The sequence below is a fragment of the Panthera onca genome, chromosome D4 (assembly GCF_046562875.1).
Source record: "Panthera onca isolate mPanOnc1 chromosome D4, mPanOnc1 haplotype 2, whole genome shotgun sequence".
Lineage (NCBI taxonomy): Eukaryota > Metazoa > Chordata > Mammalia > Carnivora > Felidae > Panthera > Panthera onca.
This window is the reverse complement of record NC_138351.1, coordinates 55,107,071-55,179,159: the sequence shown is the minus strand read 5'-3', so window position 1 is coordinate 55,179,159 and position 72,089 is coordinate 55,107,071. Positions and strand designations below refer to the sequence as shown.

The window sequence follows — 72,089 nt, the reverse complement described above, 5'->3', positions numbered from 1 at the left end:
AAGGTCTCATAAATTCCAAGCGTCATAAGCCAGACTAGGAGTCACGGGCTGTTTATGTAAGTATAAGCAGCTTTCATTACATGACTCGCAAAAGTCTGGTGGACTAACTGGCAGGGATACCATCCATCCAGTGAAAGTCACTCCAGAGGAGTGACTTCAAAGGAACACATTTTCCCCTTGAACTACCCTATAATAGTAGATTGAAGACAGATCAGCCCCAAAGGCTAAGGTGGTTAATTTTTGGCGATTCCTCTCTGTCCTCTTTAGCTTAACATGACCTCTTAATCATGGTATTCCATTTCTGAACCATGAGTAGAGTGCTGCATTTCACATGTAGTGTTAGGTTTTCATTTTCTGCCAGGACTTGTCTTGAAGTATTTGCTTTACCTTTATGGAACAGTACTGGAATTAACTCTTAGTAGTTAAATGCACCTCCCCCCCATCACTAACTAAAGGGAAGCAAGTTCCAACTTCTTATACCACATAAAATTCACTTAATTTTTAAAATGTAATTTGTCAGAAGAAAGCCTAGCCTAGTTTACTTAAGACTAATCAGATTCATCTGCTGAGTCTTCCATTTGATCACCTGGACCATAGACAAGTTGACTGATAGAGTTATAGCAATTCTCAGAAACAGAAAATATATCCAAAGGTTATCATCTAAGTCCAAGTAAGATTCAAGAGTTATTTTTATAGATTTCCACATAGTAGTATTGTTTTATTTTATAGTATTCGATTTCAGTTATAAATAAAATGTGACATTTGCTCCATGAATCCTACTTTGACCTCAAATATATCTAGAATGAATTCCTATGCTATTCTTTTAAGAATATAAGAATACTTTTTAAAAGAATTAAACATTTAGTATAAATAATTTGAGATGGTTTGTAGGGTATTTGTGTGAGCCACATGGCCTGAGTTAATCTTTCTTTGTAAATGGAGTATTTTCTGAGTTGAATTATTTTTTCACACCAGAAGAGCTGTAGAGCTCTAGTTGATGAGATAGAAAGAAGTATTTAATTGAATTTCACAGGGCAAGACATTTCCCACTGCATCAGATAGAGTACAGAAAATTCATTTGGAATTATCAACTATAAAGAAAAAGAACAAGTAGTATGTGCTTGTGAAAAGTATATAATATAGGGGCGCCTGGATGGCTCAGTTGGTTAAGTGTCTGACTCTTGGTTTCAGCTCAGGTCATGATCTCATGGTTTCGTGAGTTTGAGCCCCATGTTGGGCTCTGCACTAATAACATTGAGCCTGCTTGGGATTCTCTGTGTCCCTCTCTTTCTGCCTCTCCCCCACTTGCGCTGTCTCTGTCTCTCTCAAATAAATAAATAAACTTTAAAAATGTATATATACAATATAAATAAAAGGAAAATATTCTTAGTCCTGAGTGAAAGAAAATAAGTAGTATGTTAACCTATTTCCTTTTATTTCTTGCATATGTGTTGTTTATTTATAGAATTATATATCATAGCATCTACAAAGTTAATTATCATTTTTCGCCTAATATTTAAACATAAGTACTTTCTCATATTATCTTAGTCTCTGTAAAGATCAGCTTATAGCTGACTAATTTCCAAAATGTGCCTATAACTGAATTTGTTAATCATTTCATTATTTTGTAGATACTTAGATGTGGTCAGTTTTCCTCTAGTACTAGATACTTTGATGAATATTCATTTTTGTGTAAATCTTTTTCGCATTTCCTCTATTTTGAGAAAATGCCACTTTACATCAGTTATGATGGATACTTTTCAGCCTAAAGTCTCCACTTATGCAAATAAACATGATTGATTATACAATTCACCCTCTAGGATCTGACTCATATAGTCCCTTAATTTTCACTTTCTTCTAAGCCAAATTTCTCATCCGCTGATACAGACACCTCAGCATCCAGTGATTAAACCCTGGCACTCCCTTCACTGTCCCTCTCCATCATACTGTTTCCTACTCGGCAGTATAACTAGTGATTAACTTTAATTACAGTCATGACCACCTCATATAGCAGAGGCCAAAGGATGATTACAAATCATGTTTCATAATATTATTCAGAAGGATGAAGCTTCAACACAGCTACCAGGCTCAGATAACTAATTTGCATATCATTACATAGAATTTAAATGGACTTATTTCATCCACTCTCACCCATTAGTAGTCTTACTACAGTTTAGAAAATATATTGAGTCTGTACCATGGGTCTGCAAATGAAAGTAAAGGGTGGCATTCCATCACGAACACAGTTATAATGATGAGAAAAAATTTCCCCAGGTTACTTTGTATTCTGCCTGATTTAATTGATTGTATCACTCATAGGTCTTTGATACACTGTTAGAAAGTTTTATATGGTTTAATTAGGTGGAGACAGTAACAATTATTATACTTGACTAATGGTGTGCCATAAAACTATTACTATGCCAAGTTTTAAACATTATCTCATTTAATCCTACAAAAACACTCAGGTCTCTATTGTACGTATGTGGGCCTTGAGTCTTAGAGAAGATGGGCAACTAACGTCATTTTGTTGGCAACTAGCAGAGCTCAGATTCAATCGCACATCATTCCTTGAGCCAAAGCTTTAAACCTGTTGTGTTCTGTAGAAATTTCCTTGGGCTGGGAGAGTTGTATCTTGTACATGGTGTTTGAAGGTAATGGTTTTGAGTGTTTACTCACTAATTTTTAAAACAATATTTATGGAGGAGCCACTGTATGACAAGTACTAAGCATCACTTGTAACTATTTAGTGTTGACATTTTTGCTTCTTGTTATGTAAGGAAGCAGCTAAAATTACCCCAAAAGGAACACGCATACTCTCCTTTGGACATGATCTGTGAGTCTTCTGAATAAAGATTTCAAAATTAAAGGCTGTTTTAACTGGTGGGGGAGAAGTTGAACAGATAGCTGAGTTTAGACTAAGACTTTTATTAAAAGTCTGGAATGTGCTAAAGCTTGAGTCCTACTAACAGAAAGTTCTATTCCCAGAAGGCAGGAGCTTTTCCTGTTTCTGGTGACTCAGGAAAAAACAAACAAACAAACAAACAAACAAACAAACAAACATGTCCAGACATGAATACGGGAGTTCTGTGGCTATGCTACAATAATTCACAGAAACATGGCTGTGGAAATAATGGCATTGCGGAAATACCGGCTGTTCCCTCCCCTCTTAGGTCGAATGCAACCTTCACTGAGTCAGGGAAGGTGATAAACTTGGTAAGAGAGAAGGTAAACCAAAAATCTGAGACCAGACTGCCTGGCCAGATTCACACTCCAGATCTCTAGTTGTGTCCTTCATAGAAAGGAGAACGCTCGTATGTTTACTGTGTCACAATTAGAAGAAGAAAAACAGAAAAGGTTATAAATTACCTTTTTTCTTCTTTTGGAAAAACTCAACCTCCCATAGAGTTTATGGACTCTCTATCAAGGTTTTAGCCATGTGATTATCCAAGAACTCTAAGGAAATAAAAATGAAAAGGTGAAGGAAAGTAGTAAAATTAGAGAAAATGATGGGGTTGAGGGATGGGACAGAAGCAGCAGAGAGAGAAGAAGAAAGTACACATACATGCATGTTCTACAACTGGATGACCCTGTCTAATACTTCGCTGATACCATTTATGCCTATAAACTCTTAAATCAAAACTTAATGGACAGATCCAATATTTGTAACTTTGTAGAGGCTCAATACCAGTATCACTTAAAGTTATCTCAAAAATAAATTCATCTATATTAAAAAGGTTATATATGTCCATTGTGGGGAAATTAAGGTCAGGGACAAATTTTAAAAAGACAAGAGATTTTTCCACATTCTACCCAATACTTTCAGAAAAACCATACATTTTTCCTATTATGGATGACAATTAAATTTGTCACCTGCTCTTGAGGTTGAGTCTTTTCATTTATTTATAGTCTTTTTGTATTTCTCGTGTGTAGGTGCATAAGGGTATCAAGTGTCTCAGGACCTGTGTTAGAGATGAATAAAGTGTGAAAGCAAAACCGTATCTAGAAAATACTTGGTTAAGTCATGAATTTATGCTCTTCAACCTTTTTTTGGCCCCAGAAGATAGCAGTTTCATATGACTCAAACTAATAATAATACAAACACAGGGATTGCATACACAGTTTATAATAGGACTCTAAATATATTTCAACTCAGGTAGCAGATAGTTGCGTTTCCAAGTAAGATGAGATATTTCCCCCATCTGGGGAATGCAGTGACTTGATCACTACCCTATCTTGGAGATATATTCAAATTTCACCTAAGAATGAAAACATGAGGAATCGAAACTTCCCAGAATGGCAAGAAATGAGGTCACTTAAAAATACCATTAGATATTGGCCTAATATTAGATATATGAGATATATATACACATATACACACACACCGAGTACTTTGGTAGTATTTATAGAATATAGGAGTAAAACAATGAATTCTCTTTGAACAAAGACTATATTCAAGACATGACAGAGGCAGATAAAATATTAGTGCATTTACATTTTGACTTAAGTAACTATATGCTTTTCAAATTTTTTCTTTTGAAGGTTAAATTGGGCAAAACTAGTTTTATCCAAGTCATCAACTTGGGAAACAAATATTAGGACACCTCTTATCATTTGCAATTATTTTTAAACTAATAGCTATTTTTACTATTACTTGCTAAATAATACTGCTTGCTATTTTACAAGTGTTTGCTAAATAGTTGCCATCTGCCCTAATTTCCAGGATATTCAATGTATCCTTCTTAAGACCGTATCGACCTCCATTGTTAATCCCATCAAGAATCGTCCTAGAATTGGGGGCTGCCTCATTTTAAACAGAATTAGTCCTGTGTGCAAAGATAGTTTGTGGAGAACTGGGAAGTCTGGTTAGTGCCCCAACACCAGGGTTTTCGTAACATCTATCAGATAAAAACGCCTGAACACTGCAGAAGGATAGGACAAGACAGAACATACATGTCCACTGATGCGGTGATGTCAACATCTATGCCAGCACCCATTAGAACTGCAGACATGAGCTCCATGGTTCTAGCTCTTTTAGTTCATATACATATGATCAGTCGTTGTCCCCCAAGTGTGATCCAGTGCCTCGACAACTTGTTCCAGAGGCCCTTTATTTTTAGCCATGCGAACACAAGGTCATTGTGTGGAACATACGTTTTTAGCCATAAAACTATGACAGCATGAGAAGAGTGTTCAGAAGCCTGAGCAGATAATACTACAGATATCTACTAAGATGAATAATTAATATCTCACATTTAACCTGGTCAAAACTCAACCATCAACTTTCTCTTAAAAATCTCTTCACTACCTTTTTTCTTTTCCACACATCCTGCCATTCATTCTATTATATCAGTAAATCCTCTTTGGTGGTTGGAACAAAATCTATCCCAAACCTGACCGGGTCTCCTATATCCACTACTAAAAGCATAGCTCAAAGCACTATCATCTTTTACTTAAACTATTACAAAAGTCTCCCAACAGATCCTCCTGCCCCACTTTTGTACATTTGGTGATGGACCAATCATCTGAAAGTGTAATAATGAATCTCACAAGAGAAATGATCCTAATCTTTATACCAGTGTTTTTTTTGTTTGTTTGTTTTGTTTTTTTGTTTTTTTCCTTTTTGGTCCCTATGCAAATGTACTCACTTTTAAAAGCTTTGTGCGTCTAGGAAAGTAGAGAGAAGGTGGAGGTGCTCATTAAAGATCCTACCACATCTTTTCTGCAGGTTAGTGCATCTCTGTGAGTTTTACAATTATATGAAAAGGCCTGGTCCAGTGACTTTTCCCCAAGAAATTCTGTCCCAGAGTGAAGGACTCTGTTAACTCATATGGGGGAGTGCTGGCCAAATTTCTTACAAAAACCTTCTTCCTCTTTAGGCTACACTAGAAAACATGTTTAATAGTGATAATCATTTACAAGGAGACCACAGAATTACAGATGGTCCCATCAATGATAAGTAGCTCTCATTATAAGACTCTTCTCCTTCCACATAAATTATAATGATTTATATCTCAATAAAACAAGAATGCTCATTTCCCAGGGACCATTACAGTGAGGCTATTTCAAAAACCTATAATACCTATCCTGTGGGATCAGAATCACTGCGGTGTTAAAAATTGTTGTATTCAAGGGGCGCCTGGGTGGCTCAGTTGGTTAAGCGTCCGACTTCAGGTCAGGTCGTGATCTCACAGTTGGTGGGCTCGAGCCCCACATCAGGCTCTGTGCTGACAGCTCAGAGCCTAGAGCCTGCTTTGGGTTCTGTGTCTCCCTGCTGCTCCCCTACTTAACCCCCCCCCCCCCACATTCTCTCTCTCTCAAAAATAAATAAACCTTAAATATTAAAAAAAATATTGTATTCAAACATATCTATGATGCAACAATTCACATATAAAGAGAAGGTGGTCCAGTACGTATCATGAAGACAACCTTCCTACCTTCCTCAAACATTCCTTTCCTGAATACAGGTGATTACAGATAATTCCATATATTCTACTCATTCGTACTTCCTATTCTAATGTTTCCTTTCCCCAAGTGCCACACTTTAGATGTTGTATTTTTTATACTAGAGTATCTTAAATAGCAAATACCTTTCTTTTCGGTGTCTGCACAAGTCTCTAATAGTCTTCTTAACTAAGATTTCAAAAGGTCTCACCTTCTAGGAGGTTAAGTAAAATTCAAATGAAGTAAAATTTGTAGTCTGGTACTTAAAATAATATGGTATATATCTCTCGGCTTTTCACAGTATAGTCCACTGAGACAGAATCTCTTCATTTGATGTTGCAAAATTCATATTTGCTAGAAATGAAGCAGCTCCCAGGAGTCGTTACAAAGACTTAGACAGTTTGTCTGTGCTTATTAGCATGTGCATGTTGAAAAGAGGGTGGCTAGGTTCGAAGAGACAGGGTTAAACCAAGTTGAATACAAATTATGTTATAAGACTCATCACATTTTGCTCTTTAGCGTGAGGAAAAATTTATAAATTGGGTATCTTAGGCAGCCAAATAAATCTAAACTAATCATCATCACTGTACTATATTTGTACTATCGCGGGAGACTTCAAGTTTGGTTTCAGAAATTTGGAGGGGCCGAGATCTTTTTAGAGAAGTCCATGAATGTAATGATTCTTATTTGACAGCAAGCCATCAGACGCCCACTGGTCATTTTAAAAGCAAAGTTATTTTTCGTTTGTGTAGCTGCCCGGGCGGGGGGGGGGAGGGCGGGGGGGGGGGGTGTGGTGGGTGGGTGCTGCTCCAGTGACACACAGCCTGACTGATTGCATTTGCAAATGTGTTAGCGTATTGAGGTAACATATGCTATCCTAAGCACGGGTGAGAGCAAAAGCCCAGGCTGGTTTTGAACTAGTAGACTTCGGGAACCTGGAATGTAATTTGAAGCTCAGACTCCCAGGGATGGGGGTTCTGCTGTGGCCATCTGCAAAAGATTTCCTACCGCAGAAATCTTTCACAAGAGAGCTGCAGCCCACATGCTGGCCTGTCGGAAAGGCCAAGGCAGTTTCAAGAAGGGCTTCAAGGCAGCAGAGTATAAGGGTTCATTCAGTGTGAGGCTTGGGATTGGGACAGAGTTGATTTTCTTTTTTTTTTTTTTTTTTTAATTTTTTTTTTTTTAACGTTTATTTATTTTTGAGACAGAGAGAGACACAGCATGAACGGGGGAGGGGCAGAGAGAGAGGGAGACACAGAATCGAAGCAGGCTCCAAGCTCTGAGCCATCAGCCCAGAGCCCGACTCGGGGCTCGAACTCGCGGACTGCGAGATCGTGACCTGAGCTGAAGTCGGACGCTTAACCTAAGACTGAGCCACCCAGGCACCCCCAGAGTTGATTTTCAATCTGGGATCTGTCACGTATCAGCGGGGCACATTTTTTAACCTTACTGAGTCTCAGTGTTTTTATACGTAAAATGGGAATGATAGTGCCAAACTCCTATAATGTTGTCTGCAAGATTAAAGAAGATAATACAAGCACAGCACAGCACAGGGTGTTGTTCTCATTAAATGTTTCTGCAGCGGGGCGCCTGGGTGGCTCAGTCGGTTAAGCGGCTGACTTCGGCTCAGGTCATGATCTCGCGGTCCATGAGTTCGAGCCCCGCGTCGGGCTCTGTGCTGACAGCTCAGAGCCTGTAGCCTGTTTCGGATTCTGTGTCTCCCTCTCTCTCTGACCCTCCCCCGTTCATGCTCTGTCTCTCTCTGTCTCCAAAATAAATAAACGTTAAAAAAAAAATTAAAAAAAAAATAAATGTTTCTGCAGCAATTATTGCTGTGGTTGAAGTTACCTGGGTACTCTTGAAAGTTACACATCAACAAATTATCTCCAGAGGTCTCAGAGGGGAATTTTCCTCCATGTTGAAAATGTGTTGTCTGTGATTATGATTCTATCTGCCTGGCAGAGTTTTACCTACCAGCAGGAAGCATTGTCCCTAGGGTTAAGGTCATACTCAAAGCCATAGACTAGGAACTGAGCTGCAGTCTTTCCCCTTCACGAGGACTAGTGCACATTCTGGTCCTGACACAGGAGCTCTTGGAGAGAGCACAGTCGGTTCCTCAGCAGAAAAATTCTATGCCACAATGGCTGTGTCTCTGGAGTTAAAGCTAAAGACACTTACACAGCTACTTCCTCAAAGGGTGAGTCTGTCCCAGGAAACCTAGATTGGGTGGTGTTCCCTTTTCTCTCTCTCCAATACCCCCCACCCCTCAGATTTAGTGCCAGAGTGAGTCTGCAGCCGTTCTCTCTTCATGCCAATGTCATTTCAGTTCAGGGCCTCCGTTACCCTTACGTGCCATGGAGTATCGGTCAGCATCCTCCCGGCCTATGCTGACACACTTTCCTAACTCTGAATCATAGTATCTTAGCGTCTTCCCTTCCAGGAGTCCCCTGGGCTCTAAAGGCAAATTAGCACACCTCCTGCTGAGAGCCCTGCATGTCAGGAGGTGATGGGAGAGCTGTTTTACTAAGCACAGAAAATTGGCTCCAAGTTGACATTCTGACTCGACCTCTGTGCACATAAACTTACAGCATCCTTTTCATGCTCCAATTCATCAATCACCTTTTACATTATTTCACCTAATTTCCAAATAAACATTATGTGAGGGAAATACTATTATCTCTACTTTATAGTTGAGGGAGTTGAAGCACAGTTCAGTCACATGCCCAAGGTCATCCAACTAATAACCAAGAGAGTTGGGACTGAACTCAGTAGTAATAAATCCAGCAATTACGCTTCAGATATACGGAAGCCCGTTTTCTTTCAGTCATACTTAAAGTAATATTTTATGTATAAGAAATACAGTTGCCTGCTTTTCTATTTTTATTACATCATTTGAAGATCATATATAATTTTTTTAAAGAAGCAGACTCCCTGGCTGAAACAATTAAGCATCAACATTAATTGAGTATAAAATGTAGTGATTTGTATTAACGGACAGAAGTTAAAGAAATAACAGCAGAACACTCTGGTCAAGCACCATTTAATGTAAGCCTAGTATTCTTTCCTCTGCTGGGTTAAGAATTACTTGTTCTAAGTCCCCTCCTGGAGCTCCTTACTCCAAAGTGTAAGACTTCCTTTACTTAGATGTCAGATAGTCTTCTAAATGCTTGCTCTGTCTGGCCTCAGACTCCTCCATCTCAGTTATAAACTTGTAAAAGGCAGATTTATAGCTTTAGAGCTAATAAGAAAATGTCATTTTTAGCTTTCCTATTTTTCTGGTTTGTATAACGTATGGGAAAGGACATGGATTTGAAGTCTGTCAGATATGGATTCATTAATTTACTCTTTGTAAACATTGGCAAGATTACTTAAATTCTGAGTCTATTATAAAAAAAATGATTCAGATGAGTCACTCAGCTCATATGTTACTCTTCTAGAAATGGAATCCTTGTCTATTGGACACCTCAGCCAGTGCTTGGTTCATGAGACCATGCTGCCTCTTGGGATCTCTCTCAGGCCCATGTGAGCAAATTGTCACACATCAAGTTAGAAGGTGGCAACTCCAAGTCTGCCACAGTGTTGTCCTTGGAATCATGCCCCTCTTAATATCTTTGAGGAGGAATTCTTTTACTTGGCATATAGAATAAAATGTTGAATATTATACTTTCTTTATTAAAAGAGTCATAAATATCCTCAGATTTTCAAAGGAGTCCTTGTCTCAAAATGTTAAAAACGAATTTCTTATAATCTAAAATACTTCCTACCTCAACTGGTGAATGACTAATGGTGGAGCAAGACAAACAGATCGCATAATTTTTTGAAGTACCTGGTTCTGGTTCTAGTACCTGAGGGATTCTGATATTCTGAGAACCTGCCTTAAATCAACACATATACACAGGAGTCTGGAGGCTGTCCCCAGTTACTCAGCCCAACACTCCTGGCCAGATCTGTGTCATTCTAGTGACATCCTTTTTCAAAGGCACACCTATATGAATGCACTATTAAGGATTTACAAAGAATGGAGAGGAAAGATGTCTGTCATAAAGGGAAAGCCCTACAGAGGTTAGGAATATAGTAAAGGCATTGATAGAGTAGGACAGATCCTCTCCTGTTTCATTTTTCTGATGTAGAGTGATTGCCTTCGGAAGAGCAAGGTGGATGTGGGGGAGGGGTAGAAGTGGTGATCATTCCTATTGCCCAAGGAAGGTAAACCTCTGGCAGGCCCCTTGCCCTGCCCAGGGCTGGGATATTTGTATCTACCTCAAGGTCAGGAGATGTCTACCCAACAGTGTATTATCTTTGGACCTAACAATAATCTCATAACTGCAAATTATTTGTGTTTGTGGAAATTTGCCTTTTTTTCTTGGGCAAAGGGAGGAGTTTATTGCTCTTACAGGGTGAAGGGACATCTTTGTTGGTGCTGGTAACATCACAGAATTTCTGGAACAAGTAAGAGTATAGTCTATATTAGAGAAGACTGTGAAGCAGACTGAAGTATCATAAAGATATTTTGTAAATGGAGTAGGTACATTTTTGACGCTTAAAGGACTGAATAATACATGTTTTTCTCTAATAGTTTACTTTTTTTTTTTTTTTTTTTTTTAATTTTTTTTTTCAACATTTTTTATTTATTTTTGGGACAGAGAGACACAGAGCATGAACGGGGGAGGGGCAGAGAGAGAGGGAGACACAGAATCGGAAACAGGCTCCAGGCTCCGAGCCATCAGCCCAGAGCCTGACGCGGGGCTCGAACTCACGGACCGCGAGATCGTGACCTGGCTGAAGTCGGACGCTTAACCGACTGCGCCACCCAGGCGCCCCTCTAATAGTTTACTTTTATAGAGCTTTAATTTCTACATAGCCTAACATACATTAATTTTTTCAAGACACATTAAGAAAAATAAAGTCTAAAAAAATTCCTGGCGTGTCTGGGTGGCTCAGTTGGTTAAGCTTCGACTCTTGATTTTTGGCTCAGGTCCTGATCTCACAGTTCATGAGATTGAGCCCATGTCATGCTCTGCACTGACAGTGCGGAGACTGCTTGGGATTCTCTCTCTCCCTGTCTCTCTGCCCCTGCCCCTCCCCTACTTGTGCATGTGCAAAGGTGTGCTCTCTCTCTCTTTCTCTCTCTCTCTCAGAATAAATAAACTTAAAAAAAGTCCTTTACTTGCACTAAGAAAGGGAACTGATGTCTTATGAGTGCCTATGATATGATATACTCTAGGAGAAAACTCAGTCTCACCCCAGTGAATTCTCACAATAATCATGTTGTTTTATAGTGCCCAGAGTAGAAATGACAAAGCAGGCTTAAAGAAGTAAGTGAAGTTCTCCTATGACACACAGCCTGTTGGAGACAGAGCTGAGAATCAAACCCAGTTTCCTAACCTCTGTCCAGTGAACCATCCATTGCTTGCTGTTTGATTAAGAAAAATTCCAAGTGAGAGGGAGAGGTTCCCTGTGGAATTGAATATAGGCTTTGGCGCTATATGAAGAAATGATCAGCATTTTAACATGGAGCAAAATTTCACATAAAACAACTATTCAGTGAATCAGATTGAGTTTTGACTGCATTCCTATTTTGATACTGTACCCAACTGGAAAACTGTGAAAGTAACACCACAGTTTAGTGAGATTAGCTATCATTATAAAAACTAACTAATGAGTACTTTTGGGGCAGAGTAACTTAACATACTGTAGGTTATGGCACTCAATTATTATTATTCATTTATTCCTCAATACCTGTTTGTTGATAGACTGTATCAGCTCTATAGTAGGTGCTGGGTAGACCACAGTGAAAAACAGATTTAGTCCAATGTGTGTTATTTAATGGAAAAGCACATATTCATTTGAATATTTCTGGTTTCTGGTAATGTAAATCATTACTGATGATTTCAGGACTTTGAAGGTGTGGGATTCACTGCAAGTAGGCACCAAAAATAACAGTGTGTTGCTATAAGTCCCTCCCAATTTAAGCTCAAAGGCTGGAGTAAATGTTAAGATAAGAATATCATTATCCATTCACTATTTTGGCCTTATTTCCCACAGTGCCAACCAAAGCTATAGGGATGTGAATGTAGCAGATTTCAAATCAGCAATTCAAACCAACAGAATGAATTCTGAACTCAGTACCCTTTTGAAAAAGTAGTACCCTATATAAAAAGATGATAGGTTAATATTTAATGAAATGAACCAATGTTACTAAAAAAAACTTTAACGGGGAAGGGATTATGACTTCTCTTTCCATTAATCATACACTACCACTGAGAATAATTACCAAAGTTGGATAGAATATTTTATAATTGTTATGTTTAAAAGCACTTAGAGTATGCATTAAGTTAACCTGGTAGTCACCTGTGTTTTTCCTTTTGCAGTATCTGCCAATTTATAAATCTCAGCACTGAGATGCTGAATAGAGCTTTGGGATATCTCACAGAACAGGGGAGGCAAAAACTGGAGTTTTGGGAAGACCAAGTAGAAGGGGCCATGGGAAAGAGTATAGACTTTCATTTGGGCAAATAAAAGGCTATGTGGGAGTGCAGTTAAACTAGAAACAGACTAGCCCTCACCAAGAATGAAACCAATTTTGAGTCCGTTCAATCTCAGACAAGATTATCTGCAACAAGCCAAAACCCTGCCTGAAACAAAATAAAATCTCAATAGGCAAAGATGATATCATTCAGAACCTTAAGTTATCTCTGTAATTTTTAATGCATGAAGTCCAGCATTTACTGGAAAATTTTCTGGCATGCCAGGAGAAGAGAACGATTGACCAAAACAATGAGAAAACAAAAGACAATAGCAACATATCCACTGAAGATCCTGACTGATTTTTAAATAGCTTTGATTAATATCTCTGAGAAATTACATGACATAGTTTAGAATTTCAGCAGAGAACTGAATCATAGGAAAAAGAATCTAACCAAAGTTCTAAAAGTGAAAATGTAATGAAAACTTGAGTTCAGTGTATATCTTTTGAGACAGAATGGCCCAGACGTCACAAGACTGTGCTCTCTAGCGTATCAAACTTTTCCACAAGATTAAGTAAAGGATTATGATAAAGAAGAGTCAGAGAACCCCGAGGGAGGACCTTGCGAGCCTGCCAGCCCCTCATATCCTCCCCACGCTCTTACTTCACTCAGTTTCACTGCCCTCGACTCATCAGGACTGAAATTCTCTATGAAATCGCTTCTGCCATCACAAATCTGAGTCACACGTCCCTCTTCTACACTCCCTTTGCACTGGAACGTTCCTCTACCTTCTCATTTTTCAAATAGACTTAATTTAGTAGTTACTCATATTTCCCGCTAGACTCTTAAGCTCAATGAGAACAGAGAGCTACCGTGTTGAAGGTTTATATTTAGAATCTACCACAATGTCTGGCAAAAATTCTCCCCTTGGCTCAAATCAAGCATTTCTGCCCACAGCCTGATGCTTCATGATTTAGTCTTGTGGTCCATGTTATTGCAAAGAAATACACATCCATTTCTAAAGGAAATCCTGGAACAATGTTTTCGCTGTTCCCAAATCATTTTTCTCTTAAATATAAGGATGATGTAATGATTTAAGAATGCATGTTGGGTAGTGACACAGATGTATGAGGAGGAAATCCAGCAAATCATGTTAACATTCTCTAATTAGCAGAGGCCTAAAAAGCAAGGTGATTCATGAGTCACATGAGCCACTGGAATACTTTTTTTGTTTAAGTTTATTTATTTATTTTGAGAGAGTGGGGAGGAGAGACAGAGAGAGAGAGGAAGAGAGAGAATCCCAAGCAGACTCCATGCTGTTAGCACAGAGCTGGACCAGGGCTGAAACTCATGAACCTTGAGATCGTGACATGAACGGAAATCAAGAGTAAGAGACTTAACTGACTGAGCCACCCAGGCGTCCTTGGGATACTTTTACTCAAGAGTTCTTTTACTACTCCAAGGCACCTCTATTTGCTCTCCCATGGCAAACATTGTCATGTCAAGAAAATGCACGTAGGCATCTGAAGTCCAGCCTGACACAGACAATTAGTGGTAGGAAGGAGGGCAAAGTTAACTCCAACTTGTTCCTCTAGCTGTGATTGGACGTTGGAAAACACACAGTGAAAACCCTTTCTTGGACTGCAGCTTCCTCACAACCAGAGCAGAAAGTCTAAAATAACCAAGTTGTTATTGATCCATCCACATACACCCCTAGCTTCCTGCAGGGTGCTTGATCCATCATGTGGTTAGTTTAACTTATAGTAGCAAAGTCTTACACACAAGATCCAAGAAAATCCTGGCAGCATCTAGGAGGAGAGTGAGTGTAGCTGAGGAGAATCCCCCTGCATAGTTTTCCCATAAATACAAAGCCTGGCCAGACTTTTCCTTGTGTAAGAATGAGTGAAAGAAGGATATATAGCATGGGGTTTTGCCTCTCAAAATTGCTGTAATAGAAAATGAAGGAGAAAGCTGCACTTTGCATAAATGTTCTTCTGGAAAAGTTCTACAGTAAACAAATTAAAAACACACACACACACATCTAGAGTGAATAGATTCTTCTCTGTGCAATTAATAAAATTATAAAACTGAATATGTATTATTAACTCAAAGAAGACTGAAAAAAATTCATAGCAATGATGATGGAATAAAGAAGGGTTTGAGGTCCAGAAGGGAGAGAAATTAATCACTAACAATAATGGAATGCGTACATGACAGAGAAAACAATAAAGAAAAAGCTGCACCAACATTCAAAAGTGATTTAGGATTTATATTTGAGTCATTTCCCAAACTATAGCAAAAGAGACCAGGGAGATGAACGTAATCAACAAAAAGATAATGCTAGGAAGCAGCAGGATATCTAACATTAGGAGCCGAGAAAGAAGAAACAAGAACAAAAGGAAAACAATAAAATGATCTAAGATGTATTAGGAGACAAATTTACCGAGGCGAAGATAAAATTCACAGAATCACAATGACTTATGGTGGGCCAGCAAAATTGAAGAAACAAGGCCAATTCCTACATATACGCTGGGAAAAATTATGGTAATTATTTTATTTAAAAAACTCAGCTAATGAGTATGTGGGAGCTGAATGCTGCCCCCCCCCCCCCACCATTAATGGCTTTGTTTCAAAGAAATACCAGGCTATCTTCAGTTAATTCATTATGCTAACTTCATAAGAACCTGTATTTCCTTTGTAAAATGAAACTACTGACTTATAAATAAATATTATTAAAAAAATTTATTAAGTTTATTTATTTATTTTCTCCAAGTAGTGGAGAAACAGAGACAGGGAGAGAGAGAAAGAATCCCAAGCCCTATGCGAGGCTCAAGCTCGCGAACTGTGAGATCATGACCTGAGCTGAAATGAAGAGTCTGATGCTAACTGAGTCACCCGAGTGCTCCTATAAGTAAATATTATTAAAAGGCCCACAAAACTGGAAAAATCATGGCAGGCTGTATGATGGATTAAAAGCTGGTGTTCTACATTAAGAATTTTTACCTCTCTCTCTGCCCCTCCCCCGTTCATGCTCTGTCTCTCTCTGTCCCAAAAATAAATAAAAAACGTTGAAAAAAAAAAAAAAATTAAAAAAAAAAAAAAGAATTTTTACAAAGCATTGGGGGAAAACCAAATGTCTTAATAAAAAAAAAACTTTGTAGTAAAAGTTGGAACTCACGACAGGAAAAATACAAATGGCAGTTATTTAGTAATCCCTCAATAAATATTTTAAAATAAATGGATGAATAAATAAAATATTGGCAATACATTTGGCACAAAATAGGCACTCAATATATACTTTATGTGAAAAATGCATAACTGAAATATATACTGGCAGTAGATCTAAAAACTGCAAAAGAAAGCAGCAGTTTTGCCTTTTTAATATGTTGAAACAAAAAATGCTTACATGTTAATATCCAATGCTAATGGAAGTGAGAAAAAAATGACATCCTCATACTTTACTGTTGAGAATATAATCTATTAAAACTACATATAGAAAAAATACATATGGAGATAAATTTGTATGTTTTTATGAAAATCTTATACTTCCTTAAAAACCATTAATTCCATTTATTTTGTAGAGATGTGTATGAAAGCACATTCAGTGGAAGATAATTTATAACAGATTGAAATTAGGAAGAATTTAAATGTCAAACAATGGGAGATAGTTTAAACAACTCATGTGTAGTCAGAGTTTTAGAAGGACATTTAAAGATATTGAAAAATCTTCACAGAGTAATATTAAATGAAAAATAAAAGTAGAAAGACAAATACCCCCACGTGATCTGTGTTTACATTTGGATCATGGGATTACTATTGGTTGTGTTAAGGTTCTTTGTGTCTTCCAAATTTTTATAATGAACATATTTTACTTGGGTAATAAAAAGAGATACCTCTATAAATGTTATAAATGCATAGTAAAACCGAGAATGGTAAGGTGAAGAGAATTTGAATGCACATTTGTTTGTATTCTCCTAGGAATGCTTGGGGCTCTGCTGGGACGTAGACACATTGTGTTTTATGCCTAAGCGGTGATGGCTTTGCATGGGAAGTGACTTCTTCAAATGACCACAGAGATTGTTAGTCCCAGTTGCCACAAAGAAAAGCAGTGTCCTTTGGAATAGTCAGAGTTGACAGTACTGAACCTGAATTGGGACCAGGCACCACCCTAGGAACTTTGCACGGGTTTTCTTATTTCAACCACCCAACAGATCTAACAGGTAGATATTATTATCAAGCCCATTTTTCCCAGGAACACTCTTGGACTTGAAGAACTGAAGTGCGTTGTTTAAGTTCAGTGGCTAGCACTGGATTTGGATTCAAGTTATCTGAGGCTCCCATGAGGCATGCTTATGAAAATCCTTTTTCTTTTTGAAATTTAGTAAATTCACTTCCTTTGCTTTTTAAAACTCGAGGCTAATCGGACAGCGTGTCTGCAGAGAGCTGACAGAGAACCTGTGTTGTCTTTGGAGGCTGTTGGAGAATAATCTAAAGTGACGTGGTTGCCTCAAATCACTCTGACTTGGAATTCCATTAAGGGAGATTCTGAAGCCAATTTGCTCAGGACCTGTACGTATGAGACGCAGTCCTGTCAAAATGCTGTCAAATCCTGCCAGGCCTCTCGACAGTTCATTCCAAGAGACACCTGCCAAAATAATGGACCAGCAATCTGGCATTCTCACAACCACACAAGGAAGAAAAGTGTTTATCTCTCTTACACAGCTACTGTATTTTTATTTTTAACCTTTTGTGTGATCACTAATTCTACCCTGTAAGTCCAAAGGGCTGGGGATGTGAGTTTCAATCCCTGTAAATTTCTCATAAATGGGTGCTTGTTTGGGGAAAACATTATCTTCCTTGGGTATAAATGTTAAAGTGTGTATAACATCTTTGTTTCTCCTTTCTGACTGTTTGAGTTAGACAATTAGCAGTTTTTTAATTACTATTAGAGCATACTACAGTATTGAGGGTATCTGAGTTTAGAACCTTGAAGCTATATAATTATTTTCCTTTTTTTTTGAAATCAATACGTTCAGCTCTATTAGAATCTCTGAAAACTTCAGAAGAAAAAGAAAAAGGAAAAGAAAAAAATAACATAAAAGCTGAAAACAAACAACCAAAAGGAGTCAGTTATTTCCCCTAAGTCATTTAACTAGCATTTACTGAAAATTTATTGTATTCAGTGCTGGGGATACAAAGATAAATAATCCAGGGACCTTGCCAAGCAGGAGCTCAGAGTTCAGATAAAGACACGAAAAGTAAGTAAGCACATCATGTGGTCCCAAACCTTGCTCGGAATGAGGGGAATTATAAACACAGTAAGAAAAAACTTCTGATGCAGAAGAGTGGAAGCAGTCGCCTAATTATTTTGGGACTATTAAGAAGGTTTCTAAGAGGAGGCATAGCTGGAGCTGTGTGGCAATTAGGTGAAAAGTGGATAAAGAAGGAAAGGAAGGAGGAGGAAAAAGAGGAGGAAGAGGGGGAGGATAGGATGTAGCTTTTCTGTAGGGTTCTTAGGCCTGAAGCAGTCAAAGGCTTTACAAGCATATGCATACCCTTTGACCCAGAAACTCTGCCTTTAGGAATTTATACTGGATATTTACAAAGATTTAGCTACATTTCACAGCTTATTTATAGTAGCATAAAATTATTAACAACTGATAACAACCAAAATATTTTTATATTATTTTTAATAATATTCTGTAATATGACATCACCAGAAAATAAATATTCTGTTATTCAAAATGAAAAGAATAGGGGTGCCTGGGTGGCTCAGTCAGTTAAGCGTCCGACTTCGGCTCAGGTCATGATCTCACGGTCTGTGAGTTTGAGCCCCGTGTCGAGCTCTGTGCTGACAGCTCAGAGCCTGGAGCCTGCTTTGGATTCTGTGTCTCCCTCTCTGTCTGCCCCTTCCCCACTCACATTCTGTCCCTTTCTCTCTCTCTCTCTCTCTCTCTCTCTCTCTCTCTCTCTCAAAAATAAATAAACATTAAAAAAATGAAAAGAATAGATAATAATATGTATGGAAGAACACTCCCGCTAAACAGTCCTAAAATGTTAAAGCATGACCTATATTATAATACCACTGTTGTAAAAAAATATACAGTATAAATACATTGCTATTTCTGAATGTTCTCCATTCAAACATGTTTGGTCCCAATTTCATGTTGTGCCTTGCAAATAATATTCCAAGATTTTTGGCAGCCACCAAGCGAGTGGATTGAGATATGGTCCTTACTATCTGCCCTTGGTAACCTCATGGTTTCTTCCAAAGGGAAATTGTTGGCGGATTATTTCAGTTATGCTCATTGGTAGCGCCTCAAGTATTTAAAAGTCAAAAACGGATTCTTAATTGTTGCTAAAACTATCTCCCAAAATCTGACAGCGAACGAAACACTGAAATTAAAAGAGTGTTCATGTAGCAGACACCCAGTCACACATGCAGTATTATAATTAAAGACGGTAGAAACCATCGCCTTCGAAAGCATCCTTGAAATTTGCTGAGTAGATCTTAAGTGTTTTCCCCACAAGCGCACAAGACACCGAAAGGTAACTGTGTGAAGTGATGGATGTGCTAATTAGCCTGACTGAGGTAATCATTTCAGAAACTGTATGTATACCCAGTTGTCACTTTGGAGACTTTAAATACATACAATTTTATTTGTCAGTCCTACCTCAGTAAAGCTAAGGGGAAAGAATGGATTTTCAAAGATGGCCACTCAGGTGCCAAACCGAATCTGTTAAAATTTTCTGTCAGAGTTGCAAGGAAAGCTTTTTAATATTCAGCACTGTTACTTAACTAAGATAAAAAGACAAAACTGGGCCTTTAATGAATTTGGAAATGGAGTTGAAACTCCAGTATTGTTTGATTTTCCTTGAAATTAAGTTAGTAATCATAAAGGGCTCAAAATTTCAAGCACCTGATCAGGAATTTGGAAAAACTGCGTGCTTTTGGGATGCTTTTACCACAGTCTATGGCCAGAGTGATTTACGGGATTTTTAGTCTCTGAGCATGAAAGAGGTTTCAATTCAGACTGTGTGACACAAAAGAAGAAAATATCACAAATATATATTAGCATATTCAGTGTTTTCCTCAGTAAAATTTTTTTCTAACTTATTTTTTTCCCCTTAAAAAACTGTTAATTGAATCATTAAGTGGTTTTATGTAAAACAGAATATTGGAATATCTATGTGAGAATCACAGAAACATATTTTCATATTCATTATATATATAGTCATACCTTCTTCACACTTACATAGTAAAAATATTGTAATATCATATATCAGAAATTATTACATCTCATAAATGAAATTTAAATTAATTCTTCATTTTCTCCTTTTTCTTCAGTGTTCTAAATTTCTTTTATACCCTAAAGTTATTTACATTAACAGTTACCAATATAATCTTTTAAAAAATTTATATTCTCCTGTAGCCTAGTCTTCATTTTTATCCCACACTTTTACCTTATAACATCACTTTTGATCCTTTATTTCATAAAGTTCATATTTTTTGAAATTATGAAACTATGTTTTTCCTCTATCACTTGATTGCTGCATTTATCTGACAGAGTATAGTGTTTTGCATTTTGTGTTCACTCATTCTTACATAACAAGAGATAACTTAGATATGGTATTTATCTAAATATATTCTCCTTGGGTTCCCTCTCTGTTCTAACTGGTTTGTAAATGTCAATCTTATCAGCTCTGGAGTCCAGCAGTTACAGAGGACGTGGAGAGGAGATGGGGCCAAGGGCAACCTCCCAGCGTGGAGCTTGGTCTTGGTGAGTTTTCTGGCCTTTTCTTGATGCCTCTGGGACAAGCGACTGCTTCCCGTTCATCATTCCGCAGTCCCAGTTTTACACTCCGAGTGAAGCAGATCTGGCCTCTCTTCTCAGTCTCTTTGTTTGCCCGTTTGATTTGATGGTGTTGCAAAACATATTTAGAAATGTCCTAATTTTAAGCCATCCTCACATCCCTGAGGTTAACTCTCCCTGAGCATGGTAGATTGGTCTTCCCATGTGCCATTTCAATGTTTTCTTGTATTTCAATGACAGATTTTTCTTCTGCATTCCAAAATGAGTTTTGCCTCTGTTTACTTCTGCTGATTGTCATATTTTGACCTGTGGTTTGTTTTTTTTTTTTTCAAGTTTCGGAAAATGAACCGAATAGTCTTTGATCTTTCCCTGTGCTCTAAAGAAAATTATACAGAATTGAAACTACCTGTTCTTTGAGAATACAAAACTGTTCTTAAAACTGTCGAAAGATTTCCCGTACCAGTTATCAAAATATCTATTTTTATATGATTTTAAGGTATATAAATGTATCAGAGACAGAGATATGTGGCTGTAATGTAAAACCAAGAAAGAAATTTAGTTCATAATAATGGTAACACACAGTTGTTAATTTTGTTTAAGTCATTTTGGGTGATTTTTGATTTGTTATTTCTCTACAGTTTCCAAATTAAATGTTATGAGCATGTTACAACAAAAGTTAAAATGTATTAATGAAGGTTATAGATTCCTACATTACTTAACATTTAACTAAAATGTGCTTTCTAAGCTTTCAAAATAACTGTTTCCATTAGTTCTCGATTTCATGTAGTATTGAAATATCCATCCATCCATCCATCCATCAGTGGACTTAATTTATTCTGCAGAGCTTGGCCCATAAACAGTTTCTTTCAAAGTCAGCAATCAAGAAAACTCCACTAAAAGCCTTATTAGATAAAAATAATTCTAAACATGTTAAAGTGTGAATGTTACAATAGCTGTGTTAAATCCCACCTGTTTGTTTTATGGATCACGAGTCTAAGAAACACAGACTTGCAATATATCAAGAAGAAAATTGGCATACCTTTTTGATGGAGAGTCTTTAAAATGTAAGATTAAATAGCAATTTTTTTCTCCACAAAATAATTCCTCAGAGAAGAGGTACACTTTAGATGCAAGTTAATTAAGTGTCTCATTTCACAAATTGATTTATAAATTTATTACCATCCTTATCAAAATCTCAATTTATATGTAAGTGTAAAGCTTCAAAAAAGCCTAGACAGGGTAAGAGGACTTTCCCTATCAATTTTCAAGATTTATTATAATGTTAAACTAATTAAGATGGTATTAGTGCAGAGCTAGACGCATCAGAATCCAAGAACAAGAAATAGATCCGCGCATAATATGCATATATGCATATATGGATTCATGCATCCTTCGCAAATACAAGAGTCGTTCAATAAAAGATGCTGGGGCAATAAGATATCTATATGGAAAAAATGGTACTGGACGTCATGCCAGACACAAAATCAATGAGTGCATGTAGACCTAAAAGGAAAATACAAAGCATAGGCTTTGGAAGAATATAGAAGAAGACAATATGGCAGATCATATCTTTATTAACTTGGAGATGTAGAAAGTTATCATATAAAGCTTTTTTTTTTTGAAAAATTTTAATGTTTATTTTTGAGAGACAGAGAGAGCGCGAGCAGGGGAGGGGCAGAGAGCAAGTGGGAGACACAGAATCTGAAGCAGGCTCCAAGCTCTTAAGTGTTAGCACAGAGCCTGACGTGGGGCTCGAACCCATGAACTGTGAGATCATGACCTGAGCCGAAGTCAGCCGCTCAACTGACTGAGCCACCCAGGCTCCCTGAAAGTCATCTTAGACAAGACAAGAAAATGTCTATGTATTAAGGAAAATGATAAATCCAACTACAGTAAAATTCAGTCTCCAATCATCAGAAGATACCATCAAGAAATATGAGCCAAAGATTGGAAAAGAATATTTACAATACATATGACCAGTAAAACACTTGTATACAGAATATTTACAAATCAATATTCTTTAAAAAGAAATACTAATAGAAATTTGGACCAAATATTTGAATGGGTATTTCATAAAGGAGTAAATCTAAATGATTAATAAACATAAAGTATTCAACTTCAATAGTAAATCACATTTAAAACCATGGCCACCAGATTGTTGAACAAATTAAAAATTTTAAACGAGGGTGTACAGCAATAAGAATTTTCCTACACTGCTAGGTAAAATGCAAATTGGAAAAACAACTTTGGGAAACAGTTTAGCCTTTTGTGGTATTTAATGATATACATACTTTATAATTTAGCAATTTTATTCCTGGGAGTGCATCCTGCAGAAATATATGTCCATATGTCAGGAAACAGGCAAAAATGTTTCTAACAGCATTGTTTGCAATAGATTAAAAACTCAAAACAACTCATATCCATAAACAGTAAACTGGATAACTGACTTGAAGACTTTTTATGCAATGGCATTTATGCAATGGAGTAGTCCATAAAAGTTAATACACTAGACTAGGAGCCTGGGTGGCTCAGTCGGTTAAGCTTCCGACTTCAGCTCAGGTCAGGATCTCAAGGTTCCTGAGTTTCAGAGCTGCATGAGGCTCTCTGCCCCCTGCTCCTGTCTCTGCACGCGCCTGCACACATTAACTTTTGCAAAAAAAAAAGTTAATGCACTAGAGCAACATGCAACAACATAAATAAATTTTACAAACTGGTATGGAATAAAAGGATACAGACACTAAAGAATACATACATTCATATAGTTTAGAAACACAAAACATGAAACTGTATCATTTGGGTATGCTCCTATAGTTTAAACCCTCCAAAAAAAGCAAGGAAATTATTAAGGAGAGTTGTAATACCATTTACCTTGCTGGGAAGGAAAAAGAACCACGATGGGAAGATAAACATGGAGGGCATCAGGAGTGCAGGAGATGTTTGTTCTGTGACTGAATGGTGGTTACTCAGGTGCTCATTTAATAAGTGTTCATCATTTAGGCACCATGTACTATTCTGAATGTGTGTATTTCACACACACACACACACACACACACACACACACACACAAATGGGAAAAATCTCATTGTTTACTAATTCCTGGAATGGTTTAAATCCCAGGGGAAGTATCTATTCCCTGAAGACTTGATAAATTCATCCGTGCAAGTCTCCGGACTTAGGTATTTTTTTTGAAAGTGATTATTTGATGACGTCATTTTTTCCTCCTTATTTATTGATGTGCTCAGATATCTACTTCTTAAGATGATTACTTTCATTTTCCAAGAAAGTTATATTTAGGGACAGATTTTTGAATTGTATTGCCATAAATTTGTTCAGCAATAATCATATAGTTTAGATTTTATGTATGTGTGTGTAATTGCTGTCTTTTGGCCCCTCCTCAGTGTTACTACTTACATATATAAAATTCCCTCTATTGATAGGAATTGCCAGTTTTTGCCACTACAAACATTGCTGTGACAAACATCCTTGCACATATATCTTTACTTACTTGTGTCTCAATCTCTCTATGTTTTTTGCTAGATACTCCACACTGTGACTAGAAATGTATGAGGGTATCTGTTTCCCTACATCTGCACTGAATCTTAATATTAACCACACGTTTTAATTTTGCCAACTTGATGGGCAAAAATTGAATTCTCATTTTATAATTTACATTTTCCTAGTTATCAGCAAACTTAAATATATTTTTCACTTGCTCATTGTCCATTTTCACCATTTACATTTCCCTCCCATGAATTTGCTTTCAGTATTCTTTGTCTATTTTTTTAAAATAATTTTTTCTAACGTGTATTTATTTTTTGAGAGAGAGATAGCGTGAGTGGGGAAGGGGCAGAGAGAGAGGGAGACACAGAATCTGTCTGAAGCAGGCTCCAGGCTCTGAGCTGTCAGCACAGAGCCCAATGCACATTTGGGCTTGAACTCACAAACAGTGAGATCATGACCTGAGCTGAAGTCGGACACTCAACCAACTGAAGCCACCCAGGAGATCCTGTCCATTTTTTCCTTGATGTTTATCTTTTTTACTATGACGTTGCAGTTCGGTGAACAGGAATATTAAGTTTTTGCGTATATACATGTTACAAAAATCTCCTGCCCCTGCACCCTTACCATTTCAGCTTTTTTTTTTTTTTAACTGTCATGTTGCATATCTTTTGCTATGGAAGACTTTTCATTTTTATATAAAATAGCACATTTATGTTTTTTCATTCAAGACTTGGATTTTCTTCCTTTCTTAATAAAGTTTCACTCGTTTCAAAGCATGCAAATTTTATTTTCTACTATCTTTATCTCTGAAATTTATTTCTGTTTATGTGTGGTGGAAGTTATCTTACTCTTTAAAATCACAAAATAGGGGGCGCCTGGGTGGCTCAGTTGGTTAAGCGGCCGACTTCGGCTCAGGTCATGATCTCACAGTCCGTGGGTTCGGGCCCCGCGTCAGGCTCTGTGCTGACAGCTCAGAGCCTGGAGCCTGTTTCAGATTCTGTGTCTCCCTCTCTCTGACCCTCCCCCGTTCATGCTCTGTCTCTCTCTGTCTCAAAAATGAATAAACGTTAAAAAAAAAAATTAAAAAAAAATCACAAAATAGTTTTCTTTATTCAACTTCTTCAAGAGTGTTTTTGTAGGGGCACCTGGGTGGCTCAGTCTGTTAAGCCTCTGCCTCTTGGTTTCAGCTCAAGTTATGATCTCATGGTCGAGGGACTGAGCATTGTGTTCATAGCTTGGGATTCTCTCTCTCTCCAAATAAATAAATAAACATTTTTTTAAAGAGTGGTTTTGTATACATGCTACCTATATTATGCTGATGGTGTTGACGTGTAAGAAAGCATTTAAAAGGATGATTTGTTAGGAGTGGGAATGGGAGAAAATCAACTCTATTAATTCTGTTTTCTAATTCATCAACCTTATGTTATCTTTAATAATGCTTTATTTCCACTCAAAAGTTTCTTTAATTGAACACCTAGATAGTTTTTCTTCTTTGTCAATAATTAATGCATTTAATAATCTGTTTTTTCCCACTTATTCTTGCCTTTATTGGAGTTTTGCCTTTATTGGTGTTTGATATATAGTATTATCCTTATCTTATTTCTATGAATTTTGATTGCCCTTTTGATTTCTTTTAACAAAGACTTATTATATAGGAGAGTATTTTTATGCAAATGGTTGAGTATTTTTTAATTATAAATAAATGTTTACTCATTGCATTGACCTCAAGTGTTTTATAGTTGCTTTGGAGCAATCCCTGAAGAGTTGCCTCTAGCCTAAAATGTACTTGATTTTCATCAGTGCTCTCTATGCATTCGAAAATAAGTTACTTTCCAAACCTTGTGATTTATAATATCTAACAGAGTTTATCAGCTAGAGTTGTATTTGTCATCTATATCCTCCATAGTCTATTTATTTATCATGTTTTATCCCTCCAAGTGTTAGAATGGTATTATAAACTAAAACATATGTATACATATGTAATTTATACTGTCCTTGTCATTATAGCATATAGACCTGTTATAGCCAAGAGAACATTTCTTTCTGGTTATAGGAATTCTAAGCCCTGGGCTTCCAAATACTGTTGTAATTTTACTGTTTTACCACCATGGTAGGGCAACAATAAAATGGTTAAACTTTTTAAAAATTTCAATCTTTGGCCCTGTAAAGAAGTTGACTATTACAAATTACAAACTACACAAGGCTGCACTTTCAAGAAAGGCATCCATCCGTGAAATTAAATTATGCATTTAGAAGGTGGTCTGTCTAATACTGACAGATATTAATTAAAGAAATAATTGTCTGGATTCAAAAAAAGACTATCTCTTTTGTTCAACAGGCTGGTTCAAATTTCCTAAACTGGCTTCTACAATGACAGAAAATACCTTTATTTTCTCTCTCAAATGAAGGCTAGCATGCAAACAACCAGAACCATGTCCATTTCAATTAAACTTGGAATTCAATAAAGGTTCAATTACATATTTCAATAAGATACACTTGAATTAGGGAACTGTCCTATTGAAATTAAACTGGAGCTGTGTTTCTCAAATTATGATTTTCATTCCCTAGAGAATCATGATACTATACCAGGGGGTAGGTTAAGCCACAGTATAATTGTGGAATATCTTCTTGATGCATCGTTATATTCAGAAATAGAGTGCAAATAAATGGAGGGTGGGAGGCAATGGTGGGAATTAAGTAGTTCATCTAGCTAATAATAGAAAGTATTTTTATGTTAAATATCTTTCTGTGAATAGAAAACAAAAGTTGAATGGAAGTGTTCTTAGTCTTTCTGTATAGTAAACATTCAAATAATAGAAAGGTGTATGCGAAATGTAAATATCCTTCCTGCCCCTAAATTCTTGTTTTCTAGTTCTTTTCACCAGTGCAACGGGTGTTTAATTCTACTGCTCACTCATACCAAAGGGTTTGCTGTAATTCCCAGTGCAGGACTGCCTGGCAAAGCTGGAATAGAAATACAGAAGAGAGCTTTTTGCATCATTCTTTTGGACCAGGTATGTATGAAAGTCTCTTTAGTTCTAATAGTTTTCTTTATTTTTAGTGATTTATTTTGGATTTTCTAGGCAATCATATCATCTGCAAATAAATATATCTCATTTTCTTTCCAAATTTACTTTCTTTTTTTTTCATTTTTTTTTTTGTTTGTTTAGGCTAATATTATCAGAACTACATTTACTACTAATTTTGGTTGTGTTTTTTTGTTTTTTTCTCCTAAATTTAGTTAAAATGCTTTAAGAATTTCTTCATTAAGGGTGATAATATGTGCCATTTACTATATTAAGGAAATATTCTTTTATTTCCATTCCAAAATGAGAATTAAATTTTATGGAATGATCTTGACATTGCCTTAGATAAAATAATTTTCTTTTTTGACCTATTTTAAACTACTTAGTTCTGTTTTGTGTGAAAGCATTTACCCTTCAACCTTCTGATATATCTATCACAGAATGTGATCATTGTGAACAAGTAGATACTTTCCCTCATTTTAATATTCTTTTGTTCATTTCAGTCCTTTGTAAAGGGGGCACTGAGAGTTACAGTCTTGTTCTCCTAATGCCATTTTTCCATAAATTAACATATATGTATTTTAATAATATAAGAAAAGCTCAGTGAACAATGTATATTTCAGTGGTTTTTATAAGTAGGATATAGATGAAACAGGACTTTTTTTCTGATACACTCTTCTAGGATCTCACAAAGCTCATTAAAATGCAGGACTTTTTGGTGAAACGTTCAAGTATCAATGTTAAATATTTGTTTATGAAAACGGAACTCATAGGACAAACAATTTTTTGCATCCATAGAGACAAGTGCTGTGTCTTCTAAGGCTGTGACAAAACTTTTTTTTTCAGTTTTAAACATTTTCTTACTGTTGATATTAGCAACGTAGTAAAATACTACGTTGATTTCTTATGCATTCTTAAAGGAAAAATAGCAATCTTTAAGTCCATTTTATAATTTTTTCTTGATGTTCATTTCAACATCAACAATGCTGTAACCTGTCAGTGGACTTTAAGTACCTGTCTGTAAAGAAACAGAACTCCAGGGTCGCCTGGGTGGCTCAGTCGGTTAAGCTTCTGACTCTTGATTTCGGCTCAGGTCATGATCTTACAGTTCAGGAGATCAAGCCTCACATCGCTGGACTCCATGCTGAGCATGGATCCTGCCTGGGAATTCTGTCTCTTCCTCTCTGCCTTCCCTGTCCATGCTCACACTCGCTCGCACGCTTTCTCTCTCAAAATCAAAATAAATAAAAAAACTTAAAAAAAGAAACAGAACTCCACTGAGCCCATTCCCTTGTAAAGTCAATAAAACTAGCTTTCAAGCTATTTTTCTTTCCTACTCTCACTCAGTTTTTGCATAGTATCCTTCCAAAGACATTCTTATCTCCTTTCAAGACCAACTGTGTCTTTTCTTAAGAGTGGCTTTTGGGGGATCTAATTATTAATTGATTAATATTACTTATTAATTATATGTTTAAATATTCATGTGCAAAAGGAGTTAGGCTTAACTGTGCTTGAATCTCATAGTAATATTTTAAAATGAAATTACCTCATGCAGGGGATGTTCAGGATCCGGAGCGGTTTTGAGTGTGCTGCAATAAACGACCCGTTATGTGGGCCCTCTGGTCTCAAGGCCCAGGCTGTGGGACAAGCCATCTGTGGTTAGACCTACAACAGAAGTGAATGAGAGCAGCAGTCCATTTGGCAAGAATTCATAAGTTATCTGCTGGTCCCTTTCCACTGCGAGGTGAGGGGCCTTCAGCTGAGTAAGAAGAAACTCTCAGTTTGCCACACACAAACTGAAAAAGGCAACTCATCCCTGAGGAAAAGATGGCAGGAACACATTACATGAGTGAATTTTTATGAAAGCCAGTGCACGTTAAAGCAAAATTAGGAAATATTCTTGGCTAAGCTATCAATGCACCCTACAAGGACTAAAACATCAAATTCTGGAAGTAAAGAATTGACCCTTTACAAAAGAAGTTGGGCAGAAACAGCACCCTCTGTGGAACCATATAATTGACATACAACATTCATGTCATATAAATAATGCATTGTCCTCCTCACCACTTAGAGGGTCACACAGATTTCTGGCAAGCCAGTTGAACTCTTGCATAGAATGAACACTCAGTGATTATAGAGCATGCCAGGATTATTCACCTTAATATGTTAAAAAATTTATTCTCTTTACAGTGAAAAAGAAACTGTTACTGTGAAGAAGGTATAATGACTTGGAATGGATAAGCTCCAGAATGTGACATGGCGTTTTAATTCTTGGAATGTATACAGCTTGGTGAAGTAGAAGGGGGGGCACCTGGGTGGCTCAGGTGATTAAGCGTCTGACTTTGGCTTAGGTCATGATCTCATGGTTCATGAGTTTGAGCTCCGCATGGGGCTCTCTGCTGACAGCTCAGAGACGCTCCGGATCCTCTGTCCCCCTGTCTCTCTGCCCCTCTCCTTCTGGCTCTCTGTATCTTTCTCTCTCCCAAAATAAATACATAAGCTTAAAAAAAAAAAGAAATAGAAGATCATTCACCACAAATATTCATGCGTGTCCCTCATCCCCCCACCACTCGTTTTCTGGACTACTCATTAGATCGCCTGGTGTCAAGTCAGAGTTATGCTATGTGCTATTTGTGTGACTTTTACCTGGCTGCCTCTCTCCCAGCCATTTCCCTTATAACTAAAAGAAGGAAATTCAGATTGCACAGGGGTTAACGAATAAAAGGTGTCTGACAGAAATGGTTTCACTCACTGCCACCAACAACCACCCCCCCAAAACAAAAACAAAAACAAAAACAAAACAAAAGAAAAAAAAAAAAAACAAGAAAAACAGGATTTCACTCACTCTTTCCATGCCCAGGGCAGAAAATACTGTTCAAATATGACATCTTGTACTGAGCCCAGATCAGGCTTCCCAGAAGTCTACATGCTTCTATAACCTCTGTCAGTAGGTTACAGTGTGAAAGCAAAATTGACTCCTTGACAGATCTCCATTATAGGTAAAATTTACATCACATCCCACAGTTAGGAAAACAAACAGAAACAAAGCAACATCACACCCTGACACAAACCAAGCAAACAGTCACTAAGTTTAGTTTGAGTTTCAAAATAAATGGAATCGTGGGTGTTCTTGTAAGTTACTGACTTTCTAACAAAAGCATCTTTATCTCTGATTTTTATAATGCTGATACCCGACATTATGTCAGAATCTTCTTGGATACAAGTGTGAGAACATTCTTCTTTTTTCTACCATGAACAAATTACTGCAAATTTGATAAATTGGTAATTTTGAAGATTTTTTTTTCTTTAAGTATTTTTTGTGTTTTGAATTGATGAGCCGGTTTTTCTGAAATCTGGCTCTCTTGCAAGCTGTCTTTATGAGCAAATGACTTTTCTTCCCTAGATGTTTTTGCCTTTGCATCTTCCTTTCATAGGAGTTAAAACATAAAATGATATATGGGGCGCCTGGGTGGCTCAGTCAGTTAAGCGTCCAACTTTGGCTCAGGTCATGATCTCACAGTCTGTGGGTTCGTGCCCTGTGTCTGGCTCTGTGCTGACAGCTTGGAGCCTACTTCGGATTCTGTGTCTCCTTCTCTCTCTGCCCCTCCCCCACTCGTTCTCTCTCCTTCTCTCTCTCTCTCTCAAAAATAAACATCAAAAAAAATTTTAAAAACATAAAATGATATCTAGCTATATTTGGATGAGAAGGATCTGGAAGATCCTTTTCTGTTCAAAAATCACAGGATCAATGCCGTTATTTAGTAGAAAATAGGACAATCCAGATTTCCCTCCCTTGGTTTCCAGTTCATCTATCTCATTACTAATAGGCACAGGGTCCTGGATAGATAGTTTTATCGATAGAATCTTGAATATTTGGGTTTTCATAAATTATACAGTTTTATAAGTAATCAATACTTATAACAGAAACCTGGTCTTCAAAATCTGAATACAAGCAATACAGTCAAAACTGGAGCTAATGGCTAAAATACTTTAGAATAATACCCTGTATTCAGAACCAACATATCCTCCTATATTCCGGAGTGGTATACTCTGATAGGCTCATAAAAGCTAATGCAAATTGTATGGTATTTCCCCCCTCTTTTCATTATTTGAGTCAAATAATAGGCAAACCTATTTCTTGAAACACAATGGAACACTGCCTCTTCCTCAAAGCCCTAGCTCAAATTAAATATTATGTTCATGAAAGCTTATTGAATCATTAATTGCATGCCCATATGAGAAATTCCTTATGATACATAAATATTTCCTTGTTGAATATGGGAGTAAAGTATTTACACTTTTGGGGTGCCTCGGTGGCTTAGTTACTTAAGCGACCGACTTGATTTTGGCTCAAGTCATGATCTCAAGGTCACAAGAGTGAGCCCCTGTCAGGCTCTGCGCTGAGTGTGGAGCCTGCTTGGATTCTCTCTCTTCGTCTCTCTCTGCCCCTTCCTTGCTCATACACGTGCATGTGCACTCTCTCTCTCTCAAAATAAATAAACATTAAAAAATATTTACACTTTTTTTTGCTTTGGATATTTAAAAACGATGGTGGTCTCTGGCATGTAGAGGGAACGACAAGGAATCCCAGGGCTTGAGTTCTATTAGGAGTTGTGATTTAAATTTGTTTTAAGGTTTTTAGCCTGGCAGAGCCATCCTGAAGAGGAAGAGCTGAAGAAACCTATTTTGAATTGGAAAAGAAAAACTCAGTGTATTGTGGTATGGATGTATTTAATTCTTTTACACTTCCTGCGAAGTCAGAGTAAGTGAGGATGCCAAGCAAGCAAGAATGGCTGAAGTTTAATGGAGTTTCTCACATGAAAGCTACTGGAATGAGGAAATTCTAGAAGAGAGAAATCTACAATAGTGCATTGCCTGTGCCTGTTCTTCTTAATATTTGAATGAGAATGGGAGAGACCTTATAGACACCATTTGTTCCCAGTTGCTATAGACCCAAAATAGTTTTTTACAACAAGGGTTGGGGTATGTATGGGTCTCAATTATCACTCAGTGGTGAACCTCTGGAAAGAAAGCCCATGAATCCCTCCAGTGAGGATATGGAAAAAGACTTCTGGTGTGGGTCAAAAAAGGGGACAATATATAATGGAAATGGAAATCATGATAGTAAGCCAGATTTAGAATTCAATCTTAGGGTGGAAGAAAAGAAATTTCTCCATGGAATCTGGCTGAGGCAATGAAAGTACTGAGTACAAACTCTGATATGTCCAAGATTTTTCCAAAATCGTGTTCTTGGTTTCCTCCCCACAGAGCCTCTCATACCATGATGATCCAGGATTCCAGCTTCTTTGGGGAAGATTCACAGGGAGTTTAACCGAATGTAGGGTGGAAGTGAGGTGACTAAAGCAGAGGTGAGTGAAGCCCAGAGGGTTGCTGGGCTCCACACTGGGGGTACATACACAGTGTGTACATTTCAGAGCCTCAGATACCTTACTTACATAATATATATTGGTGGGATTCAGTGTTGCCTTTTGCTCTTGGCCACATTAGTCTCAAATCTGAGGGTTCTAGAAATTGAAGCAAATGCAATTTTAAGGCGTTCTTCAGAGTTTGATACCTTTACTCACTTACCAAAGTCACAAACTCAAATCTTTTTGATGTAAGCTGGCCAGTGACACTTTGTGCCCTTTGAATGTCTGTGAGAGCAGATCAGTTATCTAAGTTGGACATCTACGTGGAAGGCTGCTCCTCCAATTTGTCACCAGGTTTTATGGGTGTGGAGGGCACTTCCAGATTCAGTTTGCTTGTGATTTGGGTTGGGAGGTGAGGAGGGTGATGGTTGGGGTATCAGGTTGAATCGCTAGCGTGCAGGATGAGTGAAGCAAGTTGTAGGCTGACTGGGGCCTTGTGCACAATCAGCTTAATCAAATTTTGGAAGCAGGCAATGCTTAAATTTGGCATCTTCAACCTCTCCCTAACAATCATGCGCTTCCTGAACTGGCCAGTCCTTTATTACTTTTCTGCTCCTTATCCGGTCTATCGTGTTGCTATCACTACTAAACTGAAAATAAAGACAGCGTTAGATAATGGCTTAAGCTGCACATCTTTGCAGAAATGTCAGTAAGGCACCCTTGGCAATCTTTCTCAGAAGATTTCCAGACTGAAAGAGGTGAGTATTGAAAATGAACAACCCAACGACAGTAGGTGCCCTGGAGAATCATATGTACTCAGTTCTCCTGGCCCACCTACCTACTCTGATGGCTGCCTGAACTTGTGACTGATGAGCAAGAATCATGGCTCATGTTATTATCTATCCGTCAATCAAACCTTTCCCTAATTTCCTCAGGCAACCCACTCTTCATGGGAGTATGTAGTCTGGCTGTGTGCTGTTCCTGTTATGTTAATGGAGGATTCTCAGAAAACGGGAACCAACAGAGTGATGTGTTACTTTTGAAAATTATAGCTTTGAGAGCAAGTTTTTAAAATAACTCTTTGCATATGTGATGAGAGAAAATCGAGAAACAGAAAAGTTTTCTGAGAGGTTTATACTTAGCTTGAAGCTCTGAAAGAAAATTGGAAGGGAGAAATGGTCACAAAATCCTAGATCTCCTTGAAGTCATCAGGTTTTCTGCTCAGATGTGAGTATTCACAGGGCTGCTGAGTCCCTGATTTATAGAGGATGCTCCTAGCATTTCATTGCCCCCAAAGAAGCCAGAAACATGGGCTTCTTCCTGGCTGTGTGCATGAAGAAGTGGGTGATGTCCAGAGTGACCATAGCTTTACTCAGTCCACAGTGGGAGACTCTTGAAAGCGAAAGTGAGTGCTATTCATCATTGCACTGGAAGAGCGGGAGTAAACCAAGACTGTGGTCCAGACAATTTGAGAGGTATGATCTCCCTAGCATTGCACCTTTTCCAGGTGGGCAGACTGATTTGTTAGTGCTTTCTAGGTCTACTGGCTTCAGCAGCAGGCAGATTAGATGGCCCCAAAGAGCAGTATATAGGAAATGGCCTATCCTGCTGCACACAGGGTCTTGCAGAATCACTGACTCCTCTGCTAGAGTATGTTCCGATCCTACTTGTGATGAAATAGGCTGGGACAATTTATGAGAGCATCCAAAAGTAGGAGTGGTCTGAGTAGTGAGGAGATGTGGAGCCCAGCCTCAAGTCTTTCAGAATTAATGGCTTTGCTCAGAAGTCTTCTAGTTGCTTCTGGGAAAGCAAATCATCTTACCAAGTACCTAGGATAGCGGCTGGGAAATTAGCTATTGGCAAATGATTTTTATAGCGCTTGCCGCTAGCATTGTAGGTGGGCACGTTCTGCCATAACAATTTGGGACAAGTGTCCCAGGAGTTCCAAGCATGGCCTCTGGAGTCAGACTACCCAAGTGTTAATCCCAGCTGGACCACTTGCTGCCTGCGAGGGCAAGGCACTACATTGCCCTGCACTTTAGTTTTCTCAACTGTGAGATGACTATAATAATACTTCTAGCACAGGCTTGTTTCAAGGATTTTAGATTTATAACAGCCCCTGGAAATGAATGTTCGCTGTAACCAATAAATGATCCCCATGGTCCTGAACCCCCCAGATCATTACAAGGAGCAGAGATGGAACAGCTGTAGCCCATTAGACAACCCTTATCTTTGACTATTTGTGTTTTTACCATCTCCTCGTGCAATTTATCTTAACCATTTTTCTGCCCCATTACCAGAGGTTTTGTAAGGCACCTGTTCCCAGCTGGGATTTGAGGGTAGGGGACATACGTCCCCAGTAGACTCATTAGGAGATTGCTGAAGCTGTGGGTAGATCCCTTGTCTTGACTAGGCTTAATTTTTGTTCTGTTGAGATCAGCAGTGGCACAGAAATTTTAAGACATCAAGGGGTCTACAAACCATTCAAAGAATCATTCTAAGCCTTTTTCATTCTCTATTCAAAATAGAATTACACGGGGGGCACCTGGGTGGCTCAGTCAGTCAAGCATCCGACTTCGGCTCATGTCATGACCTTGTGGTTCGTGAGTCTGAGCCCCATGTCAGGCTCTGTGCTGACAGCTCAGAGCCTGGAGCCTGCTTCAGATTGTGTGTCTCCCTCTCTCTCTGCCCTCTCCTACTTGTGCTTTGTCTGTCTGTGTCTCTCTCAAAAATAATCATTAAATTTTTTTTTTAAACAGAGTCACATGACTCTCAGATATCATCACATTGGTTTTCGCCTACAGCCTGGGAGGGGAGTTCTTCAAAAAGCACTAGCAGGCTTTTTCCCCCATATTTGTGGGCATATACCCCCTGACCGACTTGTCTGTCTTAAGGATAGTTCTAAGTAAACTGCTTCCCGGCTCCTTTTATTATCCCTGAAGAGGGAAATAAGTTGAGTTCAATAAGCAGCTCCAGGTTTTGAGACTGACATTAAAAAATAAGCTGGCAGGATTTTTGAGCTAAGACTCTCAGAGGAACTTAGCAAACATATATTCCACATGCTACAACAATGGAAAATTTGTCTTTCTGAGAACAGGTATCTATAATTCTTGGTGTGATTTTCTTGAGAACAAAAGCTAACTGTCAAACTGATTCCTTAAATAAAGAAAAGTAACTTTAAATATATTGTAAAAGCTAAGAGGACTTTTAAGCCTATTAAATAGAATTTAATTATGATTTCAGTGAAACTTTGCAATACCAGAGTGTCTGTGGATATGCATGAAATGGAGGCAATTTAAAGATTTTTTTTTCCTTCTTTGTCATAATATTGATATACCAGGGATCAGCCGTAGTAGCCCCATTTGATAAATGCTCAAAGCAAAATACATTTTAGCTCCAGCCCTAGGTACCTTCTACCAGTATGCTCTGACCTCAGAATGAGGGTCTCAGTGAGATCCATGTGAACCCAGGGGCTGCCTTGGAGGTGTGGGGTCCTGGAAAGCCTGACTAAGGAAGATGATATGACTGTATTGAATCATCTGGGAAGTCCCTCACCTAACTGCACTGTGTGTCATAACACCACTCTGGCTATCCCCTGAGTTTTTCCTAAAGAGTAGATGGAGCCACTGATGAGCCCCCAAATTCCTGGAGGCTTCGTCTTAGCTCTGTCCATGACCACCGCTCTGCCCTCAGGTCCCTCTATTGGACACTCAGGTCTTCATACCTAAGTATATCCTTTCTTCCTTGCCTTAGTCTTTGATGTTGCCTTTTTGTTAGCGCTCCTGCTCCCTTCTACAACCTCGCTAGTATTGCAGAACCTAGAAGCCTGGAAACTACTTTTCTTACAATTCTTTGCCAGTAGAGCTATGGTTTATGTTCTATTCCACGAGAAGGTCTCACACGGTGTTTGGGAGATGGAAGAAGAAAAGCCATCCCTCCTTCAGCAGTGGTGAGCAGGCACGTGGGCTTCAGTAGACAGCAGCTGTAGGGTTTTGACAGTAGTTTTGGGGTGACCACCTGTGATTCAGCGGTGGCAGTTCCTTGCAACCTTTGGACTTTCATCTAGCTGAAATTCTAATCCTTTGTTTCCCTTTGGTATTTTGGCTTTAGTTATTTATTGCTGTCAGATTTAAAAATGTGCCTTCTAGAATACTTTCTAACTATTAAAGTAGAACAACAGGAATGGTAGTAGTAATATTAAAAAGTATCACTCATTAAGCAGTTACAAGTGTCACACACTGTGCTGAGATTTTAAGTGCTCATTTAATCATTAAAAGAATCGAGGTAGTCTTTCATTTTTATTATGTCTGTTTTACAATAAAAACAGACCCACAGAGGTTAAGTCCAAGGTCGTATAGTTGGTTTAGAGCCAAACCAGATGGAAATTTAGGTCTCTCTAGCCCCAATGTTTCTGTTGATTCATTTAATAAATATTTTTTGAGCACTCATTTTGTCCCAGGGACACTTTTAGGTGCATGAGAGGAAAAAAACTAGTACCCCACAAAAATCAACGTGCCACAAAAAATGAGGAGGTGAGTGATGGAGTCCAACTTGAAAAATTTGTGGGGAATAACAGGCACATATATCCCATCAATATGCTGTTATGGTTATTTAAGAATGAAATAAAAATATTTTTCTTTGAGTCTGTGCATATTAGTTTTTCAAAAAGCAACAGATTTGCCAGGATATACAAACCTACTCAGCTGCTTGAAACTATTTAATAAATAGAACTGTTTGCCCTAGACATGCTATGAAAAAAATTACTTGATACAAAGAATGCCATGAACTGAGAGAGTTTGGGAAGCTCTGGGCTAGAGGATAGAAGTGAGATAAATTTCAACTTTAGATTTACTGATGTAGTCTTAAAATTTTATCAGTTGCTCTAAATTTCAGGTTTTATCTTTTCCTCAAAGCACATCTCGATCCTCTGTAAATATATGCGCCCTGTGCTTTACTTTAAAATTTTCCTAAAAGCAAAGAAATACAGAGAAATGCAGGCAGGGTTTCCTTGTTAATAAAATACTGCAGCTTCCAACTGCTGTTACTAGTCTTACACAGCTCTTTCCATTTTTCAAACCTTTATTAAAATGCCACTTTTGTAGGGAAATTAATTATGAAAAAAGGAATTGAGTATTCGGAGTCATATTTTGGAAGCAGACAAGGAATTGCTTCCTTAGAGAATGCTCTGAATCTGAAATCATCATTCTGTGCTGATGCCCCCCCCTCCTCCCCCTCCCCGTTGTCCCCTGGGGCTGCCCCGTCATGGGGACCTTGTTCTCCACCCTCTTCCCACCGACCTCTAGTTGAACAGAGGCTGCAAATCCATGTGTCACCAGTGATTTTCTAAAATTGGCTCCCTAAAAATTCAGAGCCCGTTTATTTCTCTAAGGAGCTTGTATGGTATGGTATTTGACATTATTTTTTTCTAAAAGGCAAGTTAACTTGTGTTTGCCAGAATTTATTCTCTTGCTGGTCAATTATTTCTGTGTTCAGGTCCATTGTGAGTTTTCTGATCTCATTCTCACAGAGATTCCTTAGAGTTTATGAACCAATGAAATCTTGTTATAAGCAACTTCCAGACACTCAGTTTGAACTAAATATATATGTGCTTTTTATAAAAACAAAAACAAAAATATTGTTAATGGTATCCTTTCCAAACCCTTGAATCCCCCATTAGTCATAAAGTATTCTAACAAGCACATGAGATGATAAAGGGTATAGGCATTTTTTTTAAAGTTTATTTATTTTGAGAGAGAGTGAGAGAAAGCAGGACTAGGAGAAGGGCAGAGAGAGAGGGAGAGAGAAGATCCCAAGCAGGGTCTGCACTGTCAGCATGGAACCCAATGTGGGGCTCGAATTCATGAACTGTGAGATCATGACCTGAGCCAAAATCAAGAGTCGGACGCTTAACAGACTGAGGTGCCCAGGTGCCCCAATATCATTTCTTTAATAAAGACTCTCATTTATCCGCAGACCTGTTTAGCAGCCTCTGTTTCACACTCTAATCTAGTCATCCTTTTGAGACACTCAACTCTGAACAGGGAATCACAAGCATCATTCTTCTCCAGCTGACTTCCAGTACCCTAAGTATAAATAACATTTTCTTGATATCCCTGTATCTAAAGCATTTAGCACCCTAAACAAATAATGCTTGGTAAACATTTGTTGAAGGAAGAGAGGAGGGAAAGGTGGAAGGAAAGAGAGAAAGAAGGGCGGAAAGAACAAAAGAGAGAGAAAGTATGGGGAAGAATGTGTCCAAAAGTTATTTACTGAAACCTATAATGACTACAGCAATTAGAAACAAGTAGGAACCTGCTTTTACTTATTTTTAATTTTCTTATCTTTAATTGAAGTATAGTTGACAGACAATATTATATGAGTTTTAGGCATACAACATAGTGATTTGATATTTATATAGAAATGTCACCATGATAAGTGGGGTCACCATCTGTCACCACCAGTTACTATAATATCATTTATTCTATTTCCTGTACTGTACTGTTCATCTTCCTGACTTACTTATTTTAAAGCTTATTTATTTATTTTGAGAGAGAGAGAGAGAGAAAGAGAGAGAGAGAGAGATGGGGAGGGGCAGAGAGACAGGGAGAAAGAGAATCCCAAGCTGGTTCCGCACTGTCAGTGTGGATCCCAACTTGGGGTTCAGTATCATGAACCATGAGATCATGACCTAAGCCGGAATCAAGAGTCAGATGCTTAACTGACTGAGCCACTCAGGTGTCCCCTGACTTATTTGTTTTATAACTAGCAGTTTGTACATCTTCATCCCCTTCACCTATTTCGCCCATCCCCTCACCACTCCCCCCGGCAATCACCAGTTTGTGCTCTTATTTATTTAGGACTCTGCTTTTAAAGTGTTTTCTAATAATGATAACAGTAGGCCTTGAATGGCAAAGAAATAACTGGTAATGGTGTCTGTCTTCTTGCCAAGCTCTGCAGATTAAAAAAAATACTAAGGGAAATGGCATAATCAGCAATTAAGTAAATCCACCAGCCTTTACATAAAGCCTATCACTATACAGTAAAATAAGTATAGTGTAGTATAGAAGTCTACTTCTATAGAAGTATAGAAGGAATAGAATGAGTGCAAGGGCTGGTCTCCAAGAAATAGCAGACAGATGTCTCAGATAACCACAGAAATCACTCCCTGTAGCACTGATAAGGAAGAACAAAGCACAGACGTCATGATTCAAAGATTCTTCAATGACACTGAATCATTCTTTTCCACAATCACTGTCAACTGATCAGGATTAGCCTCACGGCTTTCTTCCTTAGAATGTAAGCCCCAGGAAATCCAGGGAGCTTGTTTCTAACCTTGCATGACTTTTACTCCCCTCACTTAAATACTCTCCACAGTTCTTTTCCACAATAGTTGCTTTAATCAGAGGAACTATACTGTCTGCTCCTGTTTCTCTTATGTGTGAGTATTTTGCATTTAACAACTTGACCATCCACAGGGTCTCCTGAATGAATATCTACCTGAGTGTGTATTTCCAATAGGCCAGTGGCGTCCCTTTGATTTATTGACCCAAGTCTAGCGATCACCCTATCATCACTTAAGTGCAAATCATTGATTGGAGGAGTCCTGGGGAAGAGCGGGATTGGTCCTTGTAAAATCATTGCTGCCTCTCAGAAAAGCAAATAAACCTTATGCCAGACTCTGTCACATCACCTCACATGAATTGGCAGGGTCATTAAATTTGCTTTCACCACAGTGTAAATAATTCAGACCAGAGAGATTAATTGGCTGATTTTTTAAAGAAAGAGAAACCATGGATTTACAGTCATTGCTTGTTAATTTAAGGTGTCATAGCAACCCAGGATACCCAAAACACTGGACTTTTCTTTTTGCTTTGCCCAAACTATAGCAATTAGTAAAAAAGAGGGATAGAAATTCTGCAGGCACAGCCAGCAGTGAGTTAGAAGACCACTAGAGAGAGTCTTGAAGAGGGTTTCATGAGTGTATTCCATATTAGGGGTGGGGACCTTAAAATCCGAGGCCTCTAAGGAGGCCACTGAACAATAGACAGTGCCTACTGAGGCCAGTTTCCAAGAGATTTAGCAGACTTTAAACTCCTGAGGACAAGATTTGGTTTTCATTTACCTTTGTTTTTCCCTACCCTCTCCCCACCCAGAGTAGCTTCCCCCTAAATGTTTGCTGGTCACATGCCTCACTGTCAGGGCCTTACGAGGATAGTTTATACCTGATAACCCTTACTCTTGACCACTCACTAACTTACACCATAGTCCCTTGTGAAATTGCCTTCAATTAAAATTGTCCTGAAAACCGACAATCTCTTTACAACTAAATTTATTAGCTACTATTTTATTTAATAACTAAATTTAGTGGTTTGAATTGAGTCTTCATCCTTTTTGGCCCCATATTAGTGTTTAGCATTTGATCATCATGATTTCTTAAATCTTTCTCCTCCATTGACTTCCAATGCATTGCCTTATCTGAGGTCCTCTCTCCTACCTTCTCTTGGTTCCTCTTTCCTCTTGTGCCCTTGCAACTGTAACTTCTACAAACTTCTCTCCTTTATCTTGTCTTTACACTCTCTCAGAGATAGGGGCCTTAAATCTTCATCCATGTGTCTATTTCTTAGGAATTATTCATAGAAGGCAAGTTACTGGGTCAAAGAGTATGTCTATTTTAAAATCTTTCAATTCATGTCACAAATCGCTTTCTAGGAAGGTTATAACAGTTTACATTCCCACTTGCAGTACATTAGAATGCCTACCTTGCTGTATGCACATCACTGTAGAATGATAGCTTTAAAATATTTGGTAATTTCTTAGGTGAAATTAATAATACAATTCTTTTTTATAGTGTAGCTAAACATCTTAAAATGCTACATGTTTGGGGAGCCTGGGTGGCTCAGGTCATGATCTCACAAACCGTGAGATTGAGCCCCACATCAGGCTGTGTGGTGAAAGTGTGGAGCCTGCTTGGAATACTCTCTCTCTCTCTCTCTCTCTCTCTTTCTCTCTCTTTCTGCCTGACCCTGCTGGTGGCCTCTCTGTCTCTCTCAGAATAAATAAATAAAATAAAAAATAAAAAAAAAAGCTACATGCTCTAGGCCCTTTTTATGCTGGGGATCTCTGAGTAGATGTGAAAAGAAAGAAAGTGTCAGGGGACCAAGAGGTCAGGGGGCCAAAAAAGGACAATTATGAGATTTAGTTTAGTTCACCAAATAGTTTTATGCCACTGGGAGCAATGAGCCCCTTTTATGATCCATACAGACCTATGGATCCTGAAATTAGGTGCAGAGACTGGGGGTGCCAGTGTTTCTCCCACCTTCTGTAGTGGCTTCTGGCATATTCTGGTCCAGAGAGAGTTTAGGAAGGCATTACTCATTATGTCCTCACTAATAACATGGTGGGGAGAAATTCTGCCCAGGTTTTGGCAGGTCTTCTCTGTATTTAATACACAGGGCTACTGTCATTACTGGTGATAGTATATAACTTCATAAAAGCTGGGACTAGGCATACCAAACCTACAAAGAATCCTTAAAGCCTTTCAATTGACTTCAGAAATATCACTAGCACGTATATTTTTATGAAAGATACGATCTTCTTGCAGAAGAATTTGCAAAGATAAATAAGACCCATACTCTGCTTTCAAGTAGCCCATGTAACCAAGCAAAGAGATAAAACAGACGTTAAAGTGAACGTTAAAGCACATGCATGCCAGTAAACCGAGTGCCATTAGGTTAAGTACAAATGAAAAGCATGAATGAAAAATGGAGGAACTGTCAGGAAGAAACATTTATAATCTGATGGAAATGGGCAAAGTTTCACAAATAACATGGCATTTGCTATAAACGTAAAAGGCCGGACAAGATTTTCACAAGTAGAATGAAGGTTTGATTTCGGGGGAGGAAGCAGCATTTCAAATGGAAGAAATTGTGCACGGGCAGAGGTTATGGATGGAGGACAGCAGTTTCTCCAAGACTGGCAGGTTCATGTTCAAATTGTGGGTAAGTGTCAAGATGATGAGACTGTATTGCATTCAGTAGCCATTGGGAGCCATTGAGAGGCTCTGAATATGGAAAAGATTTGGTACTGAGTTTTATGGAGAAGTGGTATTGTGACAGCAGCGTGAAGTCTAGATTAGAATAAAGAATGGGACTATGATGCCCAATTAGAAGGCTATTATTCCATTAGTCCAAGAAGAAAGTAAAGTACACTTGAATCAGGGAGGCAGGAATGAGAAGAAAAATGAGGAAGGAGATACAGAAAGGCCTGGTGGAAACAAAAGCTAATGACTTAGCACCTAATTAAATTTGAGACAAGGGGACAGATTTCAAATCCAGGTGCCCAGGAGACTATTAAAATTATGGCATTATTAATAGATAATGAATGCAGAAGAAGAAAATAATGTAGGGAGAGAAATGAGTTTGAATTTGAACATACTGCTTTTAATCTATTAGTTTTTATTCATTTACTTGCTAAGTAGGCAATTGGAAATGAAGGTTTGGGAATTAGGAGAGAAAAAAATAATTAGGAATATTTAGGGCCAATTAGCATGATTAATCTTGAGAGGAGCGCACGACCCAAGGTGGGTGGATCAGATTCCTTTCTTAGGAACAAAAGAAAGTGGGGAATGGCCTGTCTGTTCTGCTGACAGCCAGGCGCTCTGCAGCGTGAGCTAGCTAGTCAAGAGGGAGGAATGGGGATGAATGAGGGAGAGTCTTGGTGGCACTCGAGGCCCTAAGAAATGACTGCATTCCTTTCCGTGGTTACTTGAGCCTTATGATAAATGTATCCCTTTGCCTAAACTAGTTTGAAGAGAATCGCTATAATTTGCAACCAAAGGAATCCTGACTATTAACATTATTAAAAAGGCAGACCTAGTCTTCAGATATTTCATTTCAATTTTAAATGTGCTATAGGATTTATTCTCTCATTCATTTGACATTTATTAAGTGTCTGCTCTGCTCTGGGCATTGTGATAGTCTCTGAAGATAAATTGGATATTGAATTGGAGAGAGGACTGAATGCAGCAGAAAGGTTTTGTAGCAAGTCTGGTCCTGTAGTAAAGACAAACCCCAATTTATGAATGGGCAGAAGTCCAAATACCCTCTCGTAAATTGGCTGACAGCTGGAAGAGATAACTCCACAGAAACCTCATCGTGAATGGTGGTGATGTGCCTGAGAGAGCTTGGGAGAAAGCCCACTGCATATTTAATGCAACACAATTAGACATACAGAACCATAGTGTGGCCACGTGTAGCATGTTTTCCTAAAAGGCTCATCTCAGGACAGCTTCTCAGGGCGGCACCTCAGAACGTCAGGTGCAGGTCAGGCTTGGGTGGATTCTCCTGGGTTGGAAGATGTCCTTGTTCCCACCTCGTGGAATGACTGTGGCAGCTGTAGCGTGTGGAATGGGATTTTCAAAATTCTTAATGTGTGAGGAAGGACAGGCATCTTAGTGGCGGCAAAGACCTTCCTGGGCATCGCAGCTCTGGTGGGGATCTCTCAGCCTCACGGTCGTGTTCCCAAGTTACAGTTCTGTACAGGATATTTGCAAGTTGGGCATGTCAGAGGGAGGTGTATGCATCAAACAGGCGAATTTAAATTTCTACTGTCTGTGCAATGGGGACAAACTCATGATAATGTAATTGCAAGGTTTTATATTCTGAAATGTAAATGACAAAGAGATAAAGATTACACATGCTCACTCAGATATTTATTTTAGGCATGCATTTATCTATACATTTAACAAGTCTTTATTAAGTACCTCCCATACCTTTCATGTGCTCAGCAGAATGGTATGCACTGGGATATGGAAATAAGTAAATGCGGGAACTCGTAGTCTAATAATAGGACAAAATAATTAGTCAAAAAAACAATGAATGTAGCATTATTGGAGCACAGAAGCCCTTAACAGAGTTGCGATTCCTCCAAGATGCCCTTTTTTTCTCCATAGCGCCTGTTACCCCCAGGCATAAAGTATATACTTATGTCTTGTTTATTTATCTTTCGTCACTTGAATATAAGTCCTGTGGGGGCACAGGGAAAAAATGAATTCAGGCCTTCCCAGACACTTACAGGAAAAAGTAGGAAGAATGAGTGCTGTTTACTAGTCTGTCAAGGAGAAGAACATGGGAAAGGCAGGGATGAAAAAAGAATATCTCAAGAAGTTTGACTCACAGAATCCTTGTGGACTGTGATAAAATAATAATAATAAAAGCAAATAATAACAGCAAATATTACTATAGGGCCATTGATGTGCAAGGCACCGCTGTGAGCATTTTGGATGCATCGATGCACGCAACCTTCAGAAGCCTGTGGATTGGTGCTATTTTGGTTCCCGGTTACAGGGGAGGACACTGAGGCACAGAGAGACTCTAAACAACTTGAGAAAGACCACCTGACTGGTAGGGACAGGAGCTAGGATGTGAACTCAGGTCTGGTGGGAGAAGGCGGAATAAGTCAGAGAGTGGCCAGATGAAAAAGGCTTTGAATATCATGCTAAGAAACCTTGCTTTTGCTCGGAGACAGTGGAGGACCTCTGAGCAGATTTCTGCAGGGGATCTACCTGTTCAGATCTGGGTGTGAGAAAGAGCACCCTGGGTTAGAGTACAGGATAGACTTGAGGGAGAAGAGGGCTGCAAGAGTGAAAGTAGAGAAGAGACAATGGCAGCAGTTCACGGAAGTAATGAGGACTGAATTAGAATGCTGGCAAAGGGGGAAGAAAGCAAAGAGAAGAGTCAAAATGATGGAGGAGATATACGCCCCGAGGAGGATGATCCATTTTGCCAATTCACCTTCCTGGTAGCAAAGTTTAACGCTGTCCATTTCTCTGCCACCTTGCCCACATATAATTTTAAATTATTCTATAATTTTAAATTATTTCAAGTTTAATAGACAAATAATTAATGTTGCTCCTATTTTCATTTCTTTGCTTGTTGAAGATGCCATTTTTTTCCACGTGTGAAGACCATTTGTATCTCTATATGTAAATTGTTCTTTGCCTACTTTTTCTAGCATAGTGTATTTTCTTCTTAATCCCTAAATTTTTTGGTATTCTTTTATTCGAATCTCCACACTACTCAGGTAGAGGTATTCTGCCCCCTTCTCTGGTCTCTGAGACCTGTGAGGACAATGAATCTGATCAGCACTGAATCTGATTAGAACTCCTCCTAATCCCCGACCCTTCTTAACCCCGGTATGAGGTTGGGTGTGCCCATAAGATAACTTCTGCAGTTACCACATTTGATTAAATCCTTGTGAAATCTGATTCTGGTTTGAACAGCACCTGAGTAGTTTGATTTGGAGATGAGTTAAATCCTATTTAGCTACCATATTTCTAACATAAAATTAAGTAAATAAAGAGACTCTTTGAAACATTTTGCTTGAAACGTTCTTGCTTTGATTTATAAGGAATTTTAACATCAGTGTGGATTATTAAAAACAACAACAACAACAACAACAACAAATAACTTTTTTAAAAAGCAGATGGAAGGCAAAACCTGGGAACTTTTTGGCTCAAATACTTTCAGCCCTAGAACAGTCAACATTCTTCATTGTGAGCGTCCTCCAAGGATTAGCCTATTTCTGTTCCCCCCATTCCACACATAAATATTAACTACCCTTAAATACGACCCATTTACCACTATCATTAATGAAAAAATTTAAATGCCAAGATAGTGTGAGACAAACTTGGATCTAAATAATTGTTACATTGTGCTATTTGTTCTCTACAGCTTGGTTCTCTAGCCGTTCTTGACAGAGGGGAAAGCGAGCATGCTTGCCTTGTATGATAATTACAAAATGCCAGAAGGAGACTCTTGCATTTTTCAAGAGGTTTTAATGACTCCCAGGAAACTGGGGTGTAGTAGTATGGATCTTGTTGAGAGGATATAAACTTAGAGTTACAGAAAAATGATTGTCTGGTTAGAATGTGGAGAAGGGATAGATACTAAAAATTCCATCTGAGTTGTTTGGACAGTCAATGGGAAATTGAACTTTATAGAATGTATTTTTTCATGTTTTCAGCCTGACAGAATGGTAACTAAAAGGGTGGAGGAGAAATGGTAGTGCAGAATTATATTATTGAATGTAATCGAAACATATTGAAATAATATTTATAAAGACCACTGACTTCATCTTTCTTCCTCTGAGGAAAAAAAAAAAGTCCTAAAGGTATATGACATCAACTGGAATAAACTTAGCACTGAAGATAATAAGAATATAACAGAAAAGTATAATCTGCAATTATTTAAATTATTCCAAGAATGTTAAAAAATTTGTCACCTGTGTCATTGATGCATAACAATGATGTGTGTAATATGAAACCTATGTATTTCTTAAAACATAAATTCTCTGATATAAAAGTAATAAAAATACTATGTAAACTTTGGGAAAGATATAAATATACAAAGACTGAGGGGTGCCTGGGTGGCTCAGTCAGTTAAATGGCTGACTTTTGATTGTGGCTCAGGTCATGATCTCATAGTTCATAGGATCAAGCCCTGAGGAACCTGCTTGGGATTCTCTCTCTCCCTCTCTCTCTCTCCCCCTCCCCACTCTCTCTCAAATAAATATACATTAAAAAAAGACCAAAATAAGCTTAAATTCAGAAAATTGTTATGCATTTCCCAATGGTTTTCTTTTTAACTACTGTTGACTATAAAAACAATAAGAATATGGAGCTAGAATGTAGTATGCTGGGCTAAATAAGTCAGTCAGAGAAAGACAAATACCATATGATTTCATCCTTGTGTGGAATTTAAGAAACAAAACAGATGATCATATAGGAGGGATGGGGGAAGAAAGGAAAACAAACTATAAGAGACTCTTAACTATAGAGAACAAACTGAGGGTTGATAGAGGGGAGGTGGATGAAAGATGGGCTAGATGGGTGATGGGTATTAAGAAGGACACTTGTGGGGCACCTGGGTGGCTCAGTTGGTTAAGCGTCTGACTCTTAATTTCAACTCAGGTCATAATCTCACGGTTCGTGGGTTCAAGACCCACATAGGGCTCTGCGCTGGCAGCATGGAGCCTGATCAGAATTCTCTCTCTCCCTCTCTCTCTGCACCTCCCCCACTCACGCTCTCTCTCAAAATAAATAAACATTGAAAAAAAGGAGGGCACTTGTTGTGATGAGCACTGGGTGTTGTATGTAAGTGATGAATCACTGAATCTACTCCTGAAACCAATATGCACTGTCTATTAACTAATTAAAATAAAATAAAATAAAATAAAATAAAATAAAATAAATAAAACTATTCACCAATGCCAAGTAATATAAAGCAGGAAAAAAAAAAAGAATTCCTCATAAAGCATGTGTAAGATATCAACATGTAATATAGTCTAAATATCATCATTACTTTCATCCACTTCATGAAATGCTACATTTTTTTCAAGGTTTGGAAATTTCCCTTTGCATTCTTTCTGAATAACATTCAAACTAACAAAGTTGACTCAGTAATTAGGGATGCTTGTACAAAGCAGGGGAAGATGTTAAGAGAGTAGCCTGACTTTGTACATCATTAGTTCATATCAAAATTCTTCATTTTATGACAACTTTTGAATTATTTGGGATGATATTGCAGAGTTTTAAGGAACTGAATTTTCACAAAACATGATGCTCATTGAAAAAAATCAATGTTATGTGAATATAAGTGTTCATGACTTACATTTTTGTTGAATATATAGTATTATTTTTCTATTTAATGTTTTCTAAATCAAATTCTGTTTTCTCCGATATCAACAGGGTAACTATTGCAAGAAAGAAAACAAAGTTTCTCTTTTTTCTCTTTTGAATTTATGGAGTATATTTTTGCTTATCATTCTATATTTGACATTTTTGTTTCATTGCTGTAGGTAGGTTTCTTACATTCGTCAACATTTATAAGTTAATCTGACACATAGGAGTGCATTTCACTTAAAAAGGAGGGAACAACCTAGATATTTCATTTATTACTATCACTCCTATATTTCATCTTATTTCTGTTATTTCATATAATATTTTCTGATTCTGTATATTCTTGTTTTACCATGTTTTGTCACATTTGCTTTAAACTTTTGTTTCTGATAACTATATTCTGTCAATGTTCCATGAAGAAAGGAAGTTGGCATTTGATACAAAATAGTTAGAATTTCTAGAGATGCAGACTCTAACCTGGGACTCCAGGAATGAATTTCTCAACTTTGAAGAACTGACCTATCAAAAGAGCTGCTATCTTTGAAATAACCTTAGAAATACTGAGTTTAAGAATATGGTGCATAAGTTGATATCCAGCATGTAGGAAGCTGGATTCTGCAATTAACTGCTACCCCTGCTGCTGCCATGGCTACATTGCCTGGGAAGCTGGAGACATTCTAGACCATGTTGTAGTGGCAAAGCCTTATGCCTCCACAGCCCTGTTTGCCAGGAGCTAAAATAGAAAAAGAGGCCAGGGATAATCTTGGTTTCACTTCCGCTTTCCAAAGGTTCTGTACTTTTACTTGACTGGTGAGAGCTAATTTTCACCCCAAACCCTAGCTATTGAAAAAGCCTGGTCCCAAATGCATCGCTTTGGTCCCCAGACTGTGTATAGGAAGGTCCCCTAGGAGGAGAGCGGGACAGAAATGGAGGTGGCCAATCCACAGTATCTGTTCCGAGATGGTTATGTTTTATTTCTAATCCTCTTTGAATTATTTGAAACTTCTCTGAGTTTTTTAAAAGTTTTGTTTTACAAAATCACTCTTTAACTTGATAATTCTGAGAGGCAAGCGGTAATTCTCAGGTTTTGTTTATACATAAGTTGTTTTTGAACCTAACCTTTACATTTTGTACGTACATAAGAAACTATGTAATATTATATATATAAAAAGTATATAAAATTATTAATATTTCAAAACAGTTTTCTTGATATTTGCTTATAAGTTAATGGCCTATTGTCAGACCATCCTCCTTTGTTCCACTAATCTTTTGAATTTTATCCCTGGGTGTTTCTTTTTTTTTTTTAATGTTTATTTATTTTTGAGACAGAGAGAGACAGAGTATGAACGGGGGAGGGTCAGACAGAGAGGGAGACACAGAATCTGGAGCAGGCTCCAGGCTCTGAGCTGTCAGCACAGAGCCCGACGCGGGGCTCGAACTCACGGACCGTGAGATCATGACCTGAGCGAAGTCGGACGTTTAACCGACTGAGCCACCCAGGCGCCCCAATCCCTAGGTGTTTCAATGGAAAGTGTTGAAAAAATGTATCTGAGACATTCTGTGAGTATCCAAAATTGTAATTTATTGACTTAAGGAAGTGTAATGTGCTATAACAACACATTCTTTCCTCAGCGTTATCATTTTACATCTTAATGCTATTTCTTAGTTTAAAATATTTTTTAATTTCTTGTAATTTAAGTATAGTTGACGTACAATATTACATTAGGTATACAACATAGTGATCAGACAGTTCTATACATTGTACAATGCTCACCATGATAAGTGTAGTTACCATCTGTCACCATACAATGTTATTAAAATATCATTGACTGTATTCCCTATGCTGTACTTTTCATCCTTTAGGAGGTTTTTATTTTTTATTTTTTTGCAGGCTTTTATTATAAGTTTTTAAAATGTGGTCAATTTCCCCAAAGTAGCTTAAAGCAGAGTGATGTAGCTAGCCTTCATGGATTTTTCCCAAAATTATCATGATCTGGAATCATCCCTTACAATCTCTTTTATGTCAGTGAATATGCTTCATAAACATTCTAATTGTCTGATATTTAAATCAACCCACTAAATGTTAATTGTGTACTTAATATATTTCAGGATTATAATAATAATAGATCATGAACCTTTGAGAATGAATGCCTCATCTCATTCCCATGTGGGTATGGTCTAGCATAAATATAAATCAATAAACACTCTGACAAAAGTATAAATGAGATATCATAAAGAGTGTCATTAATTCTGCCTGGGGGTTAAAAATCAGGGCAGATTTCACAGAGGAGGTAACAGTTTACCAAATCTCTCAATTTTCTATTTTAAAAAATTACAAAGCAAAACAGAGGACAGCCAGTAGAACTGTTGCTTTAATTTAAATAAAAAATCAGAACAAATGTGAAACATTTTACACTTGTGATTTTTGTTTATGTTAAGACCTGTAGAAAAATAAAGGTGATGATGATAATGATTTTAATAGATGTTACTTGTTGCAGCTGGCTGGGTTCCTATTCCCTGCCCATGCTAACACCTTAATTTTCCTTCTGGTATCTACCCCTTTTCTGATTAGTAGCAACTGTGTGGCTTCAGAGCTTGGCCCCAGCTTAGATGTGAGCTCTAATTAGTCTATTTCAATTAACAAAATTCCCTTTCTTAGCCAGTGATTGGTTTAAGGACCCAAATCTGTGACAAACTGAGTAGGAGTTCCTTGACCAGAGATAGGTTCAGGAAAGGGCACCCGACTAAATTTGGGCCAATGAAATGTAAGGGGAATTTTGAAAAGGGGATTCTGGGAAACTTTTCCTTACTCTGAAGGGAAAACCTTAAGCGAGTTCTTTCTTGTTGGCCATTGGCAGATACGTTGGGGATACTGTAGCCATCTGATTACGAGCCTGAAGATGAAGGTAATACACAGAGATGTTTACTACTTCCTCTTCCTCTTCAAGAATCACAGAGCAGTGGAGTTGAAGCCACTGAATTAAGTAAATCCTAAAACCCGCACGACCTATGGACTTACAGGTATGAGGGTCTATAAATGTTCCTGTTGTTTAAGCCAGTTTCATTTGACTTTTCCAATGCTTGCTATGGAAGGCCTTCCAATTAATTGAATAACTAACAGCTGAGAATAAAAAGAGCTAGCCTAAGACTTCAGATAAAATGCGATGGTATTTTTAAATAACATAAGTAAAAATAATAAAAGTGGGCAAGGGTGAAACTAGAGAACACATAATATTAGAAAGCTAACATAAATGAAAATAAAAAAGTAGAAAATGAGAAAAGTTACAAATCAATTTGGCAAATAATTGCTAAAATTGGGGAGAAATGACCAACTAAGCTATTGAAAAACTATAAAATTTTTTTGTGTACTGGTCAGGCTCTTTCAGTAAAAGAAAGGAATGACAGCATGTTACTTTACAATTGATAAAAATTAAATACAAGGGATGTTTCTGGCCAAAGGTACACAATAGAAATATCTGTGTAGTTTTTATTTTTTTATTAAAAAAATTTTTTTAGTGTTTATTTATTTTTGAGAGAGAAGGAGACAGAGTGTGAGCAGGTGATGGGCAGAGAGAGAGGGAGACAAAGAATCTGAAGCAGCCTCCAGGCTCTGAGCTGTCAGCACACAGCTTTACGCAGGGGCTCAAACCCATGGACCATGAGATCCTGATGTGAGTCCAAGTCCCACACCTAATGGACCAAGCCACCCAGGCGCCCCTATCTGTGTAGTTTTTAGAAAACATCTCATTCCTGGTGTTGGCCTTGGCACTTCTGATAAGACTAGTGTGATTGAGGACCTGGCAAGCACAGTTTTACGGACTGTTGAGAGCAAAACAAGTTTGCATTTTGGTGGGAGTGACCCTACATATATCTCTTCCTGTTGTATCTTAAATATTTTTTTTTAATTTTTGTTGTGTGATGCTTTATTTTTTTGAGGGAGAGAGAGAGAGCGTGCATGTGATCGTGCGTGAGGGAGGGGCAGAGAGAGAGAGGGAGAGAGAGAATCCTCCATGCTGCCAGTGCAGAGCCCCGATTGCGGGGGGGGGGGGGGGGGGGGGGGGGCTTGATCCTGCCATCTGTGAGATCATGACCTTAGACGGAATCAAGAGTTGGACTCTTAACTGACTGAGCCCCCCAGGCGCCCCTGTTATATTTCTCTGTAGATGTTTTTACACGTGTGCTGCCTGTATCTCTCTGTGCATATCTGTCTTTGCATGTCAGTCTTCCTACATGCCTGTGTGTATGCCTCCGAGTCTCCCCTTCTGTTTCTCTCTGAAACTATTTCTTCTATGTCTCTGTGTCTGTGTATGTATTCATTCTTTGGGTCTCCACATTTCTGTGTAGCTTTTGCTCTCTCTTTATTTGCACGTCTGTGTGAATTTCTCTTGATGTGTATTTCTGTCTTTTGTATCTCTCTTCCTGACACTGTTAATTGAGAGCAGAAAAAAAACTCTGTATGTAAAAACATACAACGTGTAAAAGCCACATCCAAATTCCAGGGACTTGAAGTGATGATCCTTAAGGAAGCTTGGTGTGCCAGTAGGAATCCTTTCTCTCCACCCACCACCTTTGCAATGCTGCAGGACAGTAAAATCATTAGCCAAGGGAAGAAACTGCGTCTTGGAGTGGCTTACGATGGGTGTTGTCACAGTATCAGAGACACCTATTCAGCCCTTGTCTCAAACTCACAGTGCAGGGCAGAACACTCCCAACACTGAGAGCAAATTTGTTATTCGTTTTGATGATCCTAATCATAAAACAATCCTACTTGCATGTAAGTATCATTACATAGTCCTGTTATTTCATGCCTCTTGTAACCACACAACCCTGTAGGGCATGGCCATGGAGCACACCTACACTGCACGTCCATCAAGGGACACCTGCAGCTCTCTTCGACTGCAAAGCACTTTTGCAGGTACTCTGCCTTTTGGCGGGCAGCACTCTCTTCTGCCCTATTTCACCCTTGCTTCCGAAGATACTGTGTGCCTTTTCTTTCATGAATTTCTGACTTTTAAGCCTGTCACGTCTGGATCTTGTGTGGTTCTTCTTCCTCAGTTTCTCACAGGAGTGCTCTCTGCTCGGTCCTTCCTTAATCTGCTTCTCCAGATTAGATCTTTATGACTCCCCTACCACTGTTTTTTATTTTCAGTCTATGTAATAAACACTGACACCGTGTCTCCATTTCTTTATGAATAGTCCGCATATAGCATTCTCTGATAAAATACAGGTCCAACATTTCCAAAGATAGTATTAAGATATATTAGCCCACAATATGATTAACGAGTCACATGATAAGGGATGACCATGATCTCTGGAATGATCTCTGAAAGAAAAGGATTGTGTGCTAGAGCCCAAGTTCCAATCTTTGCTCTGGTTTTGTGGCCTCAGAGGAGGTCACTTCTTAAGGCTGCTATTATCCATGTGGAAAATGAGGAATTAGACCTTATGATTGTTAAGATATGGTTGTACTCTAAAACTTTCCAGTCATCATAGACACAGATTTTTACTGAAATAGAAACATGTATTACCATTCAATTTATGACACTTAAGGCATTTAAAATCACAATCCCCATGCTCATGTCCCCAATCAATTCAACATTAGTTTACTTTCTCAAAATAAATTTGCATTTATATTTTGCACATGATTTCTAATTTGGTTTTGTTTGTGTTTTCTAATTTAGCCTTTTGTAAAACTTTTACCGAAAATAATCCAATTGACTAGAACTCATTTCACTGCTAAGAGGCAGAATATGTCCTTAATTTCATCTCTCATTATAAATTCCAACAACTTAGTTTATATTCATTCATTTACAGTACATTAGTTGCCTTTTTTCACACATGAGGAGTTTGAATCTAACAGACTTAGACTAGAGCAAATTTACTGATATAAAATGTAGTCTTTGGCTTTTAGATCACAAAAGAACAATGCTATTTAAGACAATAGGGCATCAAGTACATCAATGCCCTTTGGCTCTCAAACTAGTTACCCTGAAAATGAACTTGTAATCTTCTTGGAAGTGTAGAATGCTACATCTTCATGCTCTTAGAAGGTCTTTTCTAAGAAGTCAGTTCAGTCCAAGATCATAACCAAATTGGTAAACAAGTTGTAAAAGTCAGAAAGAATAAGGAATATAAGACACTTGGCTAACTAAAGCATGAATATGGAGAGGAGTAGAATGGTGAATAAACTGTGGTAAGGTCATTTCAGTGGGCATATCCAAGAACATATCTTTGGATTTTGAGATAATTTTTTTAAAAGATTTTATTTTATTTTAGGGAGAATGAATGAATGTGAGCGGGGAGGGGGGAATAGGGGGAGAGAGAGAGAGAGAATCTTAAGCAATTCTACCCTCGGCACAGGGCCGCACACGGGGATCATGACCTGAGCCCAAATCAAGAGTTAGATGCTTAAGTGAGGTGCCCCCAATTTTGAGATAATTTTTAAAAGATTTTTGGCTTCAGGGATTTCTGCCCTACATGAAAAGGGTGCTGATACTATTAGTAGCTAAATCTTGAGCCATGATGCATGAGAAAGCTTCTGCTACAGCTCAAAGCATTCAACTAACTGAAGCTCATTAGCTGAAGCAAAGGAAAATAATAAAAGAGAAAACCTGTAAATGGAATCAAATCCCATAATTTGCATATTTCTGATTTCCGATGTCTTTGCTTTTATCTACTTTTAACTGTCAGGTAACAGTAACCTTGAATTAAAACATCACTGGAATTGTGTTTTTCTTTTATTCCTCGTATTTGTAACAGAATTTTTGCTTTATTTACTGGAAGTCGTTGCTGCTCTTTGGATGTAAATAGACTATTGTCATGTCTGCCTGTGTCTTTCATTATCATTTGAAGATGCTTTTTTATTTCACTTTAGAATATTTCCCCATACATTTTACTGAGTTAAATATGAGAGGGAAGAAAATAATGGTGGCAATATATCTGACAGATAGTTTTGTCCACTGTTTTATTCTAATCTTCATGTTTTAAGCATGTCTGCTGTGTATATAAAAATATAAATAGTTTTATTTTTGGAAATCATAACATTCAATCTGCGTGCTGCCTTTCAGCTTTGTAACTTTTTATCCAAACAAATAAGATGTATTTTATTTATTAATTTTTTTTAATGTTTATTTTTGACACACACACACACACACACACACACACACACACACACACACACACCATGAGTGGGGAGGGGCAGAGACAAAGAATCTAAAGCAGGCTCCAGGCTCTGAACTGTCAGTACAGAGCCCCATGTGAGGCTCAAATTCATGACCATGACTTGAGCGAAGTCAGAAGCTTACTAGACTGAGCTGCCCAGGTGCCCCATAAATAAGACATATTTTAAATTTCTGATATGATACCAAGAATTGTACGAAGCATAATTATATAAAAGGTGCTGGCACCGGGTTTTATTCAGTTCTTTCTCTTTTACTGATTGAAGCATGATTTTAAAAATTTAGAAACTTTGGGACACCTGGGTGGCTCAGTCGGTAAAGTGTCTGACTTCGGCTCAGGTCATGATCTCACATTTCGTGGGTTTGAGCCCCACATTGGGCTCTGTGCTGACAGATCAGAGCCCGGAGCCTGCTTCGGATTCTGTGTCTCTCTCTCTGCCCCTCCCCTGCTCACACTCTGTCCCTCTCTCTTTCTCTCTCAAAAATGATAAATAAACATTTAAAAAATGTAAAAATTTAGAAACTTGAGGTGCCTGGATGGCTCAGTTGGTTGAGTGTCTAACTGGATTTCAGCTCAGGTCATGATCTCAGGGTTGTTAGTGTTGGGCTCTGCTCTGGGCATGGAACTTGCTTGGGGTTCTCTCTCTCTCTCTCTCTCTCTCTCTCTCTCTCCCTCTCCTTCCCCCTCTCCCTCTCCCCGCCTGCCCTATCCCTTTCGCACTTGTGTGCATGCACTCTCTCTCTCAAAAAAAAAGAAAAAAGAATTTAGAAACTAAATCATTAATGCTGTGGGTGTATGCTATTGATTATCTTAAAACTTCTCTAACTATTGTTATTTCTTTATATAACTTGAATAGCTCATGATAACTGTGGATTCGATTATATGGGAAAGAGAAGTGCTATGTTTTGTGGTTTTATCTTTTCAGTCTTCCACCAACTTATTGTTTTAATTGGAACCATGAAAGCATTGCTGTGGGTTTTTATACTGTGTGTTTTTTTGTAGTGAGTTTATTACAACACTTAGATAATTATAACCAGCTGCAGTTAATGCTCTCAGTGTTTTTTTTTTTTCACCCACATCTTTGATAAATGGATCTGTCAGTACCCATTTTTATCAACAACATCCCTGTTCAAAAACTCTTTCTGAAAATCAGCCTTCGGTACCTGGAGGTATTTTCTGAAGAAAATTTTGGTGAAAGGGCATATTTCATAATTATCCAAAGACATCTGATAATTCTTTCTTTTGCTTCCATTTATAGAAATCAATATGGCTGCACAGGCAATTCTTGAAGTATGCCCTTCTCTCCCAGAATTGCTCATTTAATTCTGTTTTTTATTTCCAAATATTATGATTTTTCTCCCTAGGAGTTTGTACATCTGTTTATTGTATATTTATAATTTTATGATATTCAGTCATGAGGGCTCCCACAAATATCTTGCTTCACCTTTTTTCCTAGACACTTAATAGGATTGTACTTCTCTGCCCTATTTTAATTTAGACACGGTCATGTAATTTGTTTTGGCCAGCATAAAGTGAGTGGAAATAACATATGGTATGTCTGTGTGAAAGCGATAAAGGCATGTGCAAATCACCTAATGGTTGATGGAACCTTTGTCAGCCCATATCCCTGAAGAACTAAAAAGGCAGACTCATTCCCTCCCCCAAATAATCTTCCCTGGACTTGTAGCATGAGCAAGAACTTAATGTTTCTATGTTCAGAATTGGGAGTTGTTGGTTTCCTTCAGCATAACTGGTCTATCTTGAGTGACAAGAACTATATGTTTGTGATCATTCTTCTTTGTTAATTGTTGATACAACCCAGTGAGTCCTACCTATCTGGGGATATTTTTTTTTCCTTCTGCCATCAAGAGGAAATACCCTCAACTATATGTGTGATTATCGATCTTGTGCTAGTTAGAGTTCTCCATTAATACCTGGTATTAAAAGGTGAAATCTTTGATAGACATTCTTCAGATCCATCCTCTTTTCTATGGAAAAGTAAATAATGTTCTGAATTGCCTGCATTTTGGTGATGTGCAATGAGACATGTTTGGATAGATGTAGTGGGTATTCCCCTGAACTCTTCTTAAGGTTTTAGATAACTTTCACATTTATTTTGTTCTCTGCAATATAGATTCCACCCTTTAATGATTTCAACAGAGTTTTTAGCCCATGTCATGTAATATTCATTATGCCGCAATATTTTAAAAATCTGCTGTCTTGTATCACATAAGGAACACAGTCACTTCAAGCAATAATTACTTACATTTAAAGTACTTAGTTAAGAAAACCCTTGAAAAAAATCCCTCAAGAATATGAGGGTCCAGGAAATTAAGCTAAACGTAAAGAAAGAAGGTAGCAGATTGGTGTTTCAAACTCATAAAGATGATCAGAAAAACACTGGAGAATGAATGAAGGTTGATCATCAGTTTTTCAGGGAAAGAACATGTCAACTGTTATTTATATCTTATTTATCTTCTGAAAAATCTCCCCATACACCATTTGATAGATGAGAAAACAGAGTTCAGAGATATTGAAACATATGATGGAGATCTCACATAGCAAGTAACCTGCAGAGTTTATAAATTAAACTCATCATTTCTATACCACTTTGTCTTCCGGGAAGAAGGAGGTTTCATCCTTGAGACCAAGGAAACTGGCCTCCAGGAAACTTAGTAATGCTTTTGTCTAGTTTATGTCCATATAATTCCTCTGTGTTTATTTCCTTATACTGTCAGGAAGGGGATAGAGCACACACATGGGACTGCGTAGAGCACACGTGGGGCACACACATCAGGGGATAGCATTTCCAGGCCTAAGTTTAAGCCCTGAGGTTTCTTTGCTGCTTCCATAGTTTCATTGGGTAATACATTCATGGTCTCTGCTCTCACTCAGCCTTTCCTACAGAGGCTCACCCAGAACCAGTCAATGACAATTTGGGATGCCTGGCTCCTTTTGTTGGCAAGTGACTTCTGACCAGGTGCCAATCAAGTTCTTCAGTTCTTTTTACTTCATAAAATATTTTAGTGCCAAGGTTAATTCACGTGAATTGTTTTGATTATTTGGGGGGAAGTTAAATGAGGGGAAGGCAATATCTAAGTTGATAAAGGGCGTAAAAATATTACAGGGAGGTAGATAGAGCAAAGGAAGCTCTGAAGGTAAATGTGAGAGATTAGCAAAAGTTCCCTGAAGAAATTTAGTCTTCCAAAGGTTGTGAAATTACTGGATTGAAGCCAAAATCCAAAAGTAAAAGGGCAGCCAAAGGGCAGTTTACGTTAGGCAATCTGTTAATAAGCCACAGTCTGTGCTATTTTGTCATAACAGCCTGAACAGACTAAGGCAGTTCTCGAATGTTTCATTAATGTGCTTTTCTGTGGACCTCATTCATGATCTGATCATGGCACTTGTGGACCCTTTCGGTTATAAAGCACAGTCCTTCAGCTCTGAGAAATACCATTGTAAATGTCTTAAAATATTTTATTCTCAATATTGTCCCAGCATTTTATAATCCTAATACAGTATCAAGTTCTGTTTATTTTCTTCTCCTGTTTGCTTCTGACCTGTATGTGTGTGTATGTATGTATGTATGTATGTTTACATAATCAACTTTTTTCCTTTAGGGCTCTTAAGTTATGCTTTATTTTCATATATTTTGATGTAGACTTTAATAATTCAAAATATTTTTAATATGGAGAATATGACTAATTATCCATAACCCCACACCTATGAAAAAAATCTTAACTTCCTTTAATATAACATTGCTATGTGAATATGACAAAAATTCAAATCACATAGGAAGTTATAAAACAAAGATAAACTGCTCTATATTCCATCTCCCCTGCCCCCCTACAAAAACTCTGTTAAAGGTATCAACATGTCTATGGTAGTCTTCCGTAAGAGAGTGTGTGTGTGTGTGTGTATGTGTGTGTACATATATAATTGATAGATAATGTGACAAAATAACTAAATAACCTTTAATGTTAATAATATGTTAGATTATCTGTGTTATAAAAGGTATCACATCAGAGAGATCACACTCGTACGCTGTTCTGTTCTTTACTTGTTTCGACTTAATATACCTGAGAGATTTTCCACCTTAACATAGAAAAATGTGCCTCATTAATTTTAAGCTTTCTAATATTCCATGTTATAGGTAAACCATCATTTATTTGACCAGCTATTGGTTGAGAGCTATTTTCGGTTGATTTACCACATGTGAGGCTGCTACAAGCAAGATTGCACAGTGCTTAGCAGAATCTCATGCATATATCCTAGCAGGGGAAATCTCGGGTCAGAAGGTCTCAAAAGAGCAATTCTTCACAGAACTTAGTTGTGGGATCCCCTCAGAGAATGTGCACAAATATGTCCCCTGTAGAATTTATTACAGCCTCAGTTTCCTCACATGTACTATTTACAGATCTCAACAATGACCATTCCTTTTTTATTGTTTTGTTGAAAAACTGAACAGAAACAGTAACTGCCTCTCACAGAGTTGTTGTGAGGTTTGGAAAGATGTGTAAATGCCCATGTATGACCCATACTTTGTGAATAGTTACTTTTATTCTTCTAACTGTAATTATTAGCGAGGAGGAAAAAACTCATGATAGACCAATGAAAGAAAAACAACTTACCTGTGGGCATCTTTGATTCCAACACAAATATGGTAAAGGTTGAGGGGAGCTATAGTACTAAATCATGTTAGCATATTTGTAACCTTGCCTGAACTACTTTCACAATGAATTGGCTTAATTTACATTAAAAGACACTTGCATAACTTAAAAATGAAGGAAAATAAAAAAAATTAATATTTAACAGATAATGAAATAGTTACTGCTGTTAGTCCTTATATTTAACCATGAAGACCCATATTTCCATATAATATGTAGGAGCCTGGAAACTGTCCTTTGTTTGAGAAAGCCTTGCTGTTTTCAACTCCTCATCCTCAAACTGGTCTTCCACCCACCCCTCCACCTCCATGGAAGGCAAGCTCCTTTGTGCATCCACAATATTGCTTGTTTTCCTGTCTAAGCTGCTTCTCTGCATCCAGCATTTCTTGTGAGACCACACTGAAAACAAATAAATGAGCTCTCTTCAAACATCAAAAGGAGACCAAAAGGGAGGAAGAATGAAATTGGGGCCAAAAGGTTAAGAGAGGGAAGATGTAGTTGCTCTTTTTCTGGGCTAGTACATGGTGCTTTCTGTTTGAGTGAGCAATTAGAGACCTCTGGGGAGCCAGGTTTCTGTATTTCTGCCCCAAACCTTGGTAATTTGGTCCTTGGTGTAGTTGTCCTTGAATTTTTTATATATATATATTTTTCCCCTGACGCTCTGGGTCAAAATGTCTCCGGTAAAAGCGTCCCATTCTCTGTAATAAATTCCCAATTTCAAACTGCTGCTGTGACAGTGCTAAAGTGTTCCTTACACACATGCCCCAATCCTACAATCTCAGAGCCAATAGAAAGTGAACATGAGAAATCATAGGTAAACAGAATACAGACTCTGTGGTTCATCTATATACACAGGGGTGCACAAATATTAATAAATATGTCTTCACATTTCTGTTTGCATGGTTATGATCTACTTTCCCAGCATTTCTTTTTAAAAATTTTTTAAAATGTTTATTTATTTATTTTTTTTTTTAAATTTTTTTTTTTAACGTTTTATTTATTTTTGAGACAGAGAGAGACAGAGCATGAACGGGGGAGGGGCAGAGAGAGAGGGAGACACAGAATCGGAAGCAGGCTCCAGGCTCTGAGCCACCAGCCCAGAGCCCGATGCGGGGCTCGAACCCACAGACCGTGAGATCATGACCTGAGCTGAAGTCGGACGCTTAACCGACTGAGCCACCCAGGCGCCCCTATTTTTTTTTTTTGAGAGACAGGGACAGAGCATGAGTAGGGGAGGGGCAGAGAGAGAAGGAGACACAGACTCCAAAGCAGGCTCCAGACTCCAAGCTGTCAGCACAGAGCCTGACATGGGGCTTGAAGCCACAAACCAAGAAATCATGACCTGAGCCAAAGTCAGATGATTAACCAATTGAGCCACCCAGGCACTCCTACTTTTCCAACATTTCTAACTTCTTCAGTCTGTACTCTTCTGTCTCCATTGTAAACAGAAGTGTGTACATCCAGCTGAAAGACATGTACACAAATACATATGTGTATATACACACATGTATGTATATCTGTGCATGTGTCTTTCACTAGACCTATATAATGATTTTAGTTTTAGAGTAACTACAAAAATGCAGCTACAAGATTCAGGTAATGATGCCCTTATTCTAAGGGCATGAGAAGATGCTCAAGAAATACTAGTTACATTTAAATACATTACTGGTGGGGCACCTGGGTGGCTCAGTCAGTTAAGTGTCTGACTCTTGGTCTCAGCTCAGGTCTTGACCTGAGGGTCATGAGGTCAAGCCCTGCGTTGGGCTCTGTGCTACTTGTGAAGCCCATAAAAAAATAAAAACAATACTGGCTTTTTGGTTTTGTCACATAATTGTCTAGGGTAAATGGAGTAATCACATGAATAAAAGAATGTGTTTTTCAGTAAGATAAAATAAATTAACATTGAAGAAACAAAAACAATAGGCCTTACTTTCTCTTTGGCAGTCATTTAGAAAAATATACTAAAGATAACTGAAGAACACAGATGGCATTTAACAAATTCTGTGCCTTGTAGAATGAAAGACATTGAGGTGGTAATTTAAGGAAACAAAGAGCCCAACATGGGGCTTCATCCCATGACCCTGGGGTCATAGCTCGAGCTGAAATCAAGAGTCAGACACTCAACTGATTGAGCCACCTGGATGTCCCTAAAAGATGGCATTTCAAAGCTTGTACAATTTGCTCATTAATTGGTTCCTGGCTATAAAATCAAACCTTTTTTCCATGGGTATTTGTAGAATATTTTGGACTAAATCCTAACTGTTTCTTCATAGAGAATAGTTTAGACTTCAATTTGCCAAAAATAAACTACAGTAGGTTTTTAAAGGATTTACTAATAAATCTATGGGCTAATCACTTAGGAGAAATGAATAATTTCTATGTAAAATTTAGATAGACTCTGTACTGAACACATCATTGTGTGGCTCCATATATAGAATTAATAGAAATGAGTGCATTGGCAAAGATGCGTGACAGTCCATTATTGATTGGGATAATGATCCACATAAAGTTATTTTCAGCATTATTAATATAAGCTTAAAATGAAAACACTATAGCTAGCAGTTAGGAAGCTTGGGAAGTTTATGTAGAGTAGAGGATGGATGGCCAGGGAAGACTGGTGGGAAAAATGAGCATGCTGCCTTTGTGCTGTGATGAGAGGCATGAGCCAGCACATGTGATTCAACACGTACAATGTTGTTGGGAAAAGCATGATAGCATTCTTGACAGTATGCTGGAAATAGGAGAAGCAATAAGGGTATTGCTTACTATAATAGGCAGAGCAATGGCCCCCAAAGATGTCCACCTCCCAACTCCAGGACTCTGTGAATGTATTTACCTTACACAATAAATGTGACTTTTTAAATGTGGTAATGTGACGGATTTTGAGATGGGAAGATTATGCTGGATTGTTCAGGTGAGCCCAGCATAATCACAAGGGTTCTTATGGAAGGAGGCAGGAGGGTCAGAGTTAGCAAAAGCTGTGATGATGGAAGCAGACGTTGGAGTGATATGAGGAAAGGACCATGAGCCAAGAAATGTGGGAAGCCTCTCAATGCTGGAAAAGGCAAGAAAACATTCTCCCCTAGAGCTTTTAGAAATAATGAAGCCCTGCTGACCCATTTAAGTATCTGGCTCCAGAACTGTCACAGCAAATTTGTGTTGTTTTAAGCTACTAAGTTTGTGGTATTTGTTACAGCAGCATTTGGAAACTAATACTTTGCTGTTATGTTTATGGATATAAATAGGTTGTGGGCTCTCTGTTTGATTGTATGGATGAACATTTCACTACCTCACTTTATGATCATGAAAGTAAACTAGTTGGAGACAAAATTAAATCTCTGCATCAATAATTGCATGGGTCAGTATGCTTCTGATGATGGGGAAATTCAAATAAATAAATACCATGTAAAGATAGCGGTTAATTCTATTAGTCAGCTAATGACACTGTTAAGGATATCTGCTGGAGCTGTGTATTAAGCTCAGTGTTTCAATTAGAGGAAGAGGAGAGGAACTCATGGGTAAAGGACGCAAGGTTCATTTAAGGTATGGATGGTACTGGTCCCCTCCTGAGATGTTCTTGACCAGCCACAGAAACATTCACGATATCTTCCTGTGTGTACTTTTCTCATGACATATTTTCATTTAGAAGGCCTTATGCACTAAAACAGGGATTTTATTTATTTTTTATTTTTTTAAGGTGACCATTTTTTTATATTAAATATAATTTATTGTCAAATTGGTTTCCATACAACACCCAGTGCTCATCCCAACAAGGGCCCTCCAAAGTGCTAAAACAGGGACTTTAATGTGGTCATTTACTTTCTGTAAGTTCTAAGACACAGTGATTGGCTTCTTTGTGACATATAAACACAGCTAAGTTCTAGAATGATTAAGTAGCAGACTTAAAAAAAGGCCTAATGATTTCATCAGTAGACGCAGCACATGACACCTCCATGTCCTTTACTGGGGATTTGATCTTTCCAGAAGAAAGCCATGCCCATATCCTTTCCCCTCAATACTAGATCTCAAGAAATAGCGCTCACTGAGCACAGGAATTGAACACAGGAATTGAGCACAAGCTGGATGTGGATATGAAGGTGATGGATTCTCTTGGATCAGAGATTGGCCAAATGAAGTTCCCATGGGAAAATAAGCTAACAACTGTTGAAGCCCCGTTTTATGAGCAGGATTCTGTCTTCTACAGTATTTCTCTCAACATTACTAATAGTGCATGGTAACAAGGCCTATTGCTTATTAACCTATCTTTTTTCCCAAGAGAATACCAAAGCATTAATTAAAAGCAGGGAACAATTCCTAATTCCTAGTTTAGACTCCTATTGCTCTGGCATATTCAGGAATAATGAAATAGAATAGTCTGGGATATGAGGGAAACTCAGCATATACGTTAATACTTTTTGTGGGTAACATCAGTTAATTTATTTGAAAATTCTAACTGGTGTAGGGCAAGTTAAGCTGGCCATGTGTACTCACTAGGAAAATTTAAAATAATCTCTCTTTTAAAAACTGAACATCTGTTAAAGATAAATAGTGACACAGGTCATAAAATTCTAGTTGAAACCTCAATTTTCATATTTTGAAACACAGCATTTGGGGCACAACGTTATCTGAAGGGAGATTTAAAAACACCTCAGTATGGGGCGCCTGGGTAGCTCAGTCGGTTAAGCGGCTGACTTGGGCTCAGGTCACGATCTCGCAGTCTGTGAGTTGAGCCCCGCTTCGGGCTCTGTGCTGACAGCTCAGAGCCTGGAGCCTGTTTCAGATTCTGTGTCTCCCTCTCTCTGACTCTCCCTCGTTCATGCTCTGTCTCCCTCTGTCTCAAAAATAAATAAAAGTAAAAAAAAAATAAATAAAAAATAAAACAAAAAAAACCCACCTCAGTATCATTTTAATTATACAAAGTCAATCTCCTGTAAAGTTTAATACTAAATTTTTGTCTAAGGACAAATGAGTTTCATTAATTTGTAGGTCTTAAATACATGAGCATAAATGTCATTTTGCAATTGTAATCTGTGAATATAAGGAGAAGGAAAAACTTACTTCTCAGTTTAGTTTTCCATATTAGAAAAACTTACGAAAAATACTCCTAGTTTTTAAAAACTTACCTTAAATATGTCGTATACAGAGCTAAGTAAGTTATGTAAGGATTCTATCCTGTTTTTTTTTCATTTTGGGGGAATACATGTCGCAGAGATTGAAATGATCATGATAGCTGCTAGCCCATCATAGGCATTAACTACTGCCAAGAATAGTGGTGGCCAGTCTCAAGCAATGTTGCAAGACTTACAAGTAGTTTTCTCCCTGGTATTCTAATGTCTAAGTGGGGAGATCCCATCTCTTAGGTATGTAGTTATAATTCGTGTAATGTAGACTCATATTTTACTCCTTATCAGAACTTCGAGTAGACATTTGATGAATTATTATCATTAGTGATGAATAATGCCTAAATGTTTGTTAAATGGCTCCTACACATGTAAGAGGTGGTCCAATCAGCACCCAAAGTACTTGGATATTTGCAATTAATATATCACAGGGTGACAATATCAGAGCTTCCTGAAGAATTGTCCCTAGTTAATAAAGATACTTGCGATCTTGCTAAAGTCCCATCCTCCAGACAGTGGTGCACATGATTTGGTTAACGTCACACAAACCTGTTGTGGAGCCACTTCTCTGTGGTTCTGTTTCAGTGGATGGTAGTACTTTTGGAAGTTGGAATAGGCTGCTGTTTTTCTCTTGTTTCATGTTCCATTTAAAAATCTGAGGGAATTTACAGATGTGTCCCTTCTCAGTGATCACTGAGTTCACCTGCTGTAATAGAAAAATATGTAAAGGTAAAGATTAAATGTGACTTATAATTGATATATAATAAATCAGTTGAAATTATATAAGAAGTGGTAAAGAGCTTGGCTAAAATTCAGTAAGCATCCCTAAGAAACATATTTTAAAATAGACAAAACTGGGGAAAGGTTTTTATTCTAAACTATTAGTTACAATCAAAATCTATCACAGAATATTCAATACACTGCTTTAAAATTAAAAAAAAATGATGGGCGCCTGGGTGGCTCAGTCGGTTAAGCTCCGACTTCGGCTCAGGTCATGATTTCACAGTTCATAGGTTTGAGCCCTGCATTGGGCTCTGTGCTGACAGCTCAGATCCTGGAGCCTGCTTTGGATTCTATGTCTCCCTCTCTCCCTGCTTGTGCATGCCCTCTCTCTCTTTCTCTCAAGAATAAAGAAATAAACATTAAAAAAATTAAAAAATGAAATAGCATTGGGTAACAACATTACGTTATAATTGCTATTTTTTGTGATTGTAGACATTTTTGTTGATGCAATAATGAAAGTAATATTGTCAAATAGAAAAAGTAATTATTCATAGATAACTAAAAAATCCTGAGTAGACAACTCAAAGCTATTAGATGTAATTAAAAAGTTTACTTTAGGGTCTGAGTAAGGAAAAATAATTAAAATATAAGTGGCCCTGAATTCCAGCAATAACTATCTAAATCATGTAATTGATATATAAATATAATTTGCAATATAACAGAAAGAGAAATATTCTGGGAACTAGGCAATAAGCAATCTGAGTGAACTAAATAAAAAAAAACTACAAAATGGGGACATGCCTAAGGACACATTTTATACATGAGTTGATATGGGTGTCCATGGAGGAAGGTAGAGGAGAGGTTTGTATGAATGTAATGGCAATAAAGAACAGAGCCATGACCAGACCAATGGCAGTGGTGCATCATGAACAGAAGGGTATGTTTAATTAATCTCCTTTTCCCTGAGGTTTAAAAAAAAAAAAAAAAAAAAAAAAGAAGAAGAGGTAACTGGAGAGTTGGATCACATTCCTGTTTCCACTAAATGTTGTGAAAATGGCCATCCTGTCCAAGTTAATCTACAGTTCGAATATTTTACCAATCAGTATCCAAACAGAAGGGTTTTTTGGCATTTGAAAGGTTCCCTAGAGGTACAACTGAGTGAGCATATGAGAAATTAATTGTTTGTCAATGACAAAAAAGTTTCAATAACTAGATTATATGAAGATCTCATATAAAGGGACCTGAGGGGAAAAAATCTGCGTGAGGAAAAAGGAGAAACAAGGGAAAAAGTATAATTGTTGTGAACAAATAATCCATATGAAAATACAGGGGAAGGTAAACAGAAGAGCTTCAGGTCTTATCCATGTTACCTTTCAGACTCCTTACCATTGCTAGCTTCATTTGCTAGAAAAATGAAAGAGAGAAATTGGGTAAGTCACCTGGGGACACAATTCAAATCAACAAACATATATCAACTCCCTGATAGTGATACATACTGAACTAAATGCCAGACCTTTCAAAAATAGGTAAGCTAATAGTCTTCCTTTGGACTTAAATATAGTTTAGGAGACGTGCCGTGAAAATAGGAAAAATATATTTCAAGGCCAGGTCTTTCTGACATCAACATTCACGTTAATTCCATTGCCATGCTGTGTTCTATATTAGAATACAAGGAATGCCGAGAGAGAGAGAGAGAGAGAGAGAGAGAGAGAAGGAGAGAGAGAGAGAGAGAGAGAGAGAGAATAGTACATTTTATTAGTTATCAAAGATATGCAAAAAAATAAAAAAAACCCAGGAATGCAAATAACCTTTTAACCCTTAATTAGCAAATGTGAAAGTACTATTCATAACACTCAGAGTTCCTGAGATTGGGAAAAAACCTGGCAGAGTTGTTCATCACTATCAGTTGTGGCTGTGTTCCAAAGAATTGTTCCTATTTATGCAATTTGGCAATGGATTTCAAGAGTCAAAACACATTTATATAATTTAACTAAATAATGCTATTATTCATAATCTAGTCTTTGAAATCACTTTGAAGGAAATGGGTATGTTAATGAAAAGATTTTTTTATTTAAAATTTTGTTCTATAGTTTGCATTTGTCTTTCATTCTTTTGCATGTTGCTTCCAGTTTTACCAACACCATTTATTGGAAAGACTGTCTTGTAAGACATTATTATAGTATTGGACTATGTTCCCTGTGTGGTACTTTTCATCTCCATGACATTTATTTTATAAATGGAAGTTTTATCTCTTAACACCATTCACCTATTTTGCCTCCCCCTCCCCCCACAAACTCCCACCCCTCAGGCAACTATCAGTTTGTTTTCTGGATTTGTGATTCTGTTTCCATTTTTAATTTCTTTGTTCATTTATTTTTTAGAGTCCACATATAAGTGAAATAATATGGTATTTATCTTTGTCTGACTTATTTCATTTAGTATAATACCCTCTATGTCCATTCGTGTTATCGCAAATGGCAAGATCTTATCCTCTTTATGGCTGAGTAATATTCTATCATTTATGGATGCACACTTAGAGTGCTTCCATATCTTGGCTATTGTAACTAATACTGCGATAAATGTGGGGTGTGTATGTCTTTTTAAATTAGTGTTTTAATTTTCTCTGGGTAAATACCCAATAGTGGAATTATTGGATCACATAGTATTTCTCTTGTTAATTTTTTGAGGAATCTTCATACTGTTTTCCACAGTGGTGGCACCAGTTGATATTCCCACCAACAGTGTATAAAGGCTCCCTTTTCTCCACATTCTGACATCCTCACATCCTCACAAATACATGTTATTTGTCTTTGTTTTTGTCTTTTTGATACTACTCATTCTGCCAGGTATGAGATATGTTATTGTGATTTTGATTTGCATTTTTCCTGATGTTAGTGGTGAATAGCATCTTTCCATGTTGGTTATCTATACGTTGTCTTTGGAAAAATGTTGATTCAAGTCTTCTACCCATTTTTAGGCCAAATTATTTGTTTTCTCGTTTACTTGTGTGTGTGTGTGTGTGTGTGTGTGTGTGTGTGTGTGTGTGTTTTGGTGTGTGAGTTCTTTATGTTTTGGTATTGACCCCTTATTGGAGATATCATTAACAAATATCTTCTTCCATTCTATAGGATACCTTTTCATTTTGTTGATGGTATCCTCTTGCTGTGCAAAATCTTTTTATTTTGGTGTTGTCCCCATAGTTTAATTTTGCTTTTATTTACCTGGCCTCAGGAGACATATCTAGAAAAATGTTGCTAAGGCCAATATCTAAAATTACTATTTGTTTTTTTCTAGAAATTTTATGGTTTCAGGTCTCACATGTAGGTCTTTAATCCATTTTAAGTTTATTTTTGTGAATGATGGAAGAAAGTGGTCTGGTTTCATTCTTTGCCACGTTGTTTCCAGTTTTACCAACACCACTGATTAGAGAGACTGTCTTTTACCCACTGTATATTCTTGCCACCTTTGTCAGAGATTAATTGACCATGTAAGTGTGGGTTTATTTCTGGCTCTCTGTTCCACTGATACAGGTGTTTCTTTTATTGTGCCAGTACCATACTGTTTTGACTAGTATAGCTTTGTAGTATATCTTGATAAGTGGGATTCTGATAACTCTGGCTTTGTTTTTCTTAAGATTGGCTATTGAGTGTCTTTTGTGGCTCTTCATAAAAAGACTTATTTTTAACAATAATTAAATATAAAGGGGAAAGGGGGAGATAAATACTTAACAATGGGGGAGTATTTTAATGATAGTATAGGTGTTCAATAGGATATCAAACCACTTTTGGAAATTGCAATGAGAGCAAGAGAGAGGGAAAGGAGGGAACCATGGAAATAAAGCTGCTTAATTGTGTGATGGTGAAAGTTCATTGGTATGTCATTGTTTTTCCATTATTTTGTATAATTAAATGATTGTCTTAAATTTAAAAAATGCCTAATGCAACCAAAATAAAAATAGATAGTTACAAGTGACAGATTAAGAACAAATGTTATAATGTAAACTTTCTCTCACATTGGGTGTCCTCATGGATAGATGAAAAATGAGGTAGATGCACACTTTCAGACCACAATGCTTTGAAATTTGAAATCAACCACAGGAAGAAGTCTGGAAAACCTCCAAAAGCATGGAGGTTAAAGAACACCCTCCTAAAGAACGAATGGGTCAACCAGGCAGTTAGAGAAGAAATTTAAAAATATATGGGAACAAATGAAAATGAAAATACAACATCCAAATGCTTTGGGATGCAGCAAAGGCAGTCCTGAGAGGAAAATGCATTGCAATCCAGGCCTATCTCAAGAAACAAGAAAAATCCCAAATACAAAATCTAACAGTACACCTAAAGGAAATAGAAGCAGAACAGCAAAGACACCCCAAACCCAGCAGAAGAAGAGAAATAATAAAGATCAGAGCAGAAATAAACAATACAGAATCTAAAAAAACTGTAGAGCAGATCAATGAAACCAAGAGTTGGTTTTTTTTGAAAAAATGAACAAAATTGATAAACCTCTAGCCAGGCTTCTCAAAAAGAAAAGGGAGATGACCCAAACAGATAAAATCATGAATGAAAATGGAATTATTACAACCAATCCCTCAGAAATACAAGCAATTATCAGGGAATACTATGAAAAATTATATGCCAACAAACTGGACCACTTGGAAGAAATGGACAAATTCCTAAACACACACACACTTCCAAAACTCAAACAGGAAGAAACAGAAAACTTGACTAGACCTAGAACCAGTGAAGAAATTGAATCAGTTATCAAAAATCTCCCAACAAATGAGTCCAGGACCAGATGGCTTCCCTGGGGAATTCTACCAGACATTTATAGCAGAAATAATACCTATCCTTCTCAAGCTGTTCCAAAAAATAGAAAGGGAAGGAAAACTTCCAGACTCATTCTATGAAGCCAGCATTACTTTGATTCCCAAACCAGAGACCCAGCAAAAAAAGAGAACTACAGGCCAATATCTCTGATGAATATGGATGCAAAAATGCTCAACAAGATACTAGCAAATTGAATTCAACAGCATATAAAAAGAATTATTCACCATGATCAAGTGGGATTCATTCCTGGGCTGCAGGGCGGGTTCAACATTTGCAAATCAATCAATGTGATACATCACATTAATAAAAGAAGAACCATATGATCCTGTCAATCGATGCATAAAAAGAGTTTGACAAAATTCAGCATTATTTCTTAATAAAAACCCTCAAGAAAGTCAGGATAGAACATATTTAAACATCATAAAAGCCATTTATGAAAAGCCCATAGCTAATATCCTCAATGGGGAAAAACTGAGAGCTTTCCCCCTGAGATCAGGAACACGACAGGGATGTCCACTCCCACCACTGTTGTTTAACATAGTGTTGGAACTTCTAGCATCAGCAATCAGACAACAAAAGGAAATCAAAGGCATCAAAATTGGCAAAGATGAAGTCAAGCTTTCACTTTTTACAGATGACATGATATTATACATGGAAAACCTAATAGACTCCACCAAAAGTCTGGAACTGATACATGAATTCAGCAAAGTCACAGGATACAAAATTAATGTACAGAAATCAGTTGCATTCTTACAAACTAATAATGAAGCAACAGAAAGACAAAGAAAGTGATCCCATTCACAATTGCACCAAGAAGCATAAAATACCTAGGAATAAACCTAACCAAAGATGTAAAAGATCTGTATGCTGAAAACTATAGAAAGCTTATGAAGGAAATTGAAGAAGATATAAAGAAATGGAAAGACATTACCTGCTCATGGATTGGAAGAATATTGTTAAAATGTCAATACTACCCAAAGCAATCTACACATTCAATGAAATCCCAATCAAAATGGCACCAGCATTCTTCTTGAAGCTAGAACAAGCAATCCTAAAATTTGTATGGAACTGCAAAAGACCCCGAATAGCCAAAGTAATATTGAAGTAGAAGACCAAAGCAGGAGGCATCACAATCCCAGACTTTAGCCTCTACTACAAAGCTGTCATCATCAAGACAGCATGGTATTGGCACAAAAACAGACACATAGACCAATGGAATAGAATAGAGACTCCAGAATTGGACCCACAAAAGTATGGCCAACTAATCTTTGACAAAG

The 72,089-nt window shown here is 37.7% G+C and overlaps 1 long non-coding RNA gene across 1 annotated transcript; it reads left to right on the top strand.

Moving 5' to 3' along the window:
* Positions 1-31,886: 31,886 nt before the first annotated feature.
* On the top strand, positions 31,887-35,430 carry LOC132663314 (uncharacterized). The gene is made up of 3 exons (XR_009603022.1): positions 31,887-31,968; positions 32,518-32,618; positions 35,378-35,430. It is a non-coding gene; the product is annotated as an uncharacterized LOC132663314 (long non-coding RNA).
* Positions 35,431-72,089: the final 36,659 nt, after the last annotated feature.